The following is a 70224-nucleotide window of genomic DNA, read 5'->3' on the forward strand; positions in this document are numbered from 1 at the left end:
CCTCCTCCCAGACACCATTTTGTAATTTGCCATGCAGGTCGGTGTCACACATTTTCATTAGACTTTTCTTACATTTTACAGATTCATCCACACGGCGGCAGCCCTTGAGGGGCTCTATCTTCTTTAATAAGATCTTACGCATATTACAACAACAAAAATAATAATAATAACACGCTCCATAGAATGCATCCCTCTTAATTTTCAAATTGTCAGCCCCTTATATACCGGCAGAACAACCGAGGGTCCCTTCTCCTTATGGAACCAGCCCCATAAAAATGCATCTCTCTGAAATCAAATCGCTAGCCCCATATATAAGGCAAACCGACCAAGGGTCCCTTCTCTTATGAAGCCTATCTCACAAAATGCATCCCTCTCTGCTAAACCATTAACAACTAACTAAACTAACCTGAGGGTCCCTTCTCTTGTGAGATCAAATGAAAAGTAAGAGAAAAAAAAATTCTGCAGATACAACAAACAATCTCCACTATCGCTAAAACGCTACGGACTTCAAAGTACAAATAAACTACGGACTAGTTTCTGGGTGACCGATTGGTGCGCATATCACGGTCAGTGGTCCATGACGGCAAACCCGGAGCCCACACGAGTTACCGTGTAGAACTCTTAACCCAACCCGTCCGGTCACAAACCACAGATAGTCAGTCCTGCTGCAAGACTCGCAGTGTAAAACACAACATAAATATATGCTTGTCTTACCTGGAGTTCTAAGTGAGTTGATCAGGCTCGGTTTGCAGCAGGACGCTTCTCAGTAGCGTGGATCCGGGTGAATTGCGCTGTAAGCTCCTGGTTTTACCGCCCCAGTTGGTTGCGCCATTTATGAGGGTTAAAATTTCTAAGTACAGCACCAATCGGGCCCACCCCACTTGCCCCGTTGCCGGCCGTAAGAAGAGACACCACACACAGGAGTCTGGTCTAGCTCCTCACACGGGAGAAAAAACTGCGCATTTTATTACAGATTACATGAGATCTTATACCCTCTGCCCCCTCACCACCAAGGGGTGATGGGCTTATAACCATATATGGGCAGTCCGGATTTGCGGACTGAGACAGTGAAAATCATATAACAGTCATTATCTTGATACTGGCGCCTCTGGCTTTTACAGAAAATCACATATTTAATTAACTCCAGTGCAAATAATCACCCACTCAATTCTAAGAAGTCCGGATTTCGGGCCTGAGACAGTGAAAATTATGTACATTGTTGAACATCTTGATATGGGCTTCTGGGAAAACAGCCAAGTACATGCGTCCTTCATGTCTGGTTCTTCTTCTCTGAATTTCTAGAACATCACTCTTGAAATATCTGATGTAAGGCGACATATACGTTTTATTCATTTGGAATTGAATAAAACTTGCATACAGGTATAAAAGCATAAAAAACACATATGGCAATATATATATATATATATATATATATATATATATATACCCTCGCACTATGAGGAACGGTTAAAGGATCGGGGAATGTTTAGCAGAAGAGAAGGCTGAGAGGAGACTTAATAGTGGTCTACAAGTATCTAAAGGGCTGTCACAGTGCAGAGGGATCAGCCCTATTCTCATCTGTACAAGGAAAGACTAGAAGCAATGGGATGATACTGAAAGGGAGGAGACACAGATTAGATATTAGACAGTGAGGGGGATCCATGAGTGGAACAGGCTGCCACGGGAGGTGGGCGAGTAATCCTTCAATGGAAGTCTTCAGAGGCCGGACAGACATCTATGCGGGATGTTTTAGTGATCCTGCACTGAGCGGGGGGTTGGATCCGATGACCCTGGGGGTCCTTGTAACTCTACCATTCTATGAATCTATAACTACCTTCTTCTTTCAGGCAGAGAGCCTATTATCTGCTGAGTGGGCCCGCTTCCAAATTACCCTGCTTCGCCTCAGAGGCTCTAGGCTTAGAATATTTAATGTGCATTCAACTTCAGGTTAGCAGGCCCAGGATATATATGTGCATGTAAATGATAGGAGCCTGGAGGCATAGAGATAAAAGCTTTCCTCTATGTATTCAGTATGTGCCCATTATAACAAGAAAAATACAAACGTCTCAGGACGTACCGCCTAGGATCGAGCGGTATGGATGAGAGACTGCTTTCTTCATGCAGAAAAGAGGACACAGCAAGAAGTATAAGACGGGAGCTAACATAACCTGCTGCATAGGTGAGATCATTACCATTGCCAGGATATATATGGTTGCCCATGGATCGCCGTGTCCCTGACTGCTGCGGGTGTGACGCCCCAATGGTTCACAAGCACTACGCTCAGCACCCGCGCAGGGTGATGTTCACAACTACTCTGGTAGATAGATATGCACCGAAGAACAGTGTGCACCACAACTGAAATGCATAACCCTGATGAAAAGCCTGTGCGACACCAGGGTACCACACTCAGCACGGCGACAGGGAACGCATGCGCTGTATGAACGAGCCGCACACCATGCTATGCTGAATGGTAGCACCGCTCCAGGGAGGATGAAGCCTGGCCCTAACCTAGTAAGGGGGGTGAAGGGGCCCTGCCTTAAAGAAGAGCAGTAGCCTCGATAGAGACGACCCCACGGTCTTCCTCCTGGGCCCTGTCTGTCCCTGAAAGGACCCCTGGAGAGATGAACCGAACAGCAAAGCAACACAGAAATGAAAAACAGAAATGCAACTGAAAAGGAACCCACAGCTACTCCTCTGCAAGTAGAAATACACCCAGCACAGAAGAGCTCCAAACTCCAGGGACTCCACTATGGAACAGAATAAGCAACACTGAGCAAAGGGAGGCGTGAGAATATATAGCCACTATGCACATGGGAACTGGCAGAGTGAATGGGAAACCACACAACATCACCCTACTCCCAGGCATGACTAATCTAGCATGCATCAAAGACAGGCAGCACCAGCAGTCTCTGCACATGGTGCATTAACCCGTGTCCTCCATAACAAGGCAACAGGTCTTGACCTGCGTCCAGACCACCATGCCACAACAGCGTCAAGGTACAATAGTACCCTTCACTCCTAACCGTTGAAGAGGATGGACTCCAACTACACCTCAATCACCCGTATTTATAGAAGGCAGACATCTTGTGACGGTACATGTATTGGTACTTTTGCAGACATATCCCAGCCACTTTCAGACATTAGCCCCTTACATGCTGCAGCTGTGCAATGCATACAACAGAGTACTAGACCCTTAGCACGGCGCATCCACATAAAATACATGACATGCATGACTACCCGGGCACTACCCCCTCCCCTCAATAAGAAAGGGTCTTATTAAAATGATTGTCCTTCCCCAGTAGCTATACTGGCTACACCAAGCAGACGTGTTTCAATAAAGGCCCATTTAGCTAGCTGAAAGACAACGATGAGCCTTATCCATGCTGCATGCTGCATTCTCAGTGGGATACTGCTGATACTATTCTTTTAGCTGGTATCCCGCTTGGGGAACACAGCCGGAATATGAAGAAGACAAGCGCTCCAGCTGTGTTCTGCATACCCCGCTAGGAGCGCTTAGCGGGATATCAGCTGAGCGCTCCGAGAAGACAGCAGCTCTATGGAGAAGATAGCGGTCCCGCTTGTCTTCTGCATACAGCGTGAGCCTTCATTTACACGCTTATGCAAAGCGAACGCTCAAAACTGTCCCATGAACTGCCGTGTGCGTGAATTTTGAGTGATAATCGTTGTGTCTAAATGGGCCTTTAGAATTGACTTCATTAAACACTGGGAGATACTTAAAAGTGATATTTGCCTAATAGATACCATAACCCCCAGGCCCAATATAGTATTCTGTAGGGACACATCAAAGAAATAGGGGCAATTTATCTACCCTACCGGCAGGATCCTATAAGTGCCAGCATGGAAGATGCACACGCTGCAACAATATAGCACACCACATGCAGCAAGCGGAGATATGACCGGGCACATTTACGACAATACAATACTGTTTAATCTGTAACCCGTCCGAAGTGGAGACTGACTTCAGATGGCCACCAAGCTCCAGTATTCATCATTCTGTACTGCCCGTGTCACACCAGATTGATGACATCACAATGCACAGTCAACTGCCAGACAGGCGGGCTCATTAGCATGCAATGTGTTTGTATGTCTGTCTATCTTTAGATATACTATGTAATCAATATAAATGATAGAATCCACATTGATATAATTAAGGTAATAACTAGAGATGAGCGAGCACACTCGCCCGAGCATTAGGGGACTTGAGATGCTCGTTACCCGAGACGAACACCACGCGGTACTGGAGTCAATTCCATTAACTTCCTCGCATGTTTAGTGCCATTTTCTAGCCAACAGACATGCAGAGAAGGCATTACCACTTCCTGCTGTGACATGCCAGCCCTATCCCACACCCCAGCAGTGAGTGGCTGGCGAGATCAGGTGACCGCCGAGTACCTAAAGCGGCCCCGCCCGCGGCTCGCCTCAGACACACGCTGGGAGTATAGCGACAGTGCTGCTGCTGATATAGGGTTAGCGTAGGATCCTGTCTTCAAGAACCCCAACTGTCCTTCTTAGGGCCACATCTGACCGTGTGCATTACTGTTGTGGCTGGCTGGGAGCAGTAGTGAAGTACTTCAGCTCTGCCGCTGTGCAGAGCGTCCCACAATACCCTTTCCTTGGTGGGGTTGAGATCGCTGCAGTTACCAGCACTCTCCCCTGGCTTTAGAGTCTTCTCCCACTCCACACAGCCTCTATTATCTACAAGTCTCTGCGAGCAGTAAATTACCCCTCGGTATCAGCGCAAGACAGCGGGTAAATGTTTTCAAGTCACAGCATAGAGCCTCCGCTATCTACAAGTCTCTGTGTGTGGTGAATTAAGGCCCAGTTGTCAGCGCTGTACAGTTGGGTAATTTATTTGGCCCTGCTCTATTCGTAATCCGCCATGATGAGGAGTAGGGGTAAGGGTCGAGGACGCGGAGGTCCAAGTGAGGGTGTGGGCACAGGCCGAGTTCCTGGTCCAGGTGAATTGCAGCCGGCTGCTGCGGGATTAGGAGAGAGGAAAGTTTCTGGGGTCCCCAGCTTCATATCACAATTTTTGGGTCTACTTAATAGACCTTTATTACAAACTGAGCAGTGTGAGCAGGTCCTGTCGTGGATGGCAGAAAATGCATCTAGCAATCTATCGACTACCCAGTCTTCTAGGCCGTCCACTGCTGCAACTCTCAATTCTCTGGCTGCAACTACTCCTTCTTCCCAGCCCCCACACTCCATGAAAATGACATATTCTGAGCAGACAGACTCCCAGGAACTGTTCTCGGGCCCCTGCCTTGATTGGGAAATAATGGTTCCTCTCTCACCTCAGGAGTTTGTCGTGACCGATGCCCAACCTTTGGAAAGTTCCCGGGGTCCGGGTGATGAGGCCGGGGACTTCCGGCAACTGTCTCAAGAGCTTTCAGTGGGTGAGGAGGACGATGATGATGAGACACAGTTGTCTATCTGTGAGGTAGTAGTAAGGGCAGTAAGTCCGAGGGAGGAGCGCACAGAGGATTCAGAGGGAGAGCCGCTGGACGATGAGGTGACTGACCCCACCTGGTTCGCTAAGCCAACTGAGGAGAGTACTTCAGAGGGGGAGGCAAGTGCAGCAGCAGGACAGGTTGGGAGAGGCAGTGGAGTGGCCAGGGGTAGAGGCAGGGCCAGACCGAATAATCCACCAACTGTTTCCCAAAGCACCCCCTCGCGCCAAGCCACCCTGCAGAGGCCTAGGTCTTCAAAGGTGTGGATGTTTTTCAGTGAGAGCGCAGACGACCGACGGACAGTGGTGTGCAACCTGTGTCGCGCCAAAATCAGTCGGGGAGCCACCACTACCAGCCTCCCCACCACCAGCATGCGCAGGCATATGATGGCCAAGCACCCCACAAGGTGCACCGCTGCCTCTCCCCCTGTGCCCCAACCTGCCACTCAGATCCAACCCCCCGCTCAGGACACAGGCACTTGCGCCTCCCAGACTGCAACCACACCCTCACCTCCACTGCCCCCCACTCCACCCAGCAATGTCTCTCAGCGCAGCGTTCAGCTGTCGCTAGCACAAGCGTTGGAGTAAAAAGCACAAATACGCCACCACGCACCCGTACGCACAAGCTGTAAACGTGCACATTGCAAAATTAATCAGCCTGGAGATGCTGCCGTACAGGCTTGTGGAAACGGAAGCTTTCAAAAACATGATGGCAGCAGCGCTCCCGAGCTACTCGGTCCCCAGTCGCCACTATTTTTTCCTGGTGTGCCCTCCCAGCCCTACACCAGCACGTCTCCCGCAACATCAATCGTGCCCTCACCAACGTGGTTACTGGGAAGGTCCACTTAACCACGGACATGTGGACAAGGACTGGCGGGCAGGGCCACTATATCTCCCTGACGGCACATTGGGTGAATATGGTGGAAGCTGGGACCAAGTCAGAGGCTGGGACCGCTCACGTCCTACCCACACCCAGAATAGCGGGTCCTACCTCGGTGCTGGTATCTGCGGCGGTCTATGCCACCTCCTCTAACCCCCCCCCCCCCCCCCCCCCCGCAACCTCTACCTCTCAATTAAGAAGTGTGAGCAGCTCGTCGCCAGCAGTCGGTGTGGCACGGCAGCACAGCGGTGGGCAAGCATCAGCAGGCCGTGCTGAAACTGCTAAGCCTAGGTGACAAGAGGCACATGGCCCCCGAACTGTTGCAGGGTCTGACAGAGCAGACCGACTTCTGGCTTCCGCCGCTGAGCCTCCAACCGGGCATGGTCGTGTATGACAACGGCCGTAACTTGGTGACGGCTCTGCAGCTCGGCAGCCTCACACACGTGCCATGCCTGGCCAACGTCTTCAATCTGGTGGTTCAGCGGTTTCTTAAAAACTACCCCCACTTGCCTGACCTGCTCGGCAAGGTGCGCCGCGTCTGCGCACATTTCCGCAAGTCCACCATGGACGCTGCCACCCTGAGGACCCTGCAACATCGGTTTAATCTGCCAGAGCACTGACTGCTGTGCGACGTGCCCACACGGTGGAATTCTAGACTGCACATGTTGGCCAGGCTCTATGAGCAGTGTAGAGCAATAGTGGAATACCAACTCCAACATGGGCAGCATAGTGGGAGTCAGCCTCCCCAATTCTTTACCGAGGAGTGGGCCTGGATGGCAGACATCTGCCAGGTCCTCGGAAACTTTGAGGAGTCTACCCAGGTGGTGAGTGGCGATGCTGCAATCATTCGCATCACCATTCCTCTGCTATGCCTGCTGAGAAGTTTGCTTCAAAGAACAAAGGCTGATGCTTTGTGGTCGGAACAGGAGACGGGGAAAAAGGGTATGTCGCTTGATAGTCACAGCAACCTCATGTCTATATCTCAGCGTGTTTTGGAAGAGGAGGGGGAAGAGACAGCTGGGCACACTGCAGAGGGTACCCATGCTGCTTGCCTCTTTTCTGTTCAGCATGCATGGGCTGTGGAGCAGGAGGAGTATCCTGAAAGTCATCTTGCTAGCGAGGACAGCCATGTCTTGCGTACTGGCACCCTGGCACACATGGCTGACTTCATGTTAGGCTGCCTTTCTCGTGACCCTCGCGTTAGACGCATTCTGGCCACTACAGATTACTGGGTGTACACGATTCTCGACCCACGGTATAAGGGGAACCTTTCCACTCTCATTCCCGAAGAGGAAAGGGGTTCGAGAGTGACGCAATGCCACAAGGACCTGGTGGAAAAAGTGATGGTTAACTTCCCATCTGACAGCGCTAGCGGCAGAAGGCGCAGTTCTGAGGGCCAAGTAGCAGGGGATGTGCAGAGATCAGGCAGCATGTTCAGCGCAGGCAGGGGAACACTCTCCAAGGCCTTTGCCAGCTTTATGGTTCCCCAGCAAGACTGCGTCACGACTCCCCAGCCAAGGCTGAGTCGGAGGGAACACTGTAAAAAGATGGTGAGGGAGTACGTAGCCGACCGTAACACCGTCATCCGTGATGCTTCAGCTCCATATAACTATTGGGTGTCAAAGCTGGACACGTGGCACGAACTTGCACTTTATGCCCTGGAGGTGCTGGCTTTCCCTGCCGCTAGCGTCTTGTCAGAGAGGGTGTTTAGTGCAGCTGGGGGAATCATCACGGACAAGCGTACCTGCCTGTCAACTGCCAGTGCTGACATGCTTACACTCATAAGGATGAACAAAGCCTGGATTTCCCCTGACTTCTCTTCTCCACTAGCGGAGAACAGCAGTACCTAAACAATCTTTTTGCTGCAACCGCAGATAAAAGCACTCTTCTCTATCACCGTAAAAAAAGGGACATTTACCTTTGTCAATCTGTCTATGATATTAGTCCTCCTCCTCCTGCTCCTCCTCCTAAAACATCCTGTCAGCACGCCGAACTGCCAGTTTTCCTGCGGCCCAAAGGGCTCATATAACTTTTGTCTAACAATATTTCGACTTTTCTAACTGAAGCATTGAAACTTCAACATGAGCCAAATTTTTTTAACAGGGCTGCCTCCAGGCTCAGTTACAAATTAAGACACAGTAAGCTAAAATATTAATGGGTTTCACCTGCCCTCTCGGTTGAGCAATTTTTCTGGGGTACATTTGTACTGTTGGTACAGCAATTTTTTGGGCCCTCGCCTACACTGTAATCCAAGTAATTGTTCTGGCCTTCGCCTACACTGATGGTACACCAATGTGTCCGGGGTTGGCCTACACTCTTGCTACAGAAATGTCACCCGGGTCTGCCTGCCTATACTTCTGCCACAGTAATGCTACATGGGGTCTGCCTATACTTCTGTTCCTGAAAAGTTACTTCGGTCTGCCTATACTCCTGTTCCTGAAATGTTACAGGGGTCTGCCTACACTGCTGCAAATGAAATGTTACTGGGGTCTGCCTATGCTGTTACTACTCAAATGTTATGGGCTCTGCCTATACTGCTGCTACGGAAATGTTACAGGCTTGTGGAAACTGAGGCTTTCCTAAGACATGATGGCGGCGAGGCCGCACTTGTAGGTCCACAGTCGCAGCAATTTTTATACCAACGCGGTTACTGGGAAGGTGCATATAACCACAGACACGTGTACAGGACACGTACTGCCTCAAAAACATTCCCCTCCTCCTCCTGCAACAATGAAAACATTCTTGGCAAATGCTTTTGCAGTGGTCCGTCTGGCGGCAGTCCAAGAATTTCACCTAAAACGACACAATAAGAAAGCCCCCCCCCCCCCCCCCCCCCCCGCCATGGCTCACTTCATCCTGGCCGCATTCCGAAAACCAACTAAATACAACCGCGCTACTAGGTCGACACTCCACAACTTCATCCTGGCCACATTCCGAAAACCAACTAAATAAAACCGCGGTACTAGTCCGTTATCCCTAGCTGAAGCTTTCAGCCGACTGGTAGAACAATGGTGGCTTCCAACTTGTTGGTACTGCTAAGTCCAAAGATAAGCGTACAGCTGAGATCGGAATATAGGTGACTATAGAACACAGCATCCCTGCAGGGCAAGGGACAGAGTAGCAGCAGGCACCGATCCTTGGTGGAAGCAGGCCAGCTGAGAACCACATACTCCCTGAATGATTTTGGACTGACCGATGATGAGGCCTTTACTTGTTATCATCTTTGGTAATTCCTAAGAAAGATCCGTGGTAGTAGCCGGAAACGTGGATTGCTATTTGCTAACACTTTGAAATGGACAACGGCTTGAGATGAGATGAGAAGGAGTGCAGACTTTCAGTACCTTGAATATCCTTTTCATTGCAATCAAATGCCCCTCTCTTGTCTCAGAAAATACTAGCTTTTCCACATAGGTGTTGTCAATCTGTCTATACTGTTACTACTGAAATCCCACTAATACTGGGCTCTGCCTATACTGCTGTTACAGAAATGTTACAGAGGTCTGTCGATACTGTTACTGCTGAAATGTAACTGATACTGGGCTCTGCCTATACTGCAGCTACTGAAATGTTACTGGGGTCCATTTATACTGTTACTACAGAAGTGTTAATAGGGTCTCCCTGGACTTCTGCAGCATAACTGTTAGTGGGGTCAGCTTATACCTTTGCTTCAGGAGTATTACAGGGGTCTGTGCATACTATGGGTGCACTAAGTGTTCCCATCGTGGTATTCAACATACATGGCCCCCCCAAAAAGTTACCCAGACTGACTAGGGCATGCAGTGCGGGCCGAAGCCAACCTGTGTTTTATCTCACGTTAGCTCAGCTATCCGCGGCGCTGCATTGGGACAAACTAAAGGAGCAATACAGCGCTAATGAGGCGTACACAGCTACGCTAGCATTGGAGTTCGCAGTAGGCCCGCGATTGCTGAGGGTTTGTGCAGAGGCCTATGTCCTAGGTGCAGTGAAAGTCCGCTCCCTGCCTACGATGGCTGAGGCTTTGGGCCGAGGCCTATGTCGTCGGCGCGGCCCAAGTCTGCCATGTTTGGCCGCTGTGATTTATTTATTGTTTATGTCTCGGGTTGCCTAGGAACCACCTATGCTGTTGGAGCACACTTAGTTCCCATCGCAGTATTTGACCTGTCTGGCACAAAGACACTGACTGACTTGGGTAGGGGGCAGAGTGCAGATGGCTTTCCCCTTGTGGTGTCGATTGAGCTATGCGACACCTAGACAAAATGAATACTGTGTGTGCACATGGATTGCCCATCGCTATGTAACGCATGCCCACGTTTGCAGCTCCTGATGGAGGTGGCACAGGATTGGAATGAAGATTGAACGTCAATTTATCATCGATTCTCTACAGCATTGTGGGCTATCGCCCCGCCCCTTTTAAGGAGGGTCGCTGCCTAGCCGTGCCAACCCTCTGCAGTGTGTGCCTGTGGTTCCTCCTCATGGCAGACACACTTATAAATAGACATGAGAGTGGTCTGGCTATGTGGCCAGCGTGTGGCATGAGGGCAGCTGAAGGCTGCGCAGGGACACTTTCGTATGCGCTGCGGACGCAGGGTCGAGCACGGGATGGGGGGGGGGGGGGTGTTAGGTTAGGCAGCATGTAACCCGGGGGGGGGGGGGGGCATGCAACTCAGGAGAAGAGGCAGCGGTGTGTCCCGCAGGCAGTGCTTGTACTTGGTTGGAAGTAGTGTGGTGCTTAGCTAAGGTATGCCTTGCTGATGAGGGCTTGTCCGAAGTAAAAATTTTAAGGGGGGGGGGGGGGGTTGTCCACTCTTGCCGCTATTGTGGCTTAATAGTGGGACCTGGGAACCTGAGATACAGCCCTGCATGTTGCCCCTCGCCTGCCCTATCCGTCGCTGTGTGGTTTCCCTCACTTTCTTGGGTTTTCTAGATTTTCACATAGAAAGGCTTAGCGGAGCATGGGTTATATACAAAAATGCTCGAGTCGCCCATTGACTTCAATGGGGTTGGTTACTCAAAACAAACTCTCGAGCATCGCAGAAAGTTCGACTCGAGCAACGAGCACCCGGGCATGTTGGTGCTCACTCATCTCTAGTCTTGACATAACATGAAGTGATTTCATGCTATTGTTATCGGACCACACCGGTACCGATCTGATGACCTCGTTGCCAGGTGCCAAATTGGTAGATATGGAAGCTTGTGATGAGCAATTATCTATCAATAGCATGAAATCACTCCATGTTATGTCAAGACACTTCTCCAGTGAGAATCTCAATGAAATTCTACTTTATTATGAACATTGCCAACTCTTATACAGGAAGAAGAGGGCGTATCCAAATGTTGCTTGGTACAAAGATTAGTGTTATGTAGCTTACTGTTACAAAGGTGAAAATACTTATTGATCATAAGACTTATTGACATCTACCAAATATTCTCAAAGCTCGTAAGGCCCGTCTCAGACATAGAAATTACCTAAGTCAGGATATTGCTGTTGCATTAGACAACATTTCTGCAATAGTTGTGTGTCTTCTCTGTTAACATAGCTCAGCCTTATTTAATTTGTCTGTTGACTTCTTATCTTAAAGTCCTAGTTCCTGGCACTACAAAGAATAGGTTTCAGTCTTCTATTTAAGGGTCAATAGTCCAATACAAGGTAAGAAACATACACTTATTGCATTCTGAAACTTAACACTTTACATTTCAGGACACTATTGATAGTCCATATCTACCAATTTGGCACCTGGCAACGAGGTCATCAGATCGGTAGCGGTGTGGTCTGATAACACAGATGATGGGTGCTGCTCTGGTGAAGTCCTGAAGGCGAGCATGTGAGGTTCGTATTAGAGGGGTGTTTAGTCTGAGTGTGTTAACGGATGGGAGTGAGAGGGCTGTGTGGTGTACGGAAAGGAGGGAGGTGATGCATGGTGGTGCGGCACCATGCACAGCTTTGTGGGTGCGATTAAGGAGTTTAAATTTAGTTCTGCAGTGGATGGGAAGCCAATGCAGCGACTGGCATAGTGCAGAGGTGCCTGAATAATGGCTGGATAGAAAAATGAGCCTAGCTGCCATGGTTAGTATGGATTGGAGCGAGTCTGGTGCGGGGGAAGCTGATGAGAAGCAAGTTGCAGCTGTCGAGTCAGGAGTGGTTGAGTGCAACCACCAGTGTTTTTAGCGTGTCCGTGGTGAGGGACGGACATAATTTGGCAATATGTCTGAGGTGTAGGTTGAATATTTGGGCAAAAGATTGGATGCGCGGGTGTCTATCAGACCCAAACCAAACGGCTGTTTACCACTCAGGGTATTTAAAGCAAACGCGGATGCTAGTACTTCTGTGAAAGTCTCATGAAATCAGTTACAGTTCCTTTCATCACTCCAAAGACAGCATGAAACATGAATAATTTTATTTATTTATTCTTCAATCCAAGTTTTATTGAGTTTTAAACAAAGTACTTACAGTAAACAAACAGACAAGTCAGGATTATGAGTCCAGTGGTAAAATAACAGGCGGGAATCACGGCATATAGCGTTGGTTCTGCTTTGCCAAATATATATATATGACTATGCTTAGACAAAACAGGTAAACAAACAATGACACACATAAGAGGGGGTGGGGGAGGGTCCGGGAAGAGGGGGGGGGGGGGGGGAGTGCAACTTGTGAAGGCATTCTCCCTCCGTGGGGGGTCCGCTCGAGATAATCCTAACCGAAAGCACAACTTCAGTCTCTCCTCCTCTGAGGGTCTAGAGTCGGAGCTCAGAGCGTATTCTACGTCAGGGACCCCAAGTCTCTAAGAATTTCTCATGTGAGCCTTTTGACCAACTGGAGAGTTCCTCCAGGTTGTAGGTCCGATCCATTCTGTCCCTCCACTGACAGAAGAGGGGAGGAGACTTTTGCAGCCACAGGGGGGGATAAGTGCCTTGGCCCCGTCGATATGTAGGATTTTATTATGTTTTTTCTCCCAAACCAGGAGATATAGGGGAGGTTGTAGTTATGTAACAGAGTTTTAATTTTAGTGATTAATGGGGGGAAATTGGCTGCAAAGAGATCATCTAACTTCCTTGTCAACTTCACTCCCAGGAAGTCAATTGCGGTATTGGACCAGGAGAAAGGGCAGCCGGACATCAGGTTCTCACAGCGAGCTCTTGGGATCGAGACATTGAGTACTGTAGATTTGTTAAAATTTATTTTAAAGTTCGAAAGAGTCCCAAAATATTCCAGGCAGGCAGTGAGTTTGGGAAGGCCCGTTTCGGGGTTAGTAATTAAGAAGATGATGTCGTCTGCAAAGGCAGCTGCCGACAAAGAAAAATCACCCGCTGTTAGTCCCCGTATCTCCTGGTCCATCCTGATATACTGGAGAAGGGGTTCCAGGGCCAGTATAAATAGAGTAGGGGAAAGGGGGCAACCCTGGCGTGTGCCATTTTTTATTTCAAAGGGGGTGAGAGGATATTATTTATTTTCAACCTAGCGAAGGGTTCGGCATACAGGGAGAAGAAGGCCGCGACAAAGGAGGGGGGGGGGGGGGGTTGAAGTGGAGTAAGACAGATTTCATGTATTGCCAATCAACTCTGTCAAAAGCCTTTTTGGCGTCAGTACTTACTAAGGCGAGTGGAATTCTTTTTGAGTGGGCATAGTGCATTGCATGCAGGACGCGGATGCAATTATCCCTCCCCTCCCTCCCCCTCACAAAGCCGGCCGGCTCCCTATCCACCAGATATCCAAAAGATTTATAATATATAAGGGGAAGGCCGTCCAGACCTGGGCTTTTGCCCGGGGGGGAGGAGTTTATCACTTTGTCGACCTCCGCTTCCGTTACGGGGGCCAGAAGTTGGTTGGCTGTCTCCGAGTCCAATTTGGGTAGGGATAGCTTATTTAGAAAGTCCTTTAATTGTTTATTAGATTCACCCATATCATTTTGGTCCTGCTGCGGGCGTAAGTTATAGAGTTGGGAGTAGAAATGTTGGAATTCAGCTGCTATGTCTGGGGATGAAGTGACTCGGGAGCCTGAATGAGTTTTTATTGCGTCAATTTGGTTCTTAGTGTGGGCTTTCTTGATCATAGCTGTCATGTATTTGCTACCTCTATTACCTTGGGCGAAGGCTATATGTTTGAGGTATAGGCACTTTTTGTTAAATCTTGATTCTAAGCAGAGATTCAGTTCTTTTCTGATGGTGGAGAGTTTGGAAAGGTATTCTTTACTAGCAGAGAGTTTGGTAGTGTATTCTAATTTGGCGATTTGCTTCAGTAGGTCATCTTTATATTTTTGTTGGCTTTTCTTTTTCCTAGAACCTAAAGCTATCAGCACCCCTCTGATAAATGCCTTGTACGTTTCCCACACCACTGGGACTGATTGATCACCGCCCCCATTAAGCTCGAAGAATTCTTTTAATTGATTAGAGATTGCGGCTTTGTCTTCCGCGGAGTCCAGGAGAGAAGCATTCAGCTTCCATCTCCACTCCCGGGGGGAGCTGCATAGAGGTCCCAGGTCCACGTGTAACGGCGCGTGGTCAGAGATAGTGGTGGAAGTGATGGGAGAGTCTATTAACAGAGGGAGGAGGTTAGAGGTTATAAGGATGTAACCCAGCCTCTGAAATGAGGCATGGACATGTGAAAAATAGGTAGGTGAGCACTGGCGCCATGCATCCACCAATCCCATCTTCGAGAAGCAACGTAGCAGGCATCTCAGTTTAGGATGTGATATCTGGGAACGTCCGACTGACGAGTCGAGCAGAGGATTTACCGTGAGGTTTAAGTCCCCTCCCAGAATAATGGGACCTACCGCGAATTCCCTGAGGATCCCCAACTGCCCGACCAGCCACGCCACTTGAGTAGAATTTGGAGTGTAAAGGTTGGCCAGGGTAATCTGGAAGTTATTTATGCGTCCCCTTAGAAAGATGACTCTGCCCTCTCCATCAGTATGCTGTGCCTCGCACTTAAATGTAATGGAGTAATGGATCTATGGAACAAAATGGACACCCTTTTTGAGGCGGATGTCGGGTGAGGGTTGTGGAAGCCCTGGGGAAACTGTCTGCCCAGCAATGATAGGCACTTACCCTCCTTGTAGTGGGTCTCTTGTAGGAAGGCGATCTTGGCGCCATATTTTCGTAGTAGTTGCGCTACGTTGTGTCTTTTGAAGGGAGAATTGAGTCCTCTCACGTTGAAAGAGGAGAGACGGAAGCGGTCATCCCCAGCAGGTGGCGGAGGGGGCATAGAGGGTCCGAGAGACATGCTGTTGTAAAGAGAATCAAAATGCTCAACAAAACAAAGTGCACTTTGTCAGTAAAAAGGGAAGGACGGCCGTGGGGGGGGGGGGGGGGGCACTAAGGGAAGGTGGAAGACACAGAAGGGATAGTAACGCTGCAATGAAAAAAAAGTATTTGTGATGAAAAAGACCAATTCGTCCGGAGATGGTCAGTGGGGGTGGCGTCCAAGGCGGTGTTCACCACAAGAGTGGATACTGGAGCTCACGGGCTAACCAGATGGAGACCGAGTTGCACTATACCTGCCCTGAACGACTCCTAAGGACCGTTTAAAGTTAACAGAATAAATCTAACTATGAAATTTGACTCGATTAAGTCAGAAGAGAGGGGGTGGGGGAGCACAGGGGGGGAGGGAAACAACATGTTAGCTATAAGCTGACAAGCTAGTGAGTCCGCAAGGGGACCACCCACGGGACGGCGGTGCTTCCAAATGAAAGAAAGAAAGGGGAAGAGGGAAATGATCCCAAAGTTCGCCATTGTCCCTGTGTGGACCTGAACTCGTTCGATCCAGCTGTGGCACCAGGACCTCAGCTTTGCAATCAGAGGTCAGATGGGAAGATTTCTAGCCCAGATAATAAGCGGGCTGGAGCAGATCCTCATTCGCCTGCCGGAGTGGGGTCTCGACTCTTCTTCTTCTTCCACTTAGGTGATTTGGCTGGGCCCGCCGTACTCCAGTTGGTTATGGATGGAAGATTTGTGAATTTGGGTAGCTCCGGGAGTAGGGGCCAGCAGGGAAGATCTAGCGGCTCCATCTCTAGAAACTGCCAACATGCCTGGAGATCTTCTGGGTAATGGATATTAAGCCTTCAGCCCTTGTGTGATATGCCCAGGCCGAAGAGGAACAGCCAAGCATATTTAATTCCCCTTTCTCTCAGAGCATCCAAGAGCGGGCGGAGAAGGCGGCGCTTTGCTAAGGTAGACGGGGCCAAGTCTTGGAAGATCTGTATAGGTACCTCAGAATATTTCAAGTCTCTGTGGCTTCTGGCTGCCCTTAAGATAGCAAATGCGTCTTGAAAGGCAAGGACTTTGCATATGACATCCCGTGGCGGTTCTGTATTAGCCGGGAGGGGTCTAAGGGCTCTGTGAATCCTTTCAATCGTGATAGGGGCTGCCCTCTCAACTCCGAGGAGGAGTGAGAAAATTTCTTTAGTCACCTTGGGAAGACAGTCCGTAGCCCACGACTCCGGCAGCCCCTTGATGCGTATATTAGAGCGTCGGTTTCTATTCTCTAAGTCCTCCTGCATCAAGAGGGCCTTGTTAATATGGTTGTGGTGCTCCCGTAAAGTGCGTGCCACTTCTGTAGCATGTGTAATAATGGAGGAGGTGGAAGTCCCCAAGTCCTCCACTCGTCGACCCAGGTGCCTAATATCCTCCTTGATCTCCCCCAGCTCTGTCATAATGGGGTTCAGGGCATTCATAATGAGGTCTTTCATGAAGCCTCTGGACACTGCTTCACCATCTTCGCTGTCCGAGGCAGCCCCTTCCTCCCCCTCCTTACTGTGTGCTGCGGCCGAAAGCTGGGCCGGCGCCATCTTAGCTGGGAACAGCGGGGAGCAGGAGCTCTTCTCCTTTAGATAGCACTGCATATCCGCCTGTCCTCTGCTCGTCCGCGGCGTCCCTGAGGGCTCCATGCCCCTCTCCTTCCCGACTCTTCTCATTTCTGCGCTGCTGGAAGCTGCTGAGGGTCCTAAAAGGGAGTCTTGCCGAGGGAGCTGTACTCTCACGCGGCCATTCTTCTCAGCAGTCATGCTCCGCCCCCCCACATGAAGAAATTTTAATGGGCAAAGCAGGACAATTCATTCTGTGTATGTGTCAGATAGCTGAACGCCACGCTGGGAAACCGTTGTGTACCAAGAGTATAGACAAACCCCTGAAGCATTTCTGTACCAAGAGTACAGGCGAACACCTGAAAAAATGTGTTTACCAAAAGTATAGGCGAACCCCTGAAAAACCGGTTTACCAAGAGTACAGGTGTACCCCTGAAAAAAATTGGTTTACCCAGAGTGCAGGTGAAACCCAGAAACTGTTTTTTTTTTTTTTTTAAAGATAGAGCTTGTAGTTGCTTAATTTGTAACAGAGCCTGGATGCAGCCCTCCACAAAATTTAGTTTTAACAGAGCCTTTTGGCCCTCTGAAAACTTGGCTGTTCAGCGTAATGAGGAGGACGGAGGAGGGGGAGGAACATCAGAGAGGCATAGACCAAGCTACTTTTCCCCTTTTGGGGGGTGATAGAGGGTGCATGGTCCCCGAGTTCAGCGTAAGTTTGTGCCACGTGCCCAGCTTTGACACCAAATAGTTGTGTAGAGCTGCTACTTGGCCCACTGAAGTACGTCCTCTACCACTAGCGTTGTCAGATGGGAAGTTTAGCATCAGCTTTTCCACCAGGTCCTTGTGGTATTGCATCACTCTCGTACTCCTTTCCTCTTCGGGAATGAGAGTGGAAAGCTTCTCACTATACCGTGGGTCGAGAAGGTTGAACGGCCAGTGATCCTGGTTGGCAATAATGCATCTTATGTGAGGGTCACGGGAAAGGCAGCTTAACATGGAGTCAGCCATGTATGCCAGAGTCCCAGTATGCAACACTTTCATGATCCTCGTCCTCCTCCTTCGCTTCAGCCCATACACGCTGAGCAGATGTGAGGAAAGTAGCATGGGTACCCTATGCAGTGTGGGCGGCAGTCTCATCCCTCTCCTCCTCCTCCTCCACCCCCTCCTCCTCCAATACGCATTGAGAAACAGGCATGAGGGTGGTCTGGCTATCAAGCATCATACTGCCATCCCCATCTCCTGTCATAACCACCAAGCGTCGGCCTTTATGCTTAGCAGCAAACTTCTCAGCAGGCAATGCAGCGAGATGGTTACACTGATAATGGCCACATCACCGTTCACCATTTGTGTAGACTCCTCAAAGTTTTCTAGAACCTGACAGATGTCTGCCATCCAAGCCCACTCGTCTGTGAAGAACTGTGGAGGCTGACTACCACTCCGCCGGCCATGTTGCAGCTGGTATTCTACAATGGTTCTATGCTGCTCGTACAGCCTGGCCAACATGTGCAACATATAATTCCAGCATGTGGGCACGTCGCACAGCAGTCGGTGCTCTGGCAGCTGGAACTGATGTTGCAGTGTCTTGACGGTGGCAGCATCTGTGGTGGACTTCCTTAAATGGGCGCACACGCGACACACCTTGCTGAACAGGTCAGACAAATGGGGGTAGTTTTTTCAGAAAGCGCTGAACCACCAGATTGAGCATGTGGGCCAGGCATGGCTCGTGTGTTAGTCTGCCAAGCTACAGAGCCGCCACCAGGTTACGCCCATTATCACACACGACCATGCCTGGTTGGAGGTTTAGCGCAAAAGCCACAGATCTGTCTGCTCTGTCAAACCCTGCAACAGCTCTTGGGCGGTGTGCCTCTTCTATCCCAAGCCAGAGCAACCTTCACTGACGTAGGACCCGGAATCCTCGGTGTGAGTAGCACGTGAGCAGACCCAAGGTCAGACTCGGTCTCTGCCTCCACGAAGTTCACCCAATGTGCAGTGAGGGGGATGTAGTGTCCCTGCCCGCCAGCACTTGTCCACGTGTCGGTGGTTAAGTTGACCTTTCCAGTAACCACGTGTGTGAGGGCATGGTTTATGTTGAGTGAGATGTGCTGGTGTAGGGCGGGCATGCACACAGGGAAAGATAGTGGCGACTAGGGACCGAGTACCGAGGGACCACCGCCATCATGTTGCGGAAAGCCTCAATTTCTACTAGCCTGCATGGCAGCATCTCCAGGCTAAGTAGCTGTGCGGTATGCACGTTTAAAGATTGTGCATGTGGGTGGGTGGCAACGTATTTCCGCTTTCATTCCAACGATTGGGTTCGCGACAGCTGAACGCTGCGCTGGTGCGCTGGGACACATTGGTGGAGGACTGTGGAGGTGAGGGTGTGGGTGCAGACCGGGAAACACTTGTGCCTGCGTCCTGGGAGGGGGGTTGCATCTCAGTGCCAGGATGTAACACTGAGGAAGAGGCAGTGGTGTGACCCACAGGCGGTGAATGGCTTGCGTTCCACCTTGTGGGGGTGCTTAGCCATCGTATGCCTGTGCATGCTGGTGCTCAGGATGGTAGCGGTGGCTCCCCGGCTGATCTTGGTGCGACACAGGTTCGCACCACTGTTCGTCGGTCGTCTGCGCTCTCAATAAAACACCTCCAGACCTTCGAACACCTATCCCTCTGCATGGAGGCTTGCCGCGAGGGGGTGCTGTGGGGAACAGTTGGTGGATTATTTGCTATGGAGCTGGTTCTCCCCCTGGCCACCGCACTGCCTCTTCCAACTTGCTCTGCTGCTTGTTCTTGCCTACCCCCCCCCCCCCCGCCTCCCTCTGAAGCCCTGTCTTCAGTAGGGTTTGCAAGCCTGGTGGGGTCAGTCACCTCATAGTCCATCAGCTCTTCCTCTTACTCCTCAGTCAGCTCCTCCCTCAGACTTATTGCCCTAACAACCACCTTGCTGACAGACAACTGTCTCATTCTCATCATCCAAAAATAGCTCTTGAGACAGTAATTCAAATTCCCCACCCTCATCACCCTGCGTCTGTGAAAGTTCCCCATTTTCGGCATCGGTCACGACAAACTCCTCACGTTGCTGTGGAACCATTTTTTTTAGACTCAGGGCAGGGACGCAGGAAGAGTTCTTGGGTGTATGCCTGTTCAACACAAACTCACCTTTTCCTGGAGTGACCAGGCTGGGAGGCAGGAAGAGCAGCCTGAGGATATAGAGGTGCAGTCCCTTGTGTGGCGTGAGTGAACTGTGTGGAAGACTGGGTATTGGATAAAGTACTGGAGGTGTTATCCGCTATCCACGTCAGCACCTGATCGCACTGCTGTGCTTTAAATAATGGTCTACCATGCGGACCTGCAAAATATGACATGAAGCTGGGGAGTGGAGATAAGCGGCGCTCTACCAATCCCTCAGCAGCAGGCACTGTTTCACCCTGCCAAGGACCTTGGCCTGTGCCCACACCCTCATTCTAACGCCCGCGTCCACGTCCTCGACCCTTACCCCTACTCCTCGTCGTGTAGGGTAAAGGACAGAGCAGGGCCAGAAAAAAATTAATCAATGTATACCGCTGATACCTAGGGCTAATTCACCACCCACAGAGACTGGTAGATTTTAAAGACTCTGAGCAAGGCCAGAAAAACATTTAACCAGTGTAAAGTGCTGAGACCTAGGCCTCATTAACGGAACACGGAGACTGATGGATATCAGAGGCTTTGTGCAGTGCCAGAAAAAAATTGAACCAGTGTAAAGTGCTGACATCTAGGCCTAATTCACCCCCCACAGAGACTGTTAAATATAAGAGGCTCAATGCAGTGCCAGAAAAAATTAAAGAAGTGTAAAGCACTGAAAACTATTCCTAATACACCGCACACAGAGACTTGTAGATTTGAGAGGCTTTGAGCAGGGCCAGAAAATAATTAACTAGTGTATAGCGCTGAGAAGCAGGGCTAATTCACCACCCACAGAGACTTGTAGACTTGAGAGGCTTTGAGCAAGGCCAGAAAAAATTGAACCAGTGTAAAGCGATGATACCTAGTAGTAATTTACCGTACACAGAGACTTGAAGATTTGAGAGACTCTGTTCAGGGCCAGAAAATCAGTTATGGTTCATTTCATCACTCCAAAGACTGGATGAACCACAAAGAAATTCCACAGGCCAAGCTTGGCACAGTTGCCATCACCCAGGACCTTGGCCTCTCCACCCACCCTCAACAAACGTGGGCATAAAGTGGACTTGCATGCTAGTACTTCTGTGAAAGTCTCATTAAATCAGTTACTGTTCCTTTCATTGCTCCAAAGACAACATGAAACATGAAGAAATTTTAATGGGCAAAGCAGGACAATTCAATCTGTGTATGTGTCAGATAGCTGAACACCGTGCTGGGAAACCGTTGTGTAACAAGAATTTAGACGAACCACTGGAAAATTGGTGGACCAAGAGTACAGGTGAACACCTGGAAACATTTGTTTACCCGAAGTGCAAGTGAAATCCAGGAACTTTTTTTTTTTTTTTTTTAAAGATAGAGCTCGTTGTTGCTTAATTTGCTAACAGAGCCTGGAGGCAGCCATCCGAAAAAAAAAAAAAAAAAAAAGATAGTTTTTACAGAGCCTTTTGGCCCGCAGAAGAATTGGCTGCTGGTTTAGGAGAAGGTGGAAGAGGAGGAAGATCAGAGAAGGATAGACCAAGCTACTTCCCTCCATTTTTGTGGTGATATAGGATGCATGGTTCTTTAGTTCCAGCTTAAATAATATTTATGCTCCGCTGCTCTCCATCGGTGGAGAAGAGAAGTCAGTGGAAATCCAGCCTTTGTTCATCTTAATGAGTGTAAGACTGTTGGCACTCTCAGTCGACAGGCGGGTTCGCTTATCCGTGATAATCCCTCCAACAGCACTAAACTCCCTCTCTGATAATATGCTAGCGGCAGGGCAGGCCAGCACCTCCAGGGCGTACAGCGCCAGTTTGTGCCACGTGTCTATTGAACCAGTGTAAAGCGCTAACATCTAGGCCAAATTCACCGCCCACAGAGTCTGGTAGATATGAGAGGCTCAATGCAGTGCTAGAAAAAAATTAAAGCAGTGTAAAACACTGACATCTATTCCAAATACACCGCCCACAGAGACTCGTAAATTTGAGAGGCCTTGAGCTGGGCCAGAAACAAATAACCCACTGTATAGCGCTAAGAACTAGGGCTAATTCAAAGCACGCATAGACTGGTAGATACAGTATGCTCCGATACAGCAACAACACTTAGAGCCCCCCAAAAACTAAATATAAACCCCTAGTAGTACACAGCATAAAACCTCTAACAGTGGGCAGAATACAGCTGGGATGCTTGGAAAAAAAAAATGGTGCACTACTGGGCCCAGCCAGCCAAAATGCTAAAGCACACAATAAGAGTAGTCCTAGAAAGGACTGTTGGGTTCATGTAGTCAGGGCCCCTGCTTAACTGCTACCTAATCCCTACACTAACACTTTCCCTATCTCAGCAGCTCTATCCCTAAACTCTGCCAGCATGCATCTGAGGCGAGTCGCGGGCGGTAACAGTTTAAGTACTCAGCATTCACCTGATCCGGCCAGCCACTCACTGCTGTAGATGTACACACACACACACACACACACACAACAATTTTTACTTTGGTCAAACCCTCATTGGCAAGGCACACCTTAGCTAAGCAGAACACTACCTGCAACCAAGGACAATCACTGCCTGCAGGTGACACTGCACTCCTGCGTCCACAGCACACACAAAAGTTTCCCTGTGCAGCCTTCAGCTGCCCTCATGCCACACGCTCGCTTCATAGCTGCACCACCCTCATGTCTATTTATAAGTGCGTCTGAGATGAGGAGGAACCAGGGGGCACACACTGCAGAGGGTTGGCAGGGTCAGGCAGCAACCCTTTTTGAATTTCAATCCTGTGCCACCTCCGTCGCAAAATTGTCAGGAGTCGCAAACGTGGGCATAAAGGCGACTCAGGTGCCAGACCAGCACTTCTACACATTTCCACAATGCAGCAATACTCTGCGTGGGAAGTATGTGAGGGGGCCCTGGGTCAGGCTTGGTCCCAGCCTCCATTTTGTGTGACCCAAGGTACCGCCAATGACATAGCAGTGGGGACTCCATGTGTCCACACACTATTCATTGTGTTTGGGTGTCGGATACCTCATCGACAACGCAAGGGGGAAGCCATCTGCACTCTGCAGCCTACCCAAGTCAGTCAGTGTCTTTGTGCCAGGCAGGTAAATCACCGCTATGGGAAGTCTGTGTGCACCCACAGCATAGGTGAGTCCAAGGAATCCCAAGACATGAACCATGAAGAAATCAGAGTGCCCAAACATGGCAGACTTTCACTGCACCGAGGACATAGGCCTCTGCAGAAACCCTCAGCAATCGTGGGCATAGAGCGGACTCCGATGCTAGTACAGCAGTGAACATCTCATTTAATTTGTTGCGGTTGCTTTCACCGTTCCAAAGACTGGATTAACCAGGGCCAAGTTCCACGGGCCCAACCTGGCACAGTTGCATTTCCATCATGACATAGGCCTCTGCACAAACCCTCAGCAATGGCGGGCATAGAGCGAACTTCAATGCTAGTGCAGCTGTGAACGTCTTATTTGTGCAGTATCGCTCCTCTTGTTTGGCCCAAACCCGTGCCGCGGATAACTGTGGTAACGCGAGAGAAAATGCATGTTGGCCTCAGCCCACAATTCATGCCCTAGTCAGTCAGTCAGTGTTTTGGGGCCAGATAGGTAAAACACTGTGATGGAAAGACTTTGTGCACCAATAGGATAGACAGACCCCTGTAACATTCCAGTAGCAAAAGTATGGGCAGACCCCTGTAACATTTCTGTAGCAGCAGTATAGGCAGACCCCTGTAACATTTCTGTTGTAAAAGTACAGGCAGACCCCTGTCACATTTCTGTAGCAGCAGTAAAGGCAGACCCCTGTAACGTTTCTGCAGTAGAAGTATAGACAGACCCCAGTACCATTTCTGTAGCAGAAGTATAGGCAGACCCCAGTAACATTTCTGTAGCAGAAGTATAGGCGAACCCCTGAAACCTTGGTGTACCATTAGTGTAGGCGAAGTCCGGAAAAAATAGTTAGATAACAGTATAGGCGAAGGCCAGAAAAATTAGAGTAACAAGAGTACCTCTGAAAAATCTATCAACCGAGAGGGCAGGTGAAACCCAGAAATATTTTTTAAAGATACAGCTCGCTATTGCTGAATTTGCAACGGTGCCTGGGGGCAGCCCAGTGTGTGTGTGTGTGTGTGTGTGTGTGTGGGGGGGGGGGGGGGTTCTGGTAAAGTATCAATACTTTTGAAACTTTGAACAATTGTAAAAAAAAAATGTAAGCAGAGCCTTTTGGGCCGCAGAAAAATTGGCAGTTCAGCGTGATGACATGTTGTTTCAGGGGGGGGGGGGGGAGGAGGAGGAGGAGGAGGAGGACTAATATCTGGGAGTGATTGACAAAGCTAATTCCCCCCTTTTTTTCTGGTGACAGGGAATGCTTATTTATACGGTTGCAGCGAAAATAATCTTTAGGTGCCGCTGCTTTCCGCCGGTGGAGAAGAGAAGTCTGGGGAAATCCAGGCTTTGTTCATCTTTATGAGTGTAAGCATGTCGGCACTGGCAGTTGACAGGCGGGTACGCTTATCCATGATGATTCCCCCAGCTGCACTAAACACCCTCTCTGACAAGATGCTAGCGGCAGGGCAAGCCAGCACCTCCAGGGCGTACAGCGCAAGTTCGTGCCACGTGTTCAGCTTTGCCACCCAATAGTTGCATGAAGCAAAGGCATCACATAGAGCGGTGGTACGATCGGCTACGTACTCCCTCACCATCTTTTTACAGTGCTCCCTCCGACTTAGCCTTGACTGGGGAGTGGTGACACAGTCTTGCTGGGGAGCCATAAAGCTGGAAAAGGCCTTGGAGAGTGTTCCCCTGCCGATGCTGTACATGCTGCCTGATCTCTGCGCCTCCCCTGCTACTTGGCCCTCGGAACTGCGCCTTCTGCCGCTAGCGGTCTGAGATGGGAAGTTTACCATCAGTTTGTCCACCAGGGCCCTGTGGTATAGCATCACTCTTGAACCCCTTTCCTCTTCGGGAATGAGAGTGGAAAGGTTCTCCTTATACCTTGGGTCGAGCAGTGTGTACACCCAGTAATCCGTAGTGGCCAGAATGCGTCTAACACGAGGGTCACGAGAAAGGCATCCTAACATGAAGTCAGCCATGTGTGCCAGGGTACCTGTATGTAACACATCGCTGTCCTCACTAGGAAGATCACTTTCTGGATCATCCTTCTCCTCCTCGTCCACAGGCCATACACACTGAACAGATGAGAGGCAAGCAGGATGGGTACCCTCTGCAGTGTGCCCAGCTGTCTCTTCCCCCTCCTCCTCCTGAGGCTCCTCCCCCTCCTCCTCTGCCTCCAAAACGCGCTGAGATATAGACATGAGGGTGCTCTGACTATCCAGCGACATACTGTCTTCCCCTGTTTCCTGTTCCGACCGCAAAGCATCAGCCTTTATGTTTTGCAGGGCACTTCCCAACAGGCATAACAGAGGAATGGTGATGCTAATGATTGCAGCCTCGCCGCTCACCATCTGGGTAGACTCCTCAAAGTTTCCAAGGACCTGGCAGATGTCTGCCAACCAGGCCCACTCCTCAGTAAAGAATTGGGGAGGCTGACTCCCACTATGCTGCCCATGTTGGAGTTGGTATTCCACTATTGCTCTACACTGCTCATAGAGCCTGGCCAACATGTGCAGTCTAGAATTCCACCGTGTGGGCACGTCGCACAGCAGTCAGTGCTCTGGCAGATTAAACCGATGTTGCAGGGTCCTCAGGGTGGCAGCGTCCATGGTGGACTTGCGGAAATGTGCGCAGACGCGGCACACCTTGCCGAGCAGGTCAGGCAAGTGAGGCTAGTTTTTAAGAAACCGCTGAACCACCAGATTGAAGACGTGGGCCAGGCATGGCACGTGTGTGAGGCTGCCGAGCTGCAGAGCCGCCACCAGGTTACGGCCATTGTCATACACGACCATGCCCGGTTGGAGGCTCAGCGGCGAAAGCCAGAGGTCGGTCTGCTCTGTCAGACCCTGCAACAGTTCGGGGCCCGTGTGTCTCTTGTCACCTAGGCTGAGTAGTTTCAGCACGGCCTGCTGACACTTGCCCACCGCTGTGCTGCCGTGCCGCGCACACCGACTGCTGGCGACGTGCTGCTCACACTTCTTAATTGAGAGGTAGAATTTGCGTAGAAGGAGGAGGAGGGGGAGGGTTTAGAGGAGGTGGCATAGACCGCCGCAGATACCAGCACTGAGGTAGGACCCGCTATTCTGGGTGTGGGTAGGACGTGACTCGGTCCCAGCCTCCACCAAATTCACCCAATGTGCCGTCAGGGAGATATAGTGGCCCTGCCCGCCAGTACTTGTCCACGTGTCCGTGGTTAAGTGGACCTTCCCAGTAACCGTGCTGGTGAGGATGCGATTTATGTTGCGGGATACGTGCTGGTGTAGAGCTGGGACGGCACACCGGGAAAAATAGTGGCGACTGGGGATAGAGTAGCGCGTGACCGCCGCCACCATCATGTTTTTGAAAGCTTCTGTTTCCTCTAGCCTGTATGGCAGCATCTCCAGGCTGATTAATTTTGCAATGTGCACGTTTACAGCTTGTGCATACGGGTGCGTTGTGGCTGAGTTGCACTTTTGCTCCAACGCTTGTGCTAGGGACAGCTGAACGCTGCACTGAGAGACATTGCTGGATGGGGTGGAGGACAGTGGAGGTGAGGGTGTGGGTGCAGGCCGGGAGGCGCACGTGCCTGTATCCTGAGTTGGATCTGAGTGGCAGGTTGGGGGACGAGGCAGTAGTGTGACCCGGAGGCAGTGAACGGCCTTCGTCCCACCTTGTGGGGTGCTTGTCCAGCATATGCCTGCATATGCTAGTGGTGGTGAGGCTGGTAGTGGTCGCTCCCCGGCTGATCTTGGCACGACACAGGTTGCACACCACTGTTCAGCGGTCGTCCACGCTCTCACTGAAAAACATCCACACCTTTGAACACCTAGCCCTCTGCACGGAGGCTTGGCGCGGGGGGGGGGGGGGTGCTTTGGGAATCAGTTGGGGGATTATTCGCTCTGGCCCTGCCTCTACCCCTGGCCACTCCACTGCCTCTTCCAAGCTGTCCTGCTGCTGCACTTGCCTCCCCCTCTGAAGCCCTGTCCTCAGTAGGCTTAGCAAGCCAGGTAGTGTCAGTCACCTCATCGTCCAGCTGCTCTTCCTCCGAATCCTCTGTGCGCTCCTCCCTCTGACTTACTGCCTTTACTACTACCTCACTGATAGACAACTGTGTCTCATCATCATCATCATCCTCACCCACTGAAAGCTCTTGAGACAGTTGTCGGAAGTCCCCAGCCTCATCACCCAGACCTCGGGGACTTTCCAAAGGTTGGGCATCGGTCAAGACAAACTCCTCAGGTGAGAGAGGAACCATTTTTTCCCACTAATGGCAGGGGCCCGAGAACAGTTCCTGGGAGTCTGTCTGCTCAGAATATGTCATTTTCATGGAGTGAGGAGGCTGGGAGGAAGGAGGAGTTGCAGCCAGAGGAATCAGAGTTGCAGTCCCTATCTGGGAGTAGTGGACTGCATAGAAGACTGGGTGGTCGACACATTGCTGGATGCACTTTCTGCCATCCACGACAGGACCTGCTCACACTGCTCTGTTTGTAATAAAGGTCTACCACATGGACCCATAAATTGTGATATGAAGCTGGGGACCCCAGAAACTTGCCTCTCTCCTAACCCCACAGAAGCTGGCTGTGATTCACCTGGACCAGGAACTCAGCCTGTGCCCACACCCTCACTTGCACGTCCATGTTCACGTCCTCGACCCTTACACCTACTCCTCATCATGGTGGATTAAGAATAGAGCAGGGGCTAAATAAAGTACCCCGCTGTATAGCACTGGCAACCTGGCCTTAATTCACCGCACACAGAGACTTGTAGATAGCGGAGGCTCTACTGCTCGCAGAGAATTGTAGATAATAGAGGCTGTGTGGAGTGGGAGAACACTGTAAAGCCAGTGGAGAGTGCTGGTAACTGTGGCGATCTCAACCCCACCAAGCTGCATAATACTAAAATGGAATCACTACAACTCCAAGTAGCCTCCCAGTAAAATCCACACGGTCAGATGTAGCCCTAAGAAGGACCGTTGGGGTTCTTGAAGACAGGATCCTACACTACCACTGTCCCTATCTCAGCAGCACTTTCCCTATACTCTGCATAATCGACTGCAGCCCGCGATAAAAAAAGAAAAAAAAGTGCAAAACTGCTCCCAGCAGCCACAACAGTAATGCACACAGTCAGATGTGGCCCTAAGAAGGACCATTGGTGTTCTTGAAGACAGGATCCTACACTAACACTCTCCCTACAGTAGCAGCAGCACTTTCCCTATACACTCCCAGTGTGTGTCTGAGGCGAGCTGCGGGCGGGGCCGCTTTAAATATTCATCAGTCACTTGATCTCGCCAGCCACTCACTTCAGGGGGGTGGGATAGGGCTGGCACATCACAGGAGGAAGTGGTATTGCCTTCCCTGCATGTCTATTGGCTAGAAAATGGCGCTAAACATGTGGGGAAGAAAATGGAATTGACTCGAGTACCGCATGGTACTCGAGTCAATTCAATTCGAGTAACGAGCATCTCGAGGTCCCTAATGCTCGGACGAGTGTGCTCGCTCATCTCTATTAGTTAGTTCTTTTTTTTTTTTTTATTAATTTATTTCTTTTAAGGGAGGAGGAAAAACGAAAATGGGAAAAAATAAAACCAAAACAAAAATGCGTGGCCACTGAGGGGTTAACTTTAGAGATGAGCGAGTGTACTCGTCCAAGCTTGATACTCGTTCGAGCATTAGCGTACTCGGGATGCTCGTTACTCGATACGAGCACCACGCGGTACTCGATTCAATTCCATTTCCTTCCCTGAAAGTTTTGCGCCATTTTCTGGCCAATAGAAACGCAGGGAAGGCATTACAACTTCCTCCTGTGATGTTTCAGCCCTGTCCCACCCCCCTGCAGTAAGTGGCTGGCAAGATCAAGTGACCCCCGAGTATTTAAAGTGGGTCCGCTCGCGGCTCGCCACAGTCACACACTGGGAGAGATCAGGGGCAGTGCTGCTGCTGCTATAGGGAAAGTGTTAGTGTAGGAACCTGTGTACAAGAACCCCAACGGCCCTTCTTAGGGCCACATCTGACCATCTGCATTACTGTTGTGGCTGCTGGTAGCAGTTTTGCTTTTTTTTTTGTATATCGGGCGTGTAGCCCCATTACAGCTATAGCGTTCTCAGGCTGCAGTCTGTACTGCATAGTATAGGGACAGCGTTGCTGAGATAGGGAGAGTGATAGTGTAGGATCCTGTGTACAAGAACCCCAACGGTCCTTCTTAGGGCAACCTGTGACTGTGTGCATTTTACAGGTTGTCGAATGGGAGTTGTAGTCCATCACTATTGCACAGCTAGGCCTGTTTGCAGCCTTCCGTATATTTTTTTTTCTGGCTGCAGTTAGCGTTAGAATACCGCTGTCAGCCTCCAACTGTACGCCAATAATTCCAATTTTTTTTTTACACCGCTCTGTGTCTGTGGTCAACTTCACGCACAACGTACGGCGACAGCCCCTGGTAGAGGGAAAGTCATATACACGCTATATAGCCGGTATTCTTTTTTTTTTTTTTTTAAATATATATAAAAGCTCCTTCTTAGGGCTATCTGTGACCGTGTGCATTTTACAGGTTGTCTGATGGGAGTTGTAGTCCCACACTATTGCACTTGGGCCTGTTTGCGGCCTTCCTGACTATTGATTTCTGCCTGGAGTTTGCCTTACTATACCGCTCTCAGTGACAAAGTCTACGCACATAATTCCAAGATTATTTACACTGGCCTGTGTCTGCAGTGAATTAGAGACGCACAGCATATGGCCACAGCGACTGGTAGAGGGAACGTGATATACACACTATCCAGCCTGTATTCTTTGACCAAAAAAACCCAAAAAAGCTCCTACTTAGGGCTACCGCTGAGCGTCTGCATTTTACTGGGTGCCTGGTGGGAGTTCTGGTGCATCACTATTGCATTGCTTCCATTTTTTTCTGCCTGGAGTTAGCGTTACGATTCCGCTCTCTGCGTGAAAGTGTACGCATATGATTCCATAATTATTTACAGCGGTCTGTGTCTGCTCTATTCATAATCCACCATGCTGAGGGGTAGGGGTCGAGGATGTGGACGCGGGCGAGGATGCAGAGTTCCAAGTGAGGGTGTGGGCACAGGCCAAGTTCCTGGTCCAGGTGTATCCCAGCTGGCTGCTGTGGGATTAGGAGAGAGGCAAGTTTCTGGGTTCCCCAGCTTCATATCACAATTTGTGGGTCCATGTGGTAGACCTTTATTGCAAACAGAGCAGTGTGAGCAGGTCCTGTCGTGGATGGCAGAAAGAGCATCCAGCAATGTATCGACCACCCAGTCTTCTACGCCGTCCACTGCTGAAACTCTGAATCCTCTGGCTGCTGCTCCTCCTTCCTCACAGCCTATACTGATGCAACAAAAATGGTACTGGGGTCTGCATAAGCTTCTGCTACATAAATGTTACAGGCGTCTGCTGCTAGAGAAATGTTACTGGGGTCTGCCTATACTTCCGCTACATAAATGTTACAGGGGTCTGCTGATATTGCTGCTACAGAAATGTTACAGGGGTCTGCCTATACTGCTGCTACAGAAATGTTCCTGGGGTGTGTTTATAGCTTTGCTACAGGAATGTTACAGCGGTCTGTCTATACTATGGGTGCACTAAGTCTTCCCATTGCGGTGCTTTACCTATGTGGCACAAATAGTACAGTGGCTGACTAGGCCTGAATTGCTGTCCGAGGCCAAGTTGCTTGGCGGGGCGAAACTCTCCCATGGTTGGGCACTCCGAGTACTTCCTGTGTAATACCATCTTTGTGCACTTACAGCATAGGCTAGGCCAAGGAACTCAAAGACTGCCTCTTCCAGTGTTGAGCTATCTATGTTGTGTCACATGGATTTCTTGTTGCTATGTAACTCAGGGCACCTTGGGTCACAAAGGTGGAGGCTTGGAACCGAGCCTGACCCTGGGCCCGCTAACGTGCTTCCCACACAGACTATAGCGGGTCCTGGTCATGGTGTCTTGGCCTTGTAATGCCACCTCCTCCCGCTTGGGGTCAGGGGATCAGCAATGCGCATCATGTGCTTTCTCTAGTGTTACTACAGTTATCGGAGAAACTTGTTTGGGCCAAATGAGATGAGCGTAACTGCATTAACGTTACAGGAGCCTGCCTATACTTCAGCTGCAGAAATGTTACAGGGGTCTGCCAATACTGCTGCTACATAAATGTTTCTGGGGTCTGTGTATACTTCTGCAACTAAAATGTTACTGTGGTCTGTCTATACTGTTACTACTGAAATGTTACTAATACTGGGCTATGCCTATACTGCTGAAACTGAAATGTTACTGGGGTCTGACTATACTGTAACTCAGGAGAAGAGGCAGCGGTGTGTCCCGCAGGCAGTGCTTGTGTTTGGTTGGAGGTAGTGTGGTGCTTAGCTAAAGTGCGCCTTGCTAATGAGGGTTTGTCCGGAGTTTGTCCGGAGCTACACAATGCTGCAACATCAGCAGCGAGGGGCATTTTGTGCTCAGCCATCGTGGTAACTTCCCGGAAAACCTTGGTGCCCTCAGCCATGAGCAAGGTGGACGATCCCACCAAGATGTGAAGGTCATGGAGGCAGGGTATCAGGGTAGACAGGGTGCATATATCAGGGCCGACTATTATCGGGGCATCAGAACGGATTGCCAAAGATTGAACAACACTCCGTGACAAGCTAGCAGCCTATTTCCCTTTACCGCTACTACTTGCACACAATGTGACACAAGAACACTAGACCCTTTGTACGGACACGGTGACCTTTACATAAACATTACATTCAGAACTCATTTATTGTATTGTTCTACATTGTATGTCCATGTTGTTCATTGTGAGCAGATTATTGACCCACCGGCCGCACTGTGTACTGCGGCTACTGCCTTTACATGTATGACTGCAGGTAGATACAGTGACCGGAGACTAGTGGGTTAAGGGTTAAATGTACATAGCTAGGCCGGTGTCCCGTGGGAAGTCACGCATGGGGCAGCCCGGACAGGGAGCTGTCTTCCGTGAAGCTTCTTGATTGCACCCGATGGTATTTATTATCCTCTCCTCCCCACGGAGGCCCCTGACACTGCTCTCTTTCTGGGTCGCCTCCTTGGGCGCTAAATAGAAGAGCTGCGGAATAAGTTGGCGCTATACAAATAAAGATTATTATTATTATATTATTATAGAGCTGATTAGCGATCTGGAAGGGTATTGGGGACCGGGTTATGGGGGAAGCGGGGGTCTCACAGTACCGGTGGTCCTTCAGGGTCTGTGAAAGCTTTCTGGACCAACACGCTCTGCCATAGGAATCCCAGCGGACACTGTGGGGAGGAGGGGGGGGGGGGGGAGGAGGGGGGAGGGACAAAGTGAATAAATGCCTAGATGCGCACATACATACTTTAGTTATTGCAAATAACAGAGATTTTAGCGTTCTATTAAAAATACCCCCCACCATGATGACCCCTAATGCCAGGGAATCTTCTCTTCGACCAGGAAGCAGGCTGCGGCGCACTGAGTGTATGTCCTCCTTTTACTAAAGGATACAGACTGCCAGCTAATCCGTGTAGTGCTACCATATTGGAGGCGTCCTCTCATATAGAAGTGCTGCGATTGCACGAAGCTCTCCTAGGGACCCGCACAGCCATCATTTTACATAGAATTGCCGTCATAGCAGCCAGCTCTCCCAGAGTGCTGCACTGATTTCCCATTGCGGGACTCTGGGTGATATAGCCGGAGCACTAAATTAATCTAGGGAAGAGGCTGGTTCTGCAAGTCTCTGAGAAATACAGTCTGCGCCTCTTTGTGAGGGGATGCCCGCTGTCACTGGTCCCCGCTGTTCTCCACGCCAGACTGCCATCTCCGCTCACCTGCGGCCGCTGCCATCATGGTCTCTACTTCCGTGCACCCTGCTGCCGCGGCCACTCTGGTCCCCGCTGCCCATGCGGCTGCTGTAGCTGGTGTACTGCCCCTCTGGTTCCCGGTACTCTTCTGTTCCACATGCGGCCTCTGCCACTCTGGTCAATGCTCCCAGTCCCCGTGCGGCGGCTTTATCCGGGGCACTGCCACTCTGGTTCTCCTCTTGGTCCCCCTCCCCTTTCCTAGCACCCCCAGTGCTTCAAGCCTCTTATTTTCAGGCATCCCCGATTGCCTCCGCTACCCACTACAATGTACTACAGCCCCCAGCATGTCGTCTGCCTACTACCCCTTTCCCTTTGTGCACCCCACTGCTTTAGGGCGCAGACCCGCATATCCCCTGTAGTCTTCTGCCTTCCGAGCACTCCAGTACAGCTGCTACTTGTGGTCGGCATCTCCCTCCGACGTCGACCGCCTCGTGTAGCCACCACGCCGACCTCACCCCACAGCATAATCCAGTCATGGGCGCACTGTGCTCCGGGTACCTCGGTGGCAAAAACGCTGCCGCTTCTCTAATGGCTAATTGTCCACAGCCGCATCACCGAATCCACGTAGCGCCCACCTCTATGGAGGCGTCCGCATAGCGCGGCTTCGGTCACCGCACGTATCCCTAATCTGCGGCTCAATCAGCATCGCGACCCCCGACAGAGATACAGTTGTGTAGGGCTGCAGGGAAGATCTCCTCAAATCCAGTACATAGACAGAGAACAACTCCGGTACACAGAGACAAAGACGAGTTGTGCAACGCAGGGGACTAAGTAACCGAGCCGATGTATACACAACCTTTGTTACAGAGGAGCAAACGATGATGCTCCCTACACAACCGGGAGGTGACAGCTCTGCTGTAGACGGGGTGGGGGGCTCTTAGAAGAGCCTTTGGGGTGATCGTGCACGGCAGGCCACGGAACAGATTACTTGGCGCTGGTGTACTTGGTGACGGCCTTGGTGCCCTCGGACACGGCGTGCTTGGCCAGCTCTCCAGGCAGAAGCAGGCGCACGGCGGTCTGGATCTCCCGGGAGGTGATGGTGGAGCGCTTGTTGTAGTGAGCCAGGCGGGAGGCTTCCCCTGCGATGCGCTCGAAGATGTCGTTGACGAACGAGTTCATGATGCCCATGGCCTTGGAGGAGATGCCGGTGTCGGGGTGGACCTGCTTCAGCACCTTGTACACGTAGATGGCATAGCTCTCCTTCCTGGTCTTCCTACGCTTCTTGCCGTCCTTCTTCTGAGTCTTGGTCACGGCTTTCTTGGAGCCCTTCTTGGGCGCTGGAGCAGACTTGGCGGGATCAGGCATGATAACGTAGAGATACTTTCCCAACTGGTGAGAACAGTGTTCCTGCACCTCCCAGCGCTGCGGTATTTATAGCGGGGCCATGCAAATGAGTACCGCCGTCTGCTTGCTGTTCTACTGGAGCAGCAAAACATGTGACCCCTGTGAGCGTCATTAGCCACGCCCAGTGCCGCTCATTGGTTCTTCCTCAAGTCTGGCCTCTATTGGGAGGATTGAAAGCTACCCAATTAGAGGAGAGGAGGGCGGAGCAGCAGGTTATAAAAATCAACAGAACTGCGCCTTCTCGTTATCACAACTTTCAAGGTGTTTTATCCTAATTCTGCTTTCAAGTGCTACAAGATGTCTGGACGCGGCAAACAAGGAGGCAAAGTCCGTGCTAAGGCCAAGACTCGCTCATCCCGGGCAGGACTGCAGTTCCCTGTCGGCCGTGTACACAGGCTTCTCCGCAAGGGCAACTACGCTGAGAGGGTGGGCGCCGGCGCTCCGGTCTATCTGGCAGCAGTGCTAGAGTATCTGACCGCTGAGATCCTGGAATTGGCTGGCAATGCCGCCCGGGACAACAAGAAGACCCGCATCATCCCCCGTCACCTCCAGCTGGCTGTGCGCAACGACGAGGAGCTGAACAAGCTGCTCGGTGGGGTGACCATCGCCCAGGGAGGCGTCCTGCCCAACATCCAGGCCGTGCTGCTGCCCAAGAAGACCGAGAGCAGCAAGACGAGCAAGAGCAAGTGATCGCGCCGATCCCTCCATAGAACCAAAGGCTCTTCTAAGAGCCACCCACATGCTCCTTACAACAGAGCTGCGCCGCTTCTATGCTGTGATACTCGGCGGCCGGTACGCCGGCTGCACCGGGAAACTAACTACAGGACTTTCCACAAGGAGGCGGAGATTGGGGCGGATGCCCATTTTGGCCATCCCTGTCACCGGCAGAAGCGGACAATCGTCCTGCTCTAGGTGACCTCATGTCCAGAGGACGGGCGGCTGTAGGACTCGCTCACCAGTCCTTGCGATAACGGGTTAACAGAGTCTTCTGTTAGGTCACGTATATACAAGAATCGGAACGCTTTTGTTGTGTTTCGGATAGAACACCCAGCTTTCTCAGGGTCCTGCGTGGGCCGTATGCTTACAAAGCCTTGCAGCCGCATCATCCAGCCCTCTCAGAGCTCTACACGGTCGCCCCCTTAGAAGTGCGCTCATCATGTCACTCCACAGCCATGCCCTTTTTGGGCCATAGACTATCACCGCTGCTGACGACCCCACAGGGAGTTGGATTACAGCCTTTCCTTGGAAGAGGTGGGCGGCTCTGAGAAGAGCCTTTGTGTTCTGGAGAAAGAGCAGAATTATTAACCTCCGAAGCCGTAGAGAGTGCGGCCCTGGCGCTTGAGCGCGTACACCACGTCCATAGCGGTGACGGTCTTCCTCTTAGCGTGCTCGGTGTAGGTGACGGCGTCGCGGATCACGTTCTCCAGGAAGACTTTCAGGACGCCGCGAGTCTCTTCATAGATGAGGCCGGAGATACGCTTGACGCCTCCCCTGCGAGCTAGACGGCGGATGGCAGGCTTGGTGATGCCCTGGATGTTATCACGGAGCACCTTCCTGTGCCGCTTGGCGCCGCCCTTCCCAAGACCTTTCCCTCCTTTACCGCGACCAGACATCTTCTACGTTGCAAGCAGAAAGCGATAGCTGCTCAGCGCAGAGCCCTACTCTATATAGACAGGGAGCGGACCAGAGCGGGAACTACTGATCAGGGCCGTCATTGCGGGGCGTTTCTTTTAGTTGTCTAGCGTGAAGGCCCATCCCCTCTCTCTGCTGATTGGCTGAATACAAGAGCCCTTGCCATCTTGTGCAGCCGATTGGCCTGTCAGCTCCTGAAGCAGTGGGAGAGAAGACGGAGGAGGGGTGACGGAGACAAGGGCCATGCAGCAGAGAGCCGCTGGAGCGTGAATCCCTCCTGTAAAGCGAGCAGTGCAGCTGCTGCCACAAACACGTGGGGGCGAGGATAGAGCGCGCAGGGAGGCTTCGGTGAAGGGGAGTACTAGAGCTCTGCTGCATCAGCGCTCCCCTGCCGGAGCAGAGAGACACTCAGGAGCCACAACAGACAGCTGTGGGCGGCAGGAACATCAGGGCACCGTGTATAACAAGGAGGCCCCATAACCTGTGACAGTCCCCGGCACAGGGCATACAGTGGCACTTCTACTGCCACCCCAAGAAGCGCCAGGATTACTCCTCCTCTGCTGTGGCCACCATGCTGTGCAACACTCTGCAGATTCTCAAGACCCGGAGTCCCTCATTCACATAAAATACATGGCATGCATGACTACACGGGCACTATTCTCCCTCTCCTCGCCGCCCCTACCCTCAATAAGAAAGGGTCTTATTAAAATGATTGTCCTTCCCCAGTAGCTATACTGGCTACAACAAGCAGACATGTTTCAATAAAGGCCCATTTAGCTAGCTGAAAGACAACGATGAGCCTTATCCATGCTGCATGCTGCATTCTTAGCGGGATACCGCTGATACTATTGTTTTAGCTGGTATCCCGCTTGGGAAACACAGCCGGAATATGAAGAAGACAAGCGCTCCAGCTGTGTTCTGCATACCCCGCTAGGAGCGCTTAGCGGGATATCAGCTGAGCGCTCTGAGAATACAACAGCTGTATGGAGAAGATAGCGGTCCCGCTTGTATTCTGCATACAGCGTGAGCCTTCATTTACACGCTTATGCAAAGCGAACGCTCAAAACTGTCCCATGAACTGCCGTGTGCGTGGATTTTGAGTGATAATCGTTGTGTCTAAATGGGCCTTTAGAATTTTCTTCATTAAACACAGGGAGATACTTAAAAGTGATATTTGCCTAATAGATACCATAACCCCCAGGCCCAATATAGTATTCTGTAAGGACACATAAAAAACATAGGGGCAATTTATCTACCCAACCGGCAGGATCCTATAAGTGCCAGCATGGAAGATGCACACGCTGCAACAATATAGCACACCACATGCAGCAAGCGGAGATATGACCGGGCACATTTACGACAATACAATACTGTTTAATCTGTAACCCGTCCGAAGTGGAGACTGACTTCAGATGGCCACCAAGCTCCAGTATTCATCATTCTATACTGCCCGTGTCACACCAGATTGATGACATCACAATGCACAGTCAACTGCCAGACAGGCGGGCTCATTAGCATGCAATGTGTTTGTATGTCTGTCTGTCTATAGATATACTATGTAATCAATATAAATGATAGAATCCACATTGATATAATTAAGGTAATAACTAGAGATGAGCGAGCACACTCGTCCGAGCATTAGGGGACTGGAGACGAACACCACGGGGTACTCGAGTCAATTCCATTTCCTTCCTTGCATGTTTAGCGCCATTTTCTAGCCAAGAGACATGCAAGGAAGGCATTACCACTTCCTGCTGTGACGTGCCAGCCCTATCACACCCCCCAGCAGTGAGTGGATGGCGAGATCAGGGGACCGCCGAGTACCTAAAGCGGCCCCGCCCGCGGCTCGCCTCAGACACACGCTGGCAGGGGTTAGGGAAAGTGCTGCTGCTTCTATAGGGTTAGCGTAGGATCCTGTCTTCAAGATCCCCAACTGTCCTTCTTAGGGTCACACCTGACCTTGTGCATTAGTTGTGGCCTGCTGGGAGTTGTAGTGCATCCATTTTTGTATTACGCATCTAGGCCTGTTCGCAGCCTGTCAGTAGTAGCGTTCTCAGCCTGCAGTGCCGTACAACCAGCTATCACCGTGAAACTGCACTCAAATATTTCCTAGCCTACAGCAAACGACTTCAGTTATACTGTTCTGTGTCTGCAGTGCATTAGACAGAGGTCTGACCGCTAAACAGTACTGTAATATTACCTGGGCCACTGCATGGTATTTCAGCTCAGCCGCTGTGCAGAGCCTCTCACAATACCCTTTCCTTGGTGGGGTTGAGATCGCCGCAGTTACCAGCACTCTCCCCTGGCTTTAGAGTCTTCTCCCACTCCACACAGCCTCTATTATCTACAAGTCTCTGCGAGCAGTAAATTACCCCGAGGTATCAGCGCAAGACACAAGTCACAGCATAGAGCCTCCGCTATCTACAAGTCTCTGTGTGCGGTGAATTAAGGCCCAGTTGTCAGTGCTGTACAGTGGGGTAATTTATTTGGGCCCTGCTCTATTCTTAATCCACCATGATGAGGAGTAGGGGTAAGGGTCGAGGGTGCGGAGGTCCAAGTGAGGGTGTGGGCACAGGCCGAGTTCCTGGTCCAGGTGAATCGCAGCCGGCTGCTGCGGGATTAGGAGAGAGGAAAGTTTCTGGGGTCCCCAGGTTCATATCACAATTTTTGGGTCTACATAGTAGACATTTATTACAAACTGAGCAGTGTCAGCAGAAGAAGCGCTGGACGATGAGGTGACTGACCCCACCTGGTTCGCTAGGCCAACTGAGGAGAGTTCTTCAGAGGGGGAGGCAAGTGCAGCAGCAGGACAGGTTGGAAGAGGCAGTAGGGTGGCCAGGGGTAGAGACAGGTGCTAGAGTGAAGATGCCCCCAACTGTTTCCCAAAGCACCCCCCCCCCCCCGCGCGTGCCAAGCTACCCTGCAGAGGCCTAGGTCTTCAAAGGTGTGGATGTTTTTCAGTGAGAGTGCAGACGACCGACGAACAGTGGTGTGCAACCTGTGTCGCGCCAAGATCAGCCGGGGAGCCACCACTACCAGCCTCCCCACCACCAGCATGCGCAGGCATATGATGGCCAAGCACCCCACAAGGTGGGGCGAAGGCCGTTCACCACCTCCGGGTCACCACCTCCCCCTGTGCCCCAACCTGCCACTCAGATCCAAACCCCCGCTCAGGACCCAGGCACGTGCGCCTCCCGGCCTGCAATCACACCCTCACCTTCACTGTCCTCCACCCCATCCAGCAATGTCTCTCAGCGCAGCATTCAGCTGTCGCTAGCACAAGCGTTGGAGCAAAAGCGCAAATACGCCACCACGCACCCGCAGGCACAAGCTGTAAACGTGCACATTGCAAAATTAATCAGCCTGGAGATGCTGCCATACAGGTTTGTGGAAACGGAAGCTGTCAAAAACATCATGGCGGCAGCGGTCCCGCGCTACTCGGTCCCAGTCGCCACTATTTTGCCCGGTGCGCCGTCCAAGTCCTACACCAGCACGTCTCCCACAACATAAATCGTGTCCTCACCAACGAAGGTCCACTTAACAACGGACACGTGGACAAGTACTGGCGGGCAGGGCCACTATATCTCCCTGACGGCACATTGGGTGAATTTGGTGGAGGCTGGCACCGAGTCACAGCCTGGGACCGCTAACGTCCTACCCACACCCAGAATAGCGGGTCCTACCTCGGTGCTGGTATCTGCGGCGGTCTATGCCACCTGCTCTACCCCCCTCCCCTTACGCAACCGTCGGTGTGGCGCGGTAGCACAGCGGTGGGCAAGCGTCAGCAGACCGTGCTGAAACTACTCAGCCTAGGTGACAAGAGGCACACGGGCCCCGAACTGTTGCAGGGTCTGACAGAGAAGACCAACCTCTGGCTTTCGCCGCTGAGCCTCCAACCGGGCATGGTCGTGTATGACAACGGCCGTAACCTGGTGGCGGCTCTGCAGCTCGGCAGCCTCACACACGTGCCATGCCTGGCCAACGTCTTCAATCTGGTGGTTCAGCGGTTTCTTAAAAACTAGCCTCACTTGCCTGACCTGCTCGGCAAGGTGTGCCGCGTCTGCGCACATTTCCGCAAGTCCACCATGGACGCTGCCACCCTGACGACCCTGCAACATCGGTTTAATCTGCCAGAGCACCGACTGCTGTGCGACGTGCCCACACGGTGGAACTCTACGCTGCACATGCTGGGCAGGCTCTATGAGCAGCGCAGAGCAATAGTGGAATACCAACTCCAACATGGGCGGCGGAGTGGTAGTCAGCCTCCCCAATTCTTTACCGAGGAGTGGGCCTGGATGGCAGACAGGTCCTCGGAAACTTTGAGGAGTCTACCCAGATGGTGAGCGGCGATGCTGCAATCATTAGCGTCACCATTCCTCTGCTATGCCTGTTGAGAAGTTCGCTGCAAAGCACAAAGGCTGATGTTTTGCGGTCGGAACAGGAGACGAGGGAAGAGAGTATGTCGCTTGATAGTCACAGCACCCTCATGTCTATTTCTCGGCGCCTTTTGGAGGAGGAGGAGGAGGAGCAGGAGGAGGAGGGGGAAGAGACAGCTGGGCACACTGCTGAGGGTACCCATGCAGCTTGCCTCTCATCTGCTCAGCATGCATGGGCTGTGCAGGAGGAGGATCCTGAAAGTCATCTTGCCAGCGAGGACAGCCATGTCTTGCGTACTGGCACCCTGGCACACATGGATGACTTCATGTTAGGCTGCCTTTCTCGTGACCCTCGCGTTAGACGCATTCTGGCCACTACGGATTACTGGGTGTACATCCTTCTCGACCCACGGTATAAGGGGAACCTTTCCACTCTCATTCCCGAATAGGAAAGGGGTTCGAGAAAGATGCTATACCACAGGGCCCTGGTGGACAAACTGATGGTAAACTTCCCATCTGACAGCGCTTGCGGCAGAAGGCGCAGTTCCGAGGGCCAAGTAGCAGGGGAGGTGCAGAGATCAGGCAGCATGTTTAGCGCAGGCAGGGGAAAACTCTCCAAGGCCTTTGCCAGCTTTATGGCTCCCCAGCAAGACTGTGTCACGACTCCCCAGCCAAGGCTGAGTCGGAAAGAGCACTGTAAAAAGATTGTGAGGGAGTACGTAGCTGATCATACCACCGTTCTATGTGATGCCTCTGCTCCATACAACTATTGGGTGTCAAAGCTGGGCACGTGCCACGAACGTGCGCTGTACGCCCTGGAGGTGCTGGCTTGCCCTGCCGCTAGCATCTTGTCAGAGAGGGTGTTTAATGCAGCTGGTGGGATCATAACGGACAAGTGTACCCGCCTGTCAACTGCCAGTGCCGACATGCTTACACTCATAAAGATGAACAAAGCCTGGATTTACCCAGACTTCTCTTCTCCACCAGCGGAGAGCAGCAGTACCTAAACAATCTTTTTGCTGCAACTGCAGATAAAAGCACTCTTCTCTATCACCGTAAAAAAAAGGAACATTTACCTTTGTCAATCTGTCTATAATATTAGTACTCCTCCTCCTGAAACATCCTCTCAGCACGCGGAACTGCCCATTTTTCTGCGGCCCAAAGGGCTCATATAACTTTTATCTAACAATATTTTGACTTTTCTAACTGCAGCATTGAAACTTCAACATGAACCTTTTTTTTTTTTTTTTTTTAACAGGGCTGCCTCCAGACACAGTAAGCTAAAATATTAATGGGTTTCACCTGCCCTCTCGGTTGAGCAATTTTTCTGGGGTACATTTGTACTGTCGGTACAGCAATTTTTTGGGCCCTCGCCTACACTGTAATCCAAGTAATTTTTCTGGCCTTCGCCTACACTGATGGTACACCAATGTGTCCGGGGTTGGCCTACACTCTTGCTACAGAAATGTCACCCGAGTCTGCCTGCCTATACTTCTGCCACAGCAATGCTACATGGGGTCTGCCTATACTTCTGCGACATAAATGTTACTTCGGTCTGCCTATACTTCTGTTCCTGAAATGTTACAGGGGTCTGCCTACACTGCTGCAAATGAAATGTTACTGGGGTCTGTCTATACTGTTGCTACTGAAATGTTACTGCGGTCTGTGTATGCTGCTGCAAATGAAATGTTACTAATGCTGGGCTATGCCAATACTGCTGCTACGGAAATGTTACAGCCGTCTGTCAATACTGTTACTAATACTACTCAAATGTTACTGGGGTCTGTATACGACTGCAAATGAAATGTTACTGGGGTCTGTCTATGCTGTTACTACTCAAATGTTACAGGGCTCTGTCTATACTGTTACTACTGAAATGTTACTGGGCTCTGCCTACGCTGCTGCTACTAAAATGCTACAAGGGTCTGTCTATACTGTTACTAGTGAAATGTTACTGGGGTCTGTCTATACTGCTGCCAATGAAATGTTACTGGGGTCTGTCTATACTGCTGTAAATAAAATGTTACTCGGGTCTGTTTAAGCTGCTGCAAATGAAATGTTTCTGGGGTCTGTCTATACTGCTGCAAATAAAATGTTACTGGGGTCTGCTTATGCTGTTACTACTCAAATGTTATGGGCTCTGCCTATACTGCTGCTACGGAAATGTTACTGGGGTCTGTCTATACTGTTAGTACTGAAATGTTACTAATTCTGGGCTCTGCCTATACTGCTGCTACTGCAATGTTACAGGCTTGTGGAAACGGAGGCTTTCCTAAGACGTGATGGCGGCGAGGACACGCTACTATGTCCAAAGTCGCAACAATTTTTTTATACCGATGCGGTTACTGGGAAGGTGCATATAACCACGGACACGTGGACAGGACACGTACTGCCTCAAAAACATTCCCCTCCTCTTCCTTCAACAATGAAAACATTCTTGGTAAATGCTTTTGCAGTGGTCCGTCTGGCTGCGGTCCAAGAATTTCACCTAAAACGACAGAATAAAAAAAGCCCCCCCCCCCCGGCACACTTCATCCTGGCCACATTCTGAAAACCAACTAAATAAAACAGTGCTACTATGTCCACACTCCGCAACTTCATCCTGGCCACATTCCGAAAACCAACTAAATAAAACTGTGGTACTAGTCCGTTATCCCTAGCTGGAGCTTTCAGCCGACTCGTAGAGCAATGGTGGCTTCCAACTTCTTGGTACTGCTAAGTCCAAAGATAAGCATACAGCTGAGCTTGGAATACAGGTGACTATAGAACACAGCATCCCTGCAGGGCAAGGGACAGAGTAGCAGCAGGCACCGATCCTTGGTGGAAGCAGGCCAGCTGAGAACCACATACTCCCTGAATGATTTTGGACTGACTGATGTTGAGGCCTTTACCTGTGATCATTTTTGGTAATTCCTAAGAAAGATGCGTGGTAGTAGCCGGAAACTTGGATTGATGTTTGCTAACACTTTATTGTTACTACTGAAATGTAACTGATACTGGGCTCTGTCTATACTGCAGCTACTGAAATGTTACTGGGGTCCATTTATACTGTTACTACAGAAGTGTTAACCCTTTGCAATCCAATTTTGTATTCAGGGTGTCCTAGGGGGTTTTCTCTTTATTCCATTTCACAATGGCGCCATCTGCTGGCTAGAGCCAGTACTGCAGTATAGGACATGCTGGAGAGGCCCTCGACAACAGAGCGGCCAGTAATATACAGCAAGAATACCCTGACAGACATCTTCCGACATCAGAGCTGTACAGCCTTCAATCAGAATGTCTTCAGACGTCAGACAGTGGATTTGAAAGGGTTTATAGGGTCTCCCTGGACTTCTGCAACATAACTGTTAGTGGGGTCAGCTTATACCTTTGCTTCAGGAGTATTACAGGGGTCTGTGCATACTATCGGTGCACTAAGTGTTCCCATTGTGGTGTTCAACGTACATGGCCCCCCCAAAAATTACCCAGACTGACTAGGGCATGCAGTATGGGCCGAAGCCTACCTGCATTTTATCTCACGTTACCTTAGCTATTCGGGGCACTGCTATGTTATGAATAATTCACAGAAAAAGCCAAAAATCCAATACCCCTTACTCTTCCAAGCGGACACGGTCGCCATAGGCAGTATCGTCACAAGGCAGGCACAATCGCCATCGGCAAAATCGCAGTAGGACAGGCGCAATCGCTATAAGCACTACAAATATGCCGGCAGCCAGACAATGCTGTGAAGGACAAACCTGTCCATGGCAGGCGAATATGCTGTCACTCACTCAACCCACCCCGTTGGTGGGTTCCAGGGAGCCATCCATACTGTGGGTGCACACAGACTTCCCATAGCGGAGTTCTACGTACCTGTGACAATGTAAATTACACATACTGACTGGAGCATGCAGTGTGGACTGCATTTCTTCTTGCATTACCTCAGCTTTAAGGGAGGCACTGCAATGGGATTAATTTATGTACTGCCGGTAGGTTCCAGGGAACCACCCATGCTGCGGGTGCACACGGAATTCCCATTGCGGAGCTGTACCTGCCTGTGTCTATTATACAAAAAAAACCAGTCTGACTGGGGCATGCAGTGTGGGCTGAAGCCCACCTGTATTTTATCTGACGTTAGCTCAGCTGTGCAAGGCACTGCAATGGGATTTATTTATGTACCGCCGCTGGCTTCCAGGGAGCCACCCGTGCTGTGGGTGCACACAGAATTCCCATGGCAGAGTTGTACCTGCCTGTGATTTTTCTAAAAAAAAAAACAGTCTGACTGGGGCATGCACTGTGGGCCGAAGCCAACCTGTATTTTATCTGACTTTAGCTCAGCTATGCAGGGCACTGCAATGGGATTTATTTATGTACTGCCGCTGGCTTCCAGGGAGCCACCCGTGCTGTGGGTGCACACAGAATTCCCATGGCGGAGTTGTACCTGCCTGTGATTTTTCTAAAAAAAAAACAAAAAAAAACTGTCTGACTGGGGCATGCAGTGTGGGCCAAAGCCCACCTGTATTTTATCTGACGTTAGCTCAGCTATCCGGGGCACTGCAATGGGATTTATTTATGTATCATTGGTGGGTTCCAGGGAGCCACTCATGCTGTGGGTCCACTCCACACAGACTTCCCATAGGGCAGTTGTACCTGCCTGTGACTATTAATTAAAAAAAAAAAAAACAGTCTGACTCGGGCATGCAGTGTGGGCCGAAGCCCACCTGTATTTTATCTTACGTTAGCTCAGCTATCCAGGGCACTGCAATGAATTCATGAATGGGTGAGTGACTGCTGCCTCTCATCTGATTGGTCCCGCTGAGCCAATGAGAGGCAGCAGTCACTCACCCATTCATAAATTCATAAATGGGTGTGTCAGTGAGATCTGCCTCTGATTGGTCAGGCTGTGACCAATTAGAGGCAGCTCATTCAGCAGGCGGGGATTTTAAATTCCCAGCTGCTGAATACTACTCACAGCTGTTCAGAGCAGTTCAGGAGGACTGCCGCTGGCCGCACTGAACTCTGTCTGCCGGGACCAGGTGAGTATATATGTATGTATATATATATATATATATATATATATATATATATATATATATATATATATATATATATATATATATATATATATATATATATTTATTTATACATTTCTGGATGAATTGCAGGGAAGGGCTTATATATTTAACCCCTTCCCGACAATTCATCCCGCGATCGGCGGCAGCCCATTGCTTTCAATGGAGCCGGCTGTATTGCCGGCTCCATTGAATTCAATGGGCTAACATCGTTCTGCCGGGACAAGGTGAGTATACATATATATTTTTTTTATTTTTTTTATTTTTACACATTTCTGGATGAATTGCAGGGAAGGGCTTATATATTTAAGCCCTTCCCGACAATTCATCCTGCGATCGCCGGCAGCCCATTGCTTTCAATGGAGCCAGCTGTATTGCCGATTCCATTGAATTCAATGGGCTAACATCGTTCTTCTCTGCCACAGCTGTTACAGCTGTGGCAGAGGAGAACGATCTTTTTATGCTGACAGGGGGGGGGGGTGTCTCACTCTTGCCACTATTGTGCTTAATAGTGGGACCTGGGAACTTGAGATGCAGCCCAACAGCTAGCCCCTTGCCTGCCCTATCCGTTTCTGTGTCGTTCCCATCACTTTCTTGAATTTCCCAGGTTTTCGCAAATGAAAACCTTAGTGAGCATCGGCGATATACAAAAATGCTCGAGTCGCCCATTGACTTCAATGGGGTTCGTTACTCGAAACGAACTCTCGAGCATCACTGAAAGTTCGACTCGAGTAACGAGCACCCGAGCATTTTGGTGCTCGCTCATCTCTATTGCCAACTCTTATACAGGAAGAAGAGGGCGTATCCAAATGTTGCTTGGTACAAAGATTAGTGTTACGTAGCTTACTGTTACAAAGGTGAAAATACTTATTGATCTTAAGACTTATTGACATCTACCAAATATTCTCAAAGCTCTTAAGGCCCGTCTCAGACATAGAAATTACTTAAGTCAGGATATTGCTGTTGCAATTTTGGGAGATATCCAATATGTTCACCATTTTGTATGTATTTTCTGTTGTCAACTGTGAATATACAGTATTTTGTGTATGGTCTAATCCTTTGGGGGAAGGGAACATCACCCCCCCCCCCCCCCTCCACAAGAATTGGAGAAGCAGTGCTGTGTGTCCAAGAACTGGCAGAAACCTATCTAGGAATATCTTTGTCTTTGTCTTGGTCAAGCAGAGAGGAGAACAGGATGTTCTTCTCATGAGACCAAATTCAAGAATGAACTGAGCGTGCTCACCGAAGTTCCTCCCAGATGGATGACATCACAAGCTACCTCACAAATACCTCCCTGTATGAACGACCAATCAGCACACTAAATGATGTAACCGTATACTTCCTGTGTTGAAACTTATTTAAGTTTTACCCGCGCTTAATAAAGCTAGAGACTCTTTTGGGGACACATGATGTAGACTCGTGGTCTTTGAAAGGCTCTCCAGGCCTGCACATATTATCTAATTTGAAACACACAGTATATCTGATATAGCGAATTTTGCGCTCACATTAGACAACATTTCTGCAATAGTTGTGTGTCTTCTCTGTTAACATAGCTTAGCCTTATTTAATTTGTCTTTTGACTTATCTTAAAATCCTAGTTCCCGGCACTACAAAGCATAGGTTTCAGTCTTCTCATCACGGGCTTCCGTATCTACCAATTTGGGACCTGGCAACGAGGTCATCAGATCGGTAGCGGTGTGGTCTGATAACACAGAGGATGGGTGCTGCTCTGGTGAAGTCCTGAAGGCGAGCATGTGAGGTTCGTATTAGAGGGATGTTTAGTCTGAGTGTGTTAACGGATGGGAGTGAGAGGGCTGTGTGGTATACGGAAAGGAGGGAGGTGATGCATGGTGGTGCGGCACCATGCACAGCTTTGTGGGTGCGGTTGAGGAGTTTAAATTTAGTTCTGCAGCGGATGGGCAGCCAATGCAGCGACTGGCATAGTGCAGAGGTGCCTGAATAATGGCGGGATAGAAAAAAAATGAGCCTAGCTGCCATGGTTAGTATGGATTGGAGCGAGTCTGGTGTGGGTGAAGCTGATGAGAAGCAAGTTGCAGCAGTCGAGTCAGGAGTGGTTGAATGCAACCACCAGTGTTTTTAGCATGTCCGTGGTGAGGAACAGACAAAATTTGGCAATATGTCTGAGGTGTAGGTTGAATATGTGGGCAAAAGATTGGATGCGCGGGTGTCTATCAGACCCAAACCAAACCGGCTGTTTACCACTCAGGGTATTTAAAGCAAACGCGGATGCTAGTACTTCTGTAAAAGTCTCATTAAATCAGTTACAGTTCCTTTCATCGCTCCAAAGACAGCATGAAACATGAAGAAATTTTAATGGGCAAAGCAGGACAATTCATTCTGTGTATGTGTCAGATAGCTGAACACCGCGCTGGGAAACCTTTGTGTACCAAGAGTATAGACAATCCCCTGAAGCATTTCTGTACCTGGAGTACAGGCGAACACCTGAAAAAAATGTCTTTACCAAAAGTATAGGCGAACCCCTGAAAAATTGGTGTACCAAGAGTGCCGGTGTACCCCTGAAAAAATGGGTTTACCAAGAGTGAGGGTGAAACCCAGAAACTTTTTTTTTTTAAAGATAGAGCTCGTAGTTGCTTAATTTGTAACAGAGCCTGGATGCAGCCCTCCAAAAAATTTACTTTTAACAGAGCCTTTTGGCCCTCTGAAAACTTGACTGTTCAGCGTGAGGAAAGATGAGGGGGGGGGGGGATCAGAGAGGCATAGACCAAGCTACTTTCCCCCTTTTTGGGGGTGATAGAGGGTGCATGGTCCCCGAGTTCAGCGTAAGTTTGTGCCACGTGTCCAGTTTTAATCCAAGTAGTTGTTTTTATTGAGTTTACATATGATAGGATGTTACATTCACATCATCACAGTAAATAGACTGATATATAAGAATATCACAAATAACAGGATTAGAAGATTACTGCTTACTTAACAGTCGTTAATCATTGAAGGTGATTTTGATTGTCGCTGATAAAAAGCGATGAACAGAAATATATTTGGTATACATAAAGAAAACAAATATTTTTCAATAACCAAACTAAACTTCAGTGTGGTCTGCGATTATATCTCAGGAACTATGCACGACACGTCTATATTAAAGAGTCCGAACAGGCTTATCGTAGGATATGATTTAGCCAGGGGTTCCACATGCGAGAGAAGTTAGGCATGGTGTCAGTTGATAATGCTAAAAAAAATTTCGTAGGAGCAACAGTCAGACATAACATCAGAGACCTCGGATAGTGTTGGGAGGACTGCGGATCTCCACTTCCTGAAAACAACTAACTTGGCAACCATCATTAAGTGGCATATCAGTTTTCGCCTTGGAAATGGGATGTTGTTGCATTTTAGCAGCAGTAGGGCTAGTTCTGGTGTCTTAGAAATAGAGCAGTTAGAGATTTCTCGAGAAATAAGAAATATTTCTCTCCAAAACGATTGTATGGATGGACAGGACCAGAGTAAGTGTATGAGCGAGCCTTCTTGACCGCATCCTCTCCAGCAATGTGGGTCCGTACCGGGAAAACATCTAGCCAATTTAGCAGGAGTGTAGTACCATCTAGTTAAGGTTTTATATTGTATCTGGAGGAGATTGGCCGACAAGGTAGATTTATTTGCCCACTCAAAGGCTAATAGCCATTGATCTACAGAGAAGGATCTCCCCAAATCCGTTTCCCAATTTAGCAAATGAATTTTCTTCCTTGTGCCCATATCTCCTGAAAGAATGTTGTAAAATTTTCTTGTTAAGGAGGTATTTGATGAATTTGCTTTGGAAAAGAAGCTGAGTAATTTATTAGGTAAATAGTACTTTTCCAAATGGGTCTTTGATAGAAAGGAGCATAGTTGGCAGTAAGAGTGGAACTCTTTATCAGAGATTCCATGTTTGATTTTTAAGGATTGAAAAGAAGCAATCCTTCCCTCCAGAAAAAGGTCCGCTATTTGGGTTATTCCTGCCTTGGTCCAATTCAGTATTGATAAGTTCGGAATGAAATAAGTGAGGATTTCTAGGGGGAGTTTAATCTCTCTTTTATTTGTATCTTCTTTTAATTTGAGCTTGCATATATTCCAGGCTTGTAAGGTTGCTAACATGGGCGGAGAGAAACCTTAAAGCTCCAAATCTAAGGTGGGGTGTAGAGGGGGTCCGGCTACTGCCGTAGCTAAGAGTAGGGACTCTAATTCTCTATTTTTGTTGAAGTGTTTTTCTATATGTTGCCATGGAGGGGGCTGGTCTGTACCTACCCAAGGGGCAGGCAAATTTAGATTGATAGCTTGGCAATATGCCCACAAGTCCGGAACCCCCAAACCTCCTTGTCTACGGTTAAGAAACAATATTTTGGATGCAACTCTGGGTCTTTTATTGTTCCAGATGAAGGACGATAGTTGTCTCTGAAAAGCTACTATTTTGCTATAGGGGATTGGGAGAGCCATGGCGCGAAACAGGTATAAAAGTTTAGGTAGGACTAACATTTTGTACAACATAATTCTACCTATCCAGGATTGTTCATGTCTCCCCAGATAGATCAATTCCTCCTGAATTGAAGTGAAAAGAGGGTCTAGATTAAGCGCCAGCATTTCCGACAATGGAAGAGATAGGTTTATTCCCAAATATGGGATCGCTGTTTTCCATGAAAATTTAAACTCGGTTTGAATGGCCTCCTTTAGGGAGGAAGGAACGTTTATGCCTAGGATTAGGGACTTATTTATATTTAATTTGTAGTAAGATGCATTACTGAATTCTCCGATAATGTCCTGCAATGCCCTAACCGACGTTAGTGGGTTTGATAACGTCCAATCTTGTGTTGTCTACCATTCATTGGGTAGCCGATGATATGGGGGGAACATCTAATCAGTTCGGCCAAGGGTTCCATAACCATTATAAAAAGCAGGGGGGAGAGGGGGCAGCCCTGTCTAGAGCCGTTGGTGATTTGAAAGGGAACAGATAGGGCTCCATCAATCAAGAAATTCGCCGATGGGCAAGAGTAAAGTGCCTTAATTGCTTTAAGTAAGTTATTACAGATGCCAAACTTTTCCAGGACCGCAAATGCGAAGTCCCAATGTAGTCTGTCGAACGCCTTCTCTGCATCCAGGGCAAGGAGTAGAGAAGGTGCTCGACTAGACCCCATGCGTGACAACAGGTTGACAACCCTTCTTGTTCCATCCGATGTCTGCCTACCTTTGGTGAAGCCCACCTGATCGCCATGAATTATATCTGGGAGTATTTGAAGAAGTCTTGCCGCTAAAATTTTGGAAAAAGTTCTGCATCCGAACTAAGTAAGGACATAGGCCTAAAATTTGCTGGGTTATCTGGTGTTTTTCCTGGTTTGGGGATTGCAACAATAGTGGCCCGGAGCATCTCTGTTGGCATGGTGCTCTTTGTAATAGCTTCATTAAAGATATCAACTAAGTAGGGGGAGAGGGTCTGCGAATGGATCTTATAATATCCGTTTGTGAAACCGCCTGGGCCTGGTGATTTAAAGTTTTTTAATAGTTTGATAGTTGATAAAACTTCTGTTTTAGTGATAGGGGCGTCCAGATCGTATTTAGATGGGTCTATTTTGGGAAGGGTCACTTTTTGTAGGAAGTGGTTGATTAATTCTAAGGTCGGTTGGGGAGTGGCGGGGTCATTTTTTAAATTGTATAGATTGGCGTAAAACGAGCTGAATTCGTTAGCAATATCTTGGGGATGGGTGAGCCTTACATTTGGGTTGCTAAGTTTGAGTAAAAATGGAACCCTTGCCTTTATAGGTTTTGGTTTGACTTTGTTTGACATAAGTTTGGAGGGCTTATTATATGAAGAATAATAATTAGCTGTCATGTAATTGGTGTTTTTATTATGTTCTTCTATAAGTAGTGATCTCAATTTTCTCCTAAGAGTTGCTAATTCGATATGATCAGACGTCTGGGAGGTTTTTTGAATTTTGGTTTCTATGGTTTGGATTTGGCTTAACAATTCGTCCATCAGTTTTTTCTTATTTATTTTATGTTGGGCGCTTATTTTGATCAGTACCCCTCTAATGACCGCTTTGTGGGCGTTCCATAGAGTGAAAGGACTGATTTCCGGGTCTGCATTTATCTCAAAATATTCCTTCAAGGCTTCAGCGATTAAAATTTTATTTTTGGGGATGTTCATTAACGGAACATTGTAGCGCCAAATCTTGGTGTTTGTTCTAGCGGGTCCAAGGTCTAATTTAAGGAATATTGGGGAATGGTCAGACCAAGTTGCTATACCAACTTCAGATGTCTTGACTAGTGGTAGTGTCCATCTATCTGTTATGAACAGGTCTATGCGTGAAAAAGTTTTGTGGCGTGGGGAGAAATACGTGAATTCTTTAGAAGAGGAATTCAAACATCTAAATAGGTCTTATAAAGCTTCTTTATGAAGCCAAGGGGAGAGTGTAGGCGAGGATCTATGGATATTTGTTGAGTCAAGATTTCTATCTGGCATAATGTTAAAGTCTCCACCTATTATTAATTTTACCTATCTGTAGTTTTTTAACTTTTTTTATGGTTTTATTTAGAAAGGAAATTTGAGATGTATTTGGAGCATAAATGTTAGCAAACGTTATAGGAGTTTGATCAATAGTGCCGGATAGAATAAGGTACCTTCCCTTAGGGTCTATTAGGCTGTCTTTAAGTGTAAAGTTGACTTGGGCTTTAAAAGCAATTAATACGCCTGCTTTCTTTTTAGGGGCGCAGGCCATATAAATTTGGGGGAAATTTTTATTGGAAAATTTTGGGCATGCTAAAGAGGAAAAATGTGTTTCCTGTAGAAAAATCACATCAGCCCCCGTTTGCCTGGCATCCTTCCACACCATGGCTCTCTTAAAGGGTGAATTTAGACCTCTCGCGTTTTGAGATGTAAGCCTAAGTGACATGGTTTTCAATCATGTGGATATTAAAGTCCCGAGAGTGAGACAAGACCACACAAACAACAGATAAACAATTATAGGTACATACGAATGAGAGTGCATCAGGTTCGACATTTGTAGGGGATGTCATGCAGATTTCTTGATGCCTAAGAAGAAAACTGGAGAGAACAAAACAAGTGTAACAAACATCAAGAAAGGCAGGGTTTGTTGCCTGCATACTGGTGGGGGAGAGCAAAAGTTCGCCTGAGGTTGGTCAACCTTCCCTCAAGGTTGGCATGAGCAATCTCACCCAGGAAACAAGAAGCAAAAAAGCTTAAATTTGGAGAGTCCCATTCTGGGTTTGGGAGTCTCTGAATTTAGATTCAAGTATGGGTCGTACGGGACCACGATTTGGATAATTTGTTGGGTCTTGTTGTAGAGGTGTCCCGGCTAAACTCCGGGAGATAAATATTCCACGTCGCGAGAGTCTTACTTCCCTCTTGGGGAGTTGCGATAATATGGAGGGTGCCGTCTTTGTTGATCAGCAGTTTCGTTGGGAAACCCCATTTGTATAGGATTTTGTTTGCGCGTAGTGCCGCCGTCACAGGAGCAAAGGCTTTTCTTGCTTGGATGGTTGCTTGGGAGAGGTCAGAGAATATTTGAATTTTAGAGAAAGGATCAGGCAAAGAGTCCATTTTTCGTGCTGCCTGCATCATGGCGTCTTTTACATGGAAAAAATGGATTCTCACAATCACATCCCTTGGAGTGTCTGGTGGGAGGAAATTTGGTTTGGGGAGTCTGTGAGCTCTATCTATAATCCGTTCAGACTCTGGAGTCCCTGGCAGAATGGCGGTGATAAGTTTTGCGAGGAAGGTTTTTAAGTTTGATTGATTTACGTTTTCTGGTATTCCTCTGAGTTTTAAGTTGTTTCGCCTACTCCTATCTTCTAGGTCCGCAAGTTTATTTTTAATAGCCGAAACCTCCTCCTCTAGTGAATAGTGTGAGTCAATTAGATTGTTATGTGAGGAGGTCAGCTCCTCCATCTTGTGCTCCACATGGTCTGTGCGGTCACCTAGTTCTTGTATGGATGAATTAACGGAAGTAGAAAGTATCTTAAAGTCCTTCTGCATAGACTTTCTCAAGGCCATCACTATGTTTTTTATAAACGATTCAGAGGCCGGTTGGTCTGTGGAGGGTAGGTTTATAAACGGATTTTCTGCCGCAAGTGAGCTGGTATCAGAAAGGGAGGGGGAGTCTACTCTTGGCCGTTGCTTTTCAGGGCTAGAGGTGGGGGAAAAAGCACTTCCCCGCTGATTTACTGTTGCAGGCGCCATCTTATCTATGTCTCTGGTGAGATTGTGTGTGATAGATTTTTCACTCACCCTCCTCTGGCGTTGTGACAGCGGCTCTTGTTGTTGCCTGGATGGGGAGGAATCACTGCTCTTCTCCCCTGCATCTACGATCGCTGCACAAGCTCCCTCTGACTCAGCAGAGGATTGCAGCGCTTCTCCGTCTATGGAACGTTCGGGGAGCGCGGGCGGGCCGTCCGCAGCTGCAGACTCTCCCCGGCCGGCACCCCGGGCAGAGAAGAAGTCGGAGACTTTCTGCGGGGGCGGCTTGGAAATCCTGCGCTTTGACATCGCTGTGTTCTCTCCGGTAGGTAGCTCGTCTTTAGGGTGAAGAAAGCTCTTTTAGCAGCTTAATAGTCGCTCGGAAGGGAACCAGCCAGCGGAGCCTAGCAAAAAGCGCCCAGCTCGGTCGGCAGTCAGCCCCCCCCCCCCCCCCCACACACACACGTGTCCAGTTTTGACACCAAATAGTTGTGTAGAGTTGCTACTTGGCCCACTGAAGCACGTCCTCTACCACTAGCGTTGTCAGATGGGAAATTTAGCATCAGCTTTTCCACCAGGTCCTTGTGGTATTGCATCACTCTCGTACTCCTTCCCTCTTCGGGAATGAGAGTGGAAAGCTTCTCATTATACCGTGGGTCGAGAAGGGTGAACGGCCAGTGATCCTGGTTGGCCATAATACATCTAACGTGAGGGTCACGGGAAAGGCAGCTTAACATGAAGTCAGCCATGTATGCCAGAGTCCCAGTACGCAACACATCACTGTCTTCACTAGGAGTATGACTTTCATGATCCTCCTCCTTTGCTTCAGCCCATACCCGCTGAGCAGATGTGAGGGAAGTAGCATGGGTACCCTATGCAGTGTGGGCGGCAGTCTCTTCCCCCTCCTTCTCCTCCTCCTCCACCCCCTCCTCCTCCAATACGCATTGAGAAACAGGCATGAGGGTGGTCTGGCTATCAAGCGACATACTGCCATCCCCCATCTCCTGTCATAACCGCAAAGCATCGGCCTTTATGCTTAGCAGCAAACTTCTCAGCAGGCAAAATAGCGGGATGGTTACACTGATAATGGCCGCACCACCGCTCACCATTTGTGTAGACTCCTCAAAGTTTTCTAGGACCTGACAGATGTCTGCCATCCATGCCCATTCCTCTGCGAAGAACTGCGGAGGCTGACTACCACTGCGCCGGCCATGTTGCAGCTGGTATTCTACAATGGTTCTATGCTACTCGTACAGCCTGGCCAACGTGTGCAACATAGAGTTGCAGCATGTGGGCATGCCACACAGCAGTCGGTGCTCTGGCAGCTGGAACTGATGCTGCAGTGTCTTGACGGTGGCAGCATCTGTGGTGGACTTCCTTAAATGGGAGCACACGCGGCACACCTTGCTGAACAGGTCAGACAAATGGGGGTAGTTTTTCAGAAAGCGCTGAACCACCAGATTAAGCATGTGGGCCAGACATGGCATTGGCATGGCTGCCAAGCTACAGAGCCGCCACCAGGTTACGCCCATTATCACACACGACCATGCCTGGTTGGAGGTTCCGAGCTAAAGCCACTGATCTGTCTGCTCTGTCAAACCCTGCAACAGCTCTTGGGTGGTGTGCCTCTTGTATTCCAAGCCAGAGAAACCTTCACGGACGTACGACCCGGAATCCTCGGTGTGGGTAGCACGTGAGCAGACCCAAGGTCAGACTCGGTCTCTGCCTCCACGAAGTTCACCCAATGTGCAGTCAGGGGGATGTGGTGTCCCTGCCCTACAGCACTTGTCCAAGTGTAGGTGGTTAAGTTGACCTTTTCAGTTACCACGTTTGTGAGGGCACGGTTTATGTTGAGTGAGACGTGCTGGTGTAGGGCGGGCACGCACACCGGGAAAAATAGTGGCCACTGGGGACCGAGTACTGAGGTAACGCCGCCGCCATCATGTTGCAGAAAGCCTCAGTTTTTACTAGCCTGCATGGCAGCATCTCCAGGCTAAGTAGCTGTGCGGTATGCACGTTTAAAGATTGTGCATGTGGGTGTGTGGCAACTAGAGATGAGCGAGCGTACTCGTCCGAGCTTGATGCTCGTTCGAGTATTAGGGTGTTCGAGATGCTCGTTACTAGAGACGAGCACCACGCGATGTTCGAGTTACTTTCACTTTCATCTCTGAGACATTAGCGCGCTTTTCTGGCCAATAGAAAGACAGGGAAGGCATTACAACTTCCTCCTGTGATGTTCCAGCCCTATACCACCCCCCTGCAGTGAGTGGCTGGGGAGATCAGGTGTCACCCGAGTATTTAAATCTGCCCCGCCCGCGTCTCGCCACAGATGCATTCTGACAGAGATCAGGGAAAGTGCTGCTGATGCTGCTGCTTCTATAGGGAGAGCATTAGGAGTTATTTTAGGCTTGAAGAATCCCAACGGTCCTTCTTAGGGCCACATCTGACCGTGTGCAGTACTGTTGAGGCTGCTTTTAGCAGTGTTGCACTTTTTTTTTTTTTTTTTTGTATATCGGGCGTGCAGAGCATTGCGCCCTCAGTCTGCAGTCATTGTACATAGTATAGGGCCAGTACTGGTGAGGCAGGGACAGTGGGAAAGGTGAAAGAGATATACTGTCTATATAGGCAGTGGGCTTTTTCAAACAAATTTGGGAAAAATACTATATTTGGGCTGCCTGTGACCGTTTTCAGTGTACTGCGTGTCTGCTGGGGGTAGTAGTCCTAATTAATACGCAGCTAAGTGTTACAGCAGGCTTGCGCAAAATTGTTTCCTGGCTCTGCGTTGCCCATTACATCACCACCGTCATCCCGTCCAGAGGGAAACAGTCTGCAGTAATTTTACATAGTATAGGGCCAGTACTGGTGAGGCAGGGACAGTGGGAAAGGTGAAAGAGATATACTGTCTATATAGGCAGTGGGCTTTTTCAAACAAATTTGCGAAAAATACTATATTTGGGCTGCCTGTGACCGTCTTTAGTGTACTGAGTGTCTGCTGGGGGTAGTAGTCCTAATTAATACGCAGCTAAGTGTTACAGCAGGCTTGCGCAAAAGTGTTTCCTGGCTCTGCGTTGCCCGTTACATCACCGCTGTCATCCCGTCCAGAGGGAAACAGTATACATATAAACGCTGCCTACAGTATCTGTCTGCTGTCTCAGCTCAGCCTTTCAAAAAATAGAAGCAAAATACTTAAGGCCCACTAGTGGCGTTTGGCCACTTGACTGCTTCAGCGCTGTGAATTTCACTAGCTGAGTCATACGCACCTACGTCTCACTACAGGCGTGCGCTAAATTGTTTCCTGGCTCTGCGTTGCCCGTTACATCACCGCCGTCATCCCGTCCAGAGGGAAACAGTATACATATATACACTGCCTACAGTATCTGTTTGCTGTCTCAGCTCAGCCTTTCAAAAAATAGAAGCAAAATACTTAAGGCCTACTAGTGGCCTTTGGACACTTGACTGCTTCTGCGCTGTGAATTCCAATAGCTCAGTCATGCGCACCTACGTCTCACTACAGGCTTGCGCAAAATTCGTTCCTGGCTCTGCTGTGCGTTCCGTAAGCGAAGTCAGCCTCTAACCACAGGCCAATAAGCGGCACATTTAATTACAGCGGTCTGTTTCTGCACTACTGGTAATACACCATGCTGAGGGGTAGGGGTAGGCCTAGAGGACGTGGACACGGGCGAGGACGCGGAGGCCCAAGTCAGGGTGTGGGCACAGGCCGAGCTCCTGATCCAGGTGTATCGCAGCCGACTGCTGCGGGTTTAGGAGAGAGGCACGTTTCTGGCGTCCCCAGATTCATCTCACAATTAATGGGTCCACGCCGTAGACCTTTATTAGAAAATGAGCAGTGTGAGCAGGTCCTGTCGTGGATGGCAGAAAGTGCATCCATCAATCTATCGACCACCCAGAGTTCTACGCCGTCCACTGCTGCAACTCTGAATCCTCTGACTGCTGCTCCTCCTTCCTCCCAGCCTCCTCACTCCATTACAATGACACATTCTGAGGAGCAGGCAGACTCCCAGGGACTTTTCATGGGCCCTTGCTCAGAATGGGCAGCAATGGTTCTTATCCCACCGGAGGAGTTTGTCGTGACCGATGCCCAACCTTTGGAAAGTTCCCGGGGTCCGGGGGATGAGGCTGGGGACTTCCGGCAACTGTCTCAAGAGCTTTCAGTGGGTGAGGAGGACGACGACGATGAGACACAGTTGTCTATCACTCAGGTAGTAGTAATTGCAGTAAGTCCGAGGGAGGAGCGTATAGAGGATTCGGAGGAAGAGCAGCAGGGCGATGAGGTGACTGACCCCACCTGGTTTGCTAAGCCTACTGAGGACAGGTCTTCAGAAGGGGAGGCAAGTGCAGCAGCAGGGCAGGTTGGAAGAGGCAGTGCGGTGGCCAGGGGTAGAGGCAGGGCCAGACCGAATAATCCACCAACTGTTTCACAAAGCGCCCCCTCGCGCCATGCCACCCAGCAGAGGCCGAGGTGCTCAAAGGTCTGGCAGTTTTTCACTGAGAGTGCAGACGACCGACGAACAGTGGTGTGCAACCTTTGTCGTGCCAAGATTAGCCGGGGAGCCACCACCACCAGCCTCACCACCACCAGCATGCGCAGGCATATGATGGCCAAGCACCCCACAAGGTGGGACGAAGGCCGTTCACCGCCTCCGGTTTGCACCACTGCCTCTCCCCCTGTGCCCCAACCTGCCACTGAGATCCAACCCCCCCTCTCAGGACACAGGCACGACCGTCTCCCGGCCTGCACCCACACCCTCACCCCCGCTGCCCTCGGCCCCATCCACCAATGTCTCTCAGCGCACCGTCCAGCCGTCGCTAGTGCAAGTGTTTGAGCACAAGCGCAAGTACGCTGCCACGCACCCGCACGCTCAAGCGTTAAACGTGCACATAGCCAAATTGATCAGCCTGGAGATGCTGCCGTATAGGCTAGTGGAAACGGAGGCTTTCAAAAACATGATGGCGGCGGCGGCCCCGTGCTATTCGGCTCCCAGTCGCCACGACTTTTCCCGATGTGCCGTCCCAGCCCTGCACGACCACGTCTCCCGCAACATTGTACGCACCCTCACCAACGCGGTTACTGCCAAGGTCCACTTAACAACGGACATGTGGACAAGCACAGGCGGGCAGGGCCACTATATCTCCCTGACGGCACACTGCTCGACCCACGGTATAAGGAGAACATTTCCACTCTCATACCCGAAGGGGAAAGGGGTTCGAGAGTGATGCTATACCACAGGACCCTGGCGGACAAACTGATGGTAAAATTCCCATCCAACAGCGCTAGTGGCAGAAGGCGCAGTTCCGAGGGCCAGGTAGCAGGGGAGGCGCGGAGATCAGGCAACATGTACAGCACAGGCAGGGGAACACTCTCCAAGGCCTTTGACAGCTTTATGGCTCCCCAGCAAAGCTTAGTCGGCGGGAGCACTGTAAAAGGATGGTGAGGGAGTACATAGCCGATCGCACGACCGTCCTCCTTGACGCCTCTGCCCCCTACAACTACTGAGTGTCGAAGCTGGACACGTCGCCTGAACTCGCGCTGTATGCCCTGGAGGTGCTTGCTTGTCCTGCGGCTAGCGTCTTGTCAGAGAGGGTGTTTAGTGCGGCTGGGGGAATCATCACGGATAAGCGTACCCGCCTGTCAACCGACAGTGCCGACAGGCTTACAATCATAAAGATGAACAAAGCCTGAATTTCCCCAGACTTTTCTTCTCCACCAGCGGACAGCAGCTATACCTAAACAATACGTAGGATGCACCCGCGGATGGAAGCATCGTTCTCTATAACCATAAAGAACGGGGACCTTTTAGCTTCATCAATCTGTGTATTATATTCATCCTCCTCCTCCTGCTCCTCCTCCTGAAACCTCACGTAATCATGCCGAACGGGCAATTTTTCTTAGGCCCACAAGGCTCAGTCATATAACTTTTGTAAACCATGTTTATACGTTTCAATTCTCAATTCAATAAAGCATTGAAACTTGCACCTGAACCAATTTTTATTTTAACTGGGCCGCCTACAGGCCTAGTTACAAATTAAGCCACATTAACCAAAGCGATTAATGGGTTTCACCTGCCCTCTTGGTTGGGCATGGGCAATTTTTCTGAAGTACATTTGTACTGTTGGTAGACCAACTTTTGGGGCCCTCGCCTACATTGTAATCCTAGTAATTTTTAGCCCACCTGCATTAAAGCTGACGTTACCTCAGCTGTGCTGGGCACTGCAATGGGATATATTTATGTACCGCCGGTGGCTTCCTGGGAGCCACCCATGCTGTCGGTCCACACAGAATTGTAACTGCATGTGTCCACTTCTAAAGAACCCCAATCTGACTGGGGCATGCGGTGTGGGCTGAAGCCCACCTGCATTAAACCTGACGTTACCTCAGCTGTGATGGGCGATGCAATGGGATTTATTTATGTACCGCCGGTGGCTTCCTGGGACCCACCCATGCTGTCGGTCCACACGGTGTTGTAACTGCATGTGTCCACTTTTAAAGAACCCCTGTCTGACTGGGCATGCAGTGTGGACCGAAGCCCACCTGCATTAAACCTGACGTTACCTCAGCTGTGATGGGCAATGCAATGGGATTTATTTATATACAGCCGGTGGGTTCCAGGGAGCCACCCATGCTGTGGGTGCACATGGAATTCCCATTGCGGAGTTGTACCTGCCTGTGACTATTTATAAAAAACCCCGGTCTGACATTGGGCATGCAGACACCTTGACAGAATGAATAGTGTGTGGCACATGGGTTCCCCATTGCTATGCCCACGTGTGCAGCTCCTGATGGAGGTGGCACAGGATTGGATTTCTCATTGCTTCTGTACAGCATTATGGGCTATCGCTCCGTCACTTTTAAAGAGGGTCGCTGCCTGGGCGTGCCAACCCTCTGCAGTGTGTGCCTGCAGTTCCTCCTCGTGGCAGACACACTTATAAATAGACATGAGGGTGGTGTGGCTATGAGGCCAGCTGAAGTCTGCACAGGGACACGTTGGTGTGCGCTGTGGACACTGGGTCGTGCGGGGGGGGGGGGGGGGTTGGGAAGCATGTTACCCAGGAGAAGTGGCAGCGGAGTGTCATGTAGGCAGTAATTGTGCTTTGCTGGAGGTCGTGTGGTGCTTAGCTAAGGTGTGCCTTGCTAATGAGGGTTTGCCAGAAGTAAAAATTGTTGGGAGGGGGGGGGGGGTGCTATTGTGGCTTAATAGTGGGACCTGGGAACTTGAGATGCAGCCCAACATGTAGCCCCTCGCCTGCCCTATCCGTTGCTGTGGCGTTCTCATCACTTTCTTGAATTGCCCAGATTTTCACAAATGAAAACCCTAGCGAGCATCAGCGATATACAAAAATGCTCGGGTCGCCCATTGACTTCAATGGGATTCGTTACTCGAGACGAACCCTCGAGCATCACAAAAAATTTGTCTCGAGTAACGAGCACCTGAGCATTTTGGTGCTCGCTCATCTCTAGTGGCAACGTATTTCCGCTTTCATTCCAACGATTGGGTTAGCGACAGCTAACGCTACACTGGTGCGCTGGGACACATTGGTGGAGGACCGTGAAGGTGAGGGTGTGGGTGCAGGCCGGGAAAAGCTTGTGTCTGCGTCCTGGGAGGGGGGTTGCATCTCAGTGCCAGGATGTGACACTGGGGAAGAGGCAGTGGTGTGACCCGCAGGCGGTGAATGGCTTACGTTCCACCTTGTGGGGGTGCTTAGCCATCATATGCCTGTGCATGCTGGTGGTGGTCAGGATGGTAGCGGTGACTCCCCGGCTGATCTTGGTGCGACACAGGTTTGCACCACTGTCTGTTGGTTGTCTGTGCACTCAATAAAAAACCTCCAGACCTTCGAACACCTTTACCTCTGCATGGAGGCTTGCCGTGAGGGGGTGCTGTGGGGGACAGTTGGTGGATTATTTGCTATGGCCCTGGTTCTCCCCCTGGCCACCACACTACCTCTTCCAACCTGCTCTGCTGCTTCCTCCCCTCCCCCCCCCCCCCCCCGAAGCCCTGTCTTCAGTAGGGTTTGCAAGCCAGGTGGGGTCAGTCACCTCATCGTCCACCAGCTCTTCCTCTTACTCCTCAGTCAGCTCCTCCCTCCGACTAATTGCCCTAACAACCACCTCGCTGACAGACAACTGTCTCATCCTCATCATCCACAAATAGCTCTTGAGACAGTTATTTAAAGTCCCCACCCTCATCACCCTGAGTCTGTGAAAGTTCCCCATTTTCGGCATCGGTCACGACAAACTCCTCACGTTGCTGTGGAACCATTTTTTTTTAGACTCAGGGCAGGGACGCAGGAAGAGTTCTTGGGTGTATGCCTGTTCAACGCAAATTCCCCTTTTCCTGGAGTGACCAGGCTGGGAGGAAGGAAGAGCAGCCTGAGGATACAGAGGTGCAGTCCCTTGGGTGGCGTGAGTGGGCTGTGTGGAAGACTGGGTACTGGATAAAGTACTGGAGGTGTTATCCGCTATCCACGTCAGCACCTGATCGCACTGCTGTGCTTTTAATAATGGTCTACCATGCGGACCTGCAAAATATGACATGGAGCTGGGGAGTGGAGATAAGCGGCGCTCTACCAATCCCTCAGCAGCAGGCACTGTTTCACCCTGCCCAGGACCTCGGCCTGTGCCCACACCCTCATTCTAACGCCCGCGTCCACGACCTCGTCCTCGACCCTTACCCCTAGTCCTCGTCGTGTAGGGTAAATGACAGAGCAGGGCCAGAAAAAAAAAATCAATGTATACCTCTGATACCTAGGGCTAATTCACCACCCACAGAGACTGGTAGATTTAAGAGACTCTGAGCAAGGCCAGAAAAAAATTTAACCAGTGTAAAGTGCTGAGACCTAGGCCTCATTAACGGCACACAGAGACTGATGGATATCAGAGGCTTTGTGCAGTGCCAGAAAAAAAATTGAACCTGTGTAAAGTGCTGACATCTAGGCCTAATTCACCGCCCACAGAGACTGGCAAATATGAGAGGCTCAATGCAGTGCTAGAAAAAAATTAAGAAGTGTAAAGCACTGAAAACTATTCCTAATACACCACACACAGAGACTTGTAGATTTAAGAGGCTTTGAGCAGGGCCAGAAAAAAAAAATACTGTATAGCGCTGAGAAGCAGGGCTAATTCACCGTCCACAGAGACTTGTAGACTTGAGAGGCTTTGAGCAAGGCCAGAAAAAATTGAACCAGTGTAAAGCGCTGATACCTAGTAGTAATTTACTGTACACAGAGACTTGAAGATTTGAGAGACTCTGTTCAGGGCCAGAAAATCAGTTACGGTTCATTGCATCACACCAAAGACTGGATGAACCACAAATAAATTCCATAGGCCAAACTTGGCACAGTTGCCATCACCCAGGACCTTAGCCTCTTCACCCACCCTCAACAAACGTGGGCATAAAGTGGACTTGAATGCTAGTACTTCTGTGAAAGTCTCAATAAATCAGTTACGGTTCCTTTCATCGCTCCAAAGACAACATGAAACATGAAGAAATTTTAATGAGCAAAGCAGGACAATTCAATCTGTGTATGTGTCAGATAGCTGAACACCACGCTGGGAAAATGTTGTGTAACAAGAGTTTAGACGAACCACTGGAAAATTGGTGGACCAAGAGTACAGGTGAACACCTGGAAACATTTGTTTAGCAAGAGTATAGGCGACGCCCAAAAAAGTAAAATAGTTTGCTAAGAGTAAAAGCGAAGGCCTGAAAAAATTGTGTACCAAGTATCAGGGTAAAATTTCTAAGTACAGCACCAATCGGGCCCACCCCACTTTCCCCGTTGCCGGCGGTAAGAAGAGACACCACACAGGGATCTGGTATCATTCCTCACACGGGACATGGCTGCGCTGTGCCGACATGCTTTATTACAGATTACATGAGATCTTATACCCTTTGTCCCCTCACCAACAAGGGGTGATGGGCTTATAACCATATATGGGCAGTCCGGATTTTCGGCCTGAGACAGTGAAAATTATGTACATGGTTGAACATCTTGATACGGCACTTCTGGGGAAACGGCCAAGTACATGCGGCCTTCATGTCTGGTTCTTCTTTGCTGTGTTTAAGATACATTTTGTTCAAGATACATTTTTGTCTTCGCCTGGCAAGGTCTCTTGGAATATCTGATGTAAGGCGACATATAAGTTTTTTTCATTTGGAATTGAATAGAACTTGCATACAGGTATAAAGCATAAAAAAACATATGGCAATATATATATATCCTCACAAACCCCCCTAAAAAACTTAATATGGAGATCAAGCATCAGACCTTGCACTCTTCCTCGGTCGTCTCTACCTTGCGTCAGGGTTTCTCCACTGCCCGTAAGTCCCTACTCCTAAAAGGGGAGGGATCCCTACCTAACCTCAGAAGGAGGCCATGGATTCCCTGGGCTTATTTCCGGGCATCCATACCCTCTATCTGTACAAGTTAACACCCCACAGGGTGTGCCCTTGCCGGAACCTAAGGTCTTCTGCACTGTCCCTAGGCAAATGGGAATTCCACTGACAGTCCATCTTATGAGACCGGGGCAGGCGCAGTACTAGTCCATCTCTCCATTCTTCTGGTAACATAGTGGTTGGCATTATCGGAACTGGCTCTTCATCTTTTTCAAACAAGGGAAATTTTGGTGTCACATTGTCCAGTCCCTTACTCATACTCTTTTTGATCAAAGGGATAATACACAAACAGGAAATTACATACCCCACCTCTTTCTGCGAAAATCATATCCACGGCCACTCTATTTTGGAACGCCATGGATGCAGTGAGCCCTAATTGGTCAGCTAACCCTTGTAAAGCATCTCTGGTGTAGTTTACAAACCTCTGCTGATTGTAAGAGATATAATTCATCCAATCTACATTATTATTAACAGTGACAATAGCAAATAAGGACTCAAAACCTACTTTAACCTGATCTCTAGAATTAAATTAATCTCGCACCCCCCTTGGCACTCCTATTGCATCTATGTATACATGTGGATTAAAGTTACCACCTGGAGCGTCAACTTATCTCTTAGCACGATGCGGTGTTGGATTCTCACCCTCAGTGTAGTCTTCATATTGCACATTTCATTGTATTAATTTGTTGTGAAACAGGGGGCTAGTGTACAGTAGTCAAAGGTGTGTGTTAGAGGAATTGTACCACATTATAGCATGTAAAGGATATGCAGGATCATTAGGTTTTGCAGTGCGAAGTGTGGATCCAAGTGGGCTTTCCTTCAAGCTTGACTGCAGTTGGGGCGGTGAGCAACATCTGGTAAGGACCTTTAAACCGGGTTTCTCGCTCAAACTTTTTCACATAGACCCTGTCACCTGGTTTCAGATAGTGACACTCATCTGTAGGACCTGGGAGAAAAGCAGAGACTGCAGAATACATTATTGATAATTCCTTGGGGAGGCCTATGATAACATTAACAAGAAAAGCATTCCCCAAATTCAGCTACTGTGGCATGTATCCTCCTGGAGAAAAAGAAAAACTAATGGAAGACACTCAATTCAAAATTTGCCCATTTTCTTCATTGCCTTTTGTATCTACTTTCCCCCTACTCCGCAGATGGTAGGGTGTGTGAAAAACCTGGAATATACCCAAAACAGACATGATGTGTTGCATTATTTCACCTGTGAAGTGTGTACCTTTGTTTGACTCAATCACTTCTGGTACCCCGTATCTGCGGATTACCTCATTCATGAATTTCTGTGCGGTTACCTGCTTATTTACTTTGGTAACAGGGTCGGCCTCCAACCTGAAAAGACATCAACAACAACAAGCACATATTCATGCTTCCCAACAAGTCGGAGCTGAGTGTAGCCAATTTGCAATCCCTGAAATGGGTAGAGTGGCCTAGGCAAGTGTGGTGTGGCAAATTTTACTTCTGCCCTGTGGCTTACGGCAAAGATCATGCAAAATTGGACAAATGATGCAGCAGCTACAGAAAACCAAGGAGCCACCCGTCCTCGTTCAAGCGTCGACATCATTACTGCTTTGAGAGATGCGTCTTTCCGTGCGTCAGCTGGGCCATCATGGGGCACAGGGACTATGGTAAGCAAGTTCTGTTGACTGTTCACCATACGCCGTCCCTTTTTAGTCCATTTGTCTTTTTCTTAACTGTAAAGTCTTTAGCATGTCAAAGTCCTTATCAAAGTCCAAGTTCAAATCAAAGTCCAAGTGTAGTCAAAGTCCAAAGTTATTATCAAATTCTTCTTTTCTTCCATGGCTTGAGGGCCGCTGCCTTTGCTGTGTGGCCTGTGATGGCATTGCCTCTTGCTTCTTTGGTGTAGGAATTGGTGTGAGCTTTCCACCTTGTCAGGTAGAAGTAGGGCCTCCATGAGACTCTGCACCGCTGCAACATTCTTAATTGGCTGTCCTGCTGAGGTAAAAAACTGTCTGGCCTTCCATGTTGGGCCGTAATCATGAGCTATGCCAAATGCATACCGGGAGTCAGTGTAAATGTTTGCCGTCTTACCTTCCTCCACTCTACACGCCTCAGCGAGGGCTTTTAGTTCCGCTTCTTGTACTGCAACATGCGGAGGCAGAGCTTCTGCTTTTAGGACATCTTGTTGTGTAACCACTGTATATCCAGTGTGGAGTCGTCAATCACCCTGGGTACCATCTATAAAAAACAACTCAAAATATGCATTGTTAACAAGGGCTTTCAGTAACTTTTTTTTTAAAAGTTAAATTTTCTTGTTGCATCAATGCTAGACAATTAGGCTGATATTCTATTTCAAAAAGATCAGAACCTTGTTGCAAAAAATTTAAAAATTTAAAAATGACTTGCAAAAAATTTAAAAATGGCTGAATTTAAAAATGGCTGACTTGCAATACCTAGATCACCTATGCCCCCCCCCCCCTTTAAACCAGGGTACTCAATTGGAACAATAGTAGCCGGGTTTAAGTTAGTATAACATTGTAAAAAGATTTGATGGATGCAGATAAGGCCTGTAAGATGTTAGCATGTATAACAGAAACATGAGTTACATCGGGGAAGAATAACCTACAAAACATCTATTCATATTTGAAATGTGAGATCCCTTTAAGTGAATTCATTATTAGTCTGTTCCTGCATGCAATGTCTTATCAAAATTTGAGACGGGAGACAAAACAAAACAAAAACTTTTACTAGCTGCTCAAGCTCCTCACCCCTCCCTTGTGGACAAGAGGGATGAAACATTACGTACTATTACATCATCTAGCTCCACCCCTTCGATATTGGCTCCGTGCGTCCGTCTTCTCAGCTCCATTTCAGCGTAACAGTCCACACGTCCACATCTCAACCAAGCAAAGTCCCATGCATGGGGAGGACTTTTATCCCCAGTCAATTATCTGCATCACACATTCCACCACAGCTTGAACACGGGTCACTAACTCTCATCCATCCATGCTCTCAAGTCTGCTCCGTCACCCCCCTTGGAGGTGTACCAGTACATACAGATGCACAGACAAAAAAAAAAAAAAAGTTTGGCAAACATACATACATCAGTTGAAAAACATTGAGGTGAGTGCTTTCATTTTATAAAGTGCATAATTCTATTGAGATGAGATTGTGAATGAGCGCTATCTTTGACAAATTATGTGAAAAAGTTTGCTGAGTGACTGAGATATTCTATATTTCTTATCTACTGAAGCTATTATATGCTGTATTAAACGCTGAAGTATTTTAGAATCTGTGGGTGTTTTTCAACCCCCCTTGTGACCCTGAGCTCATAGTGAATCTGAAAGCCCCCACCTTTTCAAAACAAACTGTTATCTCTCCGCGAATATGAAACACAGACTGAATTGTTTTAGCTAAAACTATTGCCTGCATTTTGAAATCATAATTACAGCGCAACATGTTCTTCATTTTCAACCCCTGTATAAGTAAGAATATACCTTAGAATGCTAGGTTTCCTGCCTACTAAGACGGTATAATTAATTAAATTCATTTCAAGCCTTCATTCCTTTACAGCAAGCAGAGATATTATCCAGGGTTATTATTGCATTCTTTCTCTCGCTTCGTTATCTCTTGACCTTGAAAAGCTTACACAGACTCGCAGCTACATGTCAACAAAACTCTTCTCCCCTAAAAGCAAGCTCAGTTATCTATTTGCACACGCAGTATATACATATATACACATATATATCCATATCTATTATCTATCTTGTATTATACACATTTTCATCTCTCTTTGCCAACAAATCACATGCATTGTAACTTTCTTATCGACTTTGCCTGCTTCTCATACTTCTCTCCCCTACCTAACTGCCAATATAACCTTCAATAGACACTCTCCTGACGCCCTCTTGATCACTTACTGTATTTTTCAACATTTCACTTACAGATACTTTCTTAAACAAATAATGTGGACATACTTTCTCTGACTGTCTCTCTCTCTCTCTCCTCCTCCAGCATTTTCTAGCAAACCTTGGTCTTCCAAGGCACCTCTCGGTCCTAAAGACCTCCCTCCCAGACACCATTTTGTAATCTGCCGTGCGGGTCGGTGTCACACATTTTCATTAGAGTTTTCTTACATTCTACAAATTCATCCACACGGCGGCAGCCCTTGAGGGGCTCTGTCTTCTTTAATAAGGTCTTACGCATATTAGAACAACAACAATAATAATAACACGCTCCATAGAGTGCATCCCTCTTAATTTTCAAATTGTCAGCCCCTTATATACCGGCAAAACAACCGAGGGCATCTTCTTCCATGGAACCAGTCCCATAAAAATGCATCTCTCTGAAATCAAATCGTTAGCCCCATATATAAGGCAAACCGACCGAGAGTCCCTTTTTCTATGAGACTTATCTCATAGAGTGCGTCTCCTCCTCAGCTAAACCATTAACTAACTAAACTAAACGCGAGGGTCCCTTCTTCTATGAGACAAAATAAAAAGTAAGAGAAAAAAAAAACTTCTGCAGATACAACAATCTCCACTATTATTAAAACGTTAAAACTTCAAAGTACAAATAAACTACAGACTAGTTTCCGGGTGAGCCATTGGTGCGCATATCACGGTCAGTGGTCCATGACGGCAAACCCGGAGCCCACACGAGTTACCGTGTAGAACTCTTAACCCAACCCGTCCGGTCACAAACCACAGATAGTCAGTCCTGCTGCAAGACTCTCAGCGTAAAACACAACATAAATATATGCTGGCCTTACCTGGAGTTCTGTGAGTTGATCAGGCTCGGTTTGCAGCAGGACGGCTTCCCCGTGGCGTGGATCCTGGTGAATTGCGCTGTAAGCTCCGGTTTTGTCGCCGCACGTTCGGGCGCCATTTATCAGGGTAAAATTTCTAAGTACAGCACCAATCGGGCCCACCCCACGTGCCCCGTTGCCGGCGGTAAGAAGAGACACCACACAGGGATCTGGTATCATTCCTCACACGGGACATGGCTGCGCTGTGCCGACGTGCTTTATTACAGATTACATGAGATCTTATACCCTTTGTCCCCTCACCAACAAGGGGTGATGGGCTTATAACCATATATGGGCAGTCCGGATTTTCGGCCTGAGACAGTGAAAATTATGTACATGGTTGAACATCTTGATACGGCACTTCTGGGGAAACGGCCAAGTACATGCGGCCTTCATGTCTGGTTCTTCTTTGCTGTGTTTAAGATACATTTTGTTCAAGATACGTTTTTGTCTTCGCCTGGCAAGGCCTCTTGGAATATCTGATGTAAGGCGACATATAAGTTTTTTTCATTTGGAATTGAATAGAACTTGCATACAGGTATAAAGCATAAAAAAACATATGGCAATATATATATATATATATCCTCACACAAGAGTACAGGTGTACCCCTAAAAAATGTGTTTACCCAGAGTGCAAGTGAAATCCAGGAACATTTTTTTTAAGATAGAGCTTGTTGTTGCGTAATTTGCTAACAGAGCCTGGAGGCAGCCCTCCAAAACAAACAAAAAAAAAAGATAGTTTTTACGAAGCCTTTTGGCCCGCAGAAGAATTGGCTGCTCAGCGTGATGTCATGCTGGTTTAGGAGAAGGTGGAAGAGGAGGAAGATCAGAGAAGCATAAACCAAGCTACTTCCCTCTATTTTTTGGGGTGATATAGGATGCATGGGTCTTTAGTTCCAGCTTAAATAATCTTTATGCTCCACTGCTCTCCATTGGTGGAGAAGAGAAGTCAGGGGAAATCCAGCCTTTTTGTTCATCTTAATGAGTGTAAGCCTGTTGGCGCTCTCAGTCGACAGGTGGGTACGCTTCTCCGTGATTATCCCTCCAACAACACTAAACACCCTCTCTGATAATATGCTAGCGGCAGGGCAGGCCAGCACCTCCAAGGCATACAGCGCCAGTTTGTGCCACGTGTCTATTGAACCAGTGTAAAGTGCTGACATCTAGGCCTAATTCACCGCCCACAGAGACTGGTAGATATGAGAGGCTCAATGCAGTGCTAGAAAAAAATTAAAGCA

At 49.2% G+C, this 70224-nt stretch overlaps 3 protein-coding genes across 3 annotated transcripts; 1 reads left to right on the forward strand and 2 right to left on the reverse strand.

The window, feature by feature from the left end:
- Positions 1–34120: 34120 nt before the first annotated feature.
- LOC136577806 (histone H2B 1.1) lies at positions 34121–34513 on the reverse strand. Its single transcript, XM_066577729.1, has one exon. It carries the CDS (start codon positions 34500–34502, stop codon positions 34122–34124), a length of 381 nt encoding a protein of 126 aa, XP_066433826.1. The 5' UTR covers positions 34503–34513; the 3' UTR covers position 34121.
- Positions 34514–34838: 325 nt separating this feature from the next.
- Positions 34839–35279, forward strand: LOC136577807 (histone H2A type 1). Its single transcript, XM_066577730.1, has one exon. The coding sequence runs from the start codon at positions 34839–34841 to the stop codon at positions 35229–35231; it is 393 nt and encodes a 130-aa protein (XP_066433827.1). The 3' UTR covers positions 35232–35279.
- Positions 35280–35829: 550 nt separating this feature from the next.
- Positions 35830–36154, reverse strand: LOC136577808 (histone H4). The gene has a single exon (XM_066577731.1). The coding sequence runs from the start codon at positions 36152–36154 to the stop codon at positions 35843–35845; it is 312 nt and encodes a 103-aa protein (XP_066433828.1). The 3' UTR covers positions 35830–35842.
- Positions 36155–70224: the final 34070 nt, after the last annotated feature.

This window comes from Eleutherodactylus coqui, chromosome 8, assembly GCF_035609145.1.
Source record: "Eleutherodactylus coqui strain aEleCoq1 chromosome 8, aEleCoq1.hap1, whole genome shotgun sequence".
NCBI lineage: Eukaryota > Metazoa > Chordata > Amphibia > Anura > Eleutherodactylidae > Eleutherodactylus > Eleutherodactylus coqui.

Coding starts and splice junctions, on each gene's coding strand:
- LOC136577806 (XM_066577729.1), bottom strand. CDS start 34,502: ATGCCTGATCCCGCCAAGTCTGCTCCAGCGCCCAAGAAGGGCTCCAAG.
- LOC136577807 (XM_066577730.1), top strand. CDS start 34,839: ATGTCTGGACGCGGCAAACAAGGAGGCAAAGTCCGTGCTAAGGCCAAG.
- LOC136577808 (XM_066577731.1), bottom strand. CDS start 36,154: ATGTCTGGTCGCGGTAAAGGAGGGAAAGGTCTTGGGAAGGGCGGCGCC.